This window comes from Podarcis cretensis (assembly GCF_951804945.1).
Source record: "Podarcis cretensis genome assembly, chromosome: 16".
Taxonomy (NCBI): Eukaryota; Metazoa; Chordata; class Lepidosauria; order Squamata; family Lacertidae; genus Podarcis; species Podarcis cretensis.
Genome location: NC_137186.1, coordinates 15,985,811 through 16,056,639, shown reverse-complemented (window position 1 = coordinate 16,056,639; position 70,829 = coordinate 15,985,811). Strand labels below are relative to the sequence as shown.

General features: G+C 48.7%; 2 protein-coding genes across 7 annotated transcripts; both read right to left on the bottom strand.

The window, feature by feature from the left end:
* Positions 1-11,329: 11,329 nt before the first annotated feature.
* On the bottom strand, positions 11,330-27,109 carry SF1 (splicing factor 1). 6 transcript variants are annotated; one of them, XM_079956614.1, is made up of 13 exons: positions 26,567-27,109; positions 24,625-24,771; positions 19,615-19,690; positions 16,922-17,074; positions 16,199-16,288; positions 15,483-15,666; positions 15,195-15,310; positions 15,002-15,109; positions 14,419-14,599; positions 13,705-13,981; positions 13,414-13,470; positions 13,144-13,306; positions 11,330-12,641 (listed from the first exon to the last, which is right to left on the bottom strand). In XM_079956614.1, the coding sequence occupies exons 1-13, from the start codon at positions 27,042-27,044 to the stop codon at positions 12,386-12,388; spliced, it is 2,286 nt and encodes a 761-aa protein (XP_079812740.1). In that variant the 5' UTR covers positions 27,045-27,109; the 3' UTR covers positions 11,330-12,385. The 6 variants fall into 6 exon arrangements, with proteins under 6 accessions (XP_079812740.1, XP_079812738.1, XP_079812741.1 ...); XM_079956612.1 differs by having other exon boundaries at positions 13,148-13,306; XM_079956615.1 differs by having other exon boundaries at positions 13,148-13,306; positions 13,414-13,465.
* A 3,479-nt stretch (positions 27,110-30,588) lies between these two features.
* MAP4K2 (mitogen-activated protein kinase kinase kinase kinase 2) lies at positions 30,589-67,326 on the bottom strand (the record flags this gene model as incomplete). The annotated part of the gene is made up of 32 exons (XM_079956563.1): positions 30,589-32,530; positions 33,424-33,479; positions 34,902-34,972; positions 35,429-35,515; positions 35,640-35,708; positions 37,836-38,007; positions 38,157-38,260; positions 39,896-39,954; positions 40,314-40,437; positions 40,691-40,751; positions 41,835-41,914; positions 42,003-42,087; positions 42,276-42,317; positions 42,785-42,897; positions 45,122-45,293; positions 45,389-45,425; positions 46,129-46,167; positions 46,520-46,563; positions 47,071-47,129; positions 47,698-47,776; positions 49,026-49,136; positions 49,815-49,896; positions 50,937-50,999; positions 54,020-54,151; positions 54,559-54,631; positions 55,436-55,478; positions 55,706-55,753; positions 57,491-57,546; positions 59,572-59,636; positions 60,247-60,337; positions 61,443-61,500; positions 66,967-67,326. The coding sequence occupies 32 exons, from the start codon at positions 67,324-67,326 to the stop codon at positions 32,443-32,445; spliced, it is 2,823 nt and encodes a 940-aa protein (XP_079812689.1). The 3' UTR covers positions 30,589-32,442.
* Positions 67,327-70,829: the final 3,503 nt, after the last annotated feature.

The following is a 70,829-nucleotide window of genomic DNA, read 5'->3' as shown; positions in this document are numbered from 1 at the left end:
CATCACACACAACTTGATGGTATGTTTTGACAAAGCCTTTTATCATTGCTCTTAATTCAATTAACACATTTCCTTACCCCAGTTTGTATTAATAGTTTAACTGATGTTCCAGAGTGTACTTTTTTATTTCAGTCGTTTTCATTTTGTGAACAGTGGCATTTAGGGCTGCCATATTCTGAAGAGTGAAAAAGAGGACATAATTGCCAACTTCTCCTTTTAACTCTGGATTGCTATGATGGTTCTACCCATGAAAAAGAGGGCGTGTCCTGGAAAAAGAGGACAAATGGCAACCCAGCCAACCACATTTTCAAATGGTTAGGCATTGCAAAATCATTCTATGCTGGGAAAAGCCAGTCCTGCCCCTGATATTTTCTGTGGGCAGAATGCAGTTTTATATTTTGTAATGTTTTGCAAGTGATAGCCAAACTACTCTGACTTATAGCGTGAAATTTGTCCAGATTTGTCTAGTGTCTTTAAAAGGGGTTCAAATTATTCTTCTCATCTTTTGAGATTAGTTCTTGATCATCTGCATACAGCTTTCTTTTTAGATTCCCTTTTTCATCCCTGAAAATCTTTGTTCTGGTCTATTTTTTTTTTTTAATAATTTTTATTAACTGGCCAATCACATCAAATTAAATCACATCATATAAATTCCAAATTACAAAGCCAAATTTTTAAATTTTGTTGGTGGAACCCATACTTCAAGATCCAAAGGGGAATTCAGATCATCTTCTTATTACTGCGTTAATGTCCAAATCAGTCCCAATCAGTCCAAACAAAGTTCATAATTCTATCCAGTCTTATCTTGGTGTTGCCACATCATATCTTGTTCGTATAATTTCTCTTTTTCCTTTACGATCTCTTCTGTTAGTCTCCTTAAGCCGATAGCAAGTGTAATAATCCTGTGTGGATTTCTCGTTCCTCCACTAAGTCCAGATGGTTTCCATATATCTCCTTCGTAGATAACATCACTTTATCCATCGTAAATTTTGGCATTTGTCGCTCTTAAGTCCCACCGAGGAGTTGATTCACGATATGTAAACAACTCTATTTCTCTCTTTCTCCTCCCAGACCCAAGAGCTCCCACAATGCCTCACAAAATGGCGAACGGCATTTTTTCCTGACTGCCTCACTCCAAAAATCTTAGCTTTCCAGCTTCATCTTGAAACATTGCTTTGGATCGAAAGTTTATCTCCACACAGCCTTAAATCCACAGCTTAAGTCCTTAATTTCTGACTCATTAGGGGAGGGGGATTCTTGTTAAATCACATAAAAAGGTAGAGGCAGGTTTTTCCCCCCCTCCCCCCTCAGTCATTACCGTATCTTGACGTTCTTCTCGTATTTTATTGTTGTCTTGTTATCAGAGATCTCTTCTGTCAGCAGTATTTACTCCCCTTTTTCCTTGATGTATGTGCAATTAATCATGTCCAAATTATTTCTTTTAAAGATCATTGCAACCAGCGGCGCGAATCGGGGACGGCGTCGAGGAGTGCCGAAAATCCCACAGGAGGGCTTTGTGCCTAGTGCCCCCACCCCCACAAATTCGGGGGTGGTATAGGGCACAGCAGGCAAGGGCCGTCCCCCCCATAATCCTGGGGGGGTTTAAGGAGGCTAATTACCCCCATCATAGCCTCCAAATTATCTCGTGTGGGTCGGAGAGATGTTATTGTCAGCCATCTTCCGATGCGCCACCTAGTGGCCCCTGTGTGTTCTGGTCTATTAGCTTTGGCCAAAGATCCCATTATGGAGGTAATGTGAAGGTTTCTGGATTTGCTTCACTTATGCATACTGAGGCAGTAGGATTCAAATAAATCACCTTAATCCAGGAAGCAAAAGTAGAACCCACTCCCATTTTATACACTGCTTGAAATAAATGTCTCCACATCACTCTGTCAAAAGCTTTTTCTGCATTTATAAGCTGCAGTCTGTGCAGGTTATCTATCATCTATCTATCTATCTATCTATCTATCTATCTATCTATCTATCTATCTATATCTATCATCTATCTATCTATCTATCTATCATCCGTCACATTGATATCCCATCTTTCCTCCAAGAAGACCATTTGAGACATTTTAATAAAATTCAGCAGTAGATGTTTCAGGGCCTGTGGCTTATTCATTGCTGTCATTTTGCCTGTCCATTGACTGCTTTTGCACTTATCGTGCATTTTCGGGTTGGACTACATGATACTCAGGGTCCCTTCCAACTCTATGATTCTATGACTATGTAATTGGGCTCCTGAGACTTTTCTGTATCCTAAGGAGTGGGGGGTGGCGCTTTGAGCTTTCTAGAGGCACATGGAGAGCAACCAAATGCTGAATGAGATGAACCCCACTTTGATCAAGGCAATCCCTACAGTCTCTGCCCAGCTCCTCCCTTTTGGTCAAGCAAAGCCTCAAAAGCCTCCCTCCCCAGCTTGAGTTATGACAAGCAGGTGCCACTCAGCCACCCTGCCGACCCCCAAAGAGATCAGTGGAGGAAAACTGCCCAGCAACATTCTTTTCTATTTTGGGCCTCCTCTGGCAGGGATGGTGTTGAGTGGGTGTCTTGACAACAACATGATCGGTGAGTGGGTGGGGGGGGAGGTTACACTCTGCTTGGTTTTCAGGAGGGTGTGCAATAGGGCTTGGGTCTCCCCTGAACCAATGCATCCCCCCCCCATCCACAGACCTAAGCCCCAATTCCAGATGCTGACAAATGTTTGGAGGTATGGTAAGCAGGTAATCTGTATTGCTACAATAGTCCTGTTGCAAATGCAGAATTTGTTTAGGCAGTGACTTGCAAGCCTGTCTTCACTGCATGCTGGGAAAGTTTATAGTAAAGTAAACGTATGAACAAGGCAAACCAACTAGACCCAAATCCAAGCCCCCTTATAGCGTGGAAAGTATCTTAAAGCTTTCTCTTTCACGATACCCAGGAGCTGAACAGGGAAGCTGTAGAGGAGCTACAGCCAATGTTCAGACTGCGAAAGACAAGACTCAGCAACAGCATAGGAGCAGGGCATGGGGTGCTTCAGGAAGGCGACCCCGCATGCACAGCTTAAAAGAAGACCTGGTTTTGATCCATATGCAAGTCTCCTCCTTGCATATGAAAATCGGTATACCATTGTGGCCAAGAGACTGGACTACGAATCAGCAAGTTTCCAGCTTGTATCTCGCCTCTGCCCTGGACTTGCTATTCACACACTGCCTGTGCTTCCTGTCTCCTGTTCCCTACCCTGCAGAGCTCCACACCACCTTTATGCCAGCAGCACCAAGCACCTCCTGTCCCTAGACCCTGTTTTGCTCCCATTTAATTTCCTTTTAATTTCCCTAACAGAGACTACACTGATTATCAATAATCTATTGCCGACAACCAGCCCCAAGCAGTTAAGATTATTCAATGAATAGCTGGAGAGTTGCTGTCAACAGTCCAGAGGTGGGGGGTTTGGGGGCAGGAGGGGGGTAGGGCTTGATTCATACACACACACACACACACACACACACACACACACACACTACTGTGAAAACCCCTGTAACACCCGGTAAATCTCCTGCCCACCTCTTTCTTCCTCCCCGCTTTCCCTGTAATCCTCTTTTATCTGAGCTTCTAATGCTCTTCCTCCTAATTCTCTTTCCCCTGATCCTTATCATCAGTCTACCTAATTTCACTCAATTTCTCTCTCTAATCTTGTTACCAGTCTAATCTCTCCAGTCAATGTTCTCAATCCCTCACGCTGCTACAAACAAACCATCCGGGGACTGAATCCTGGCTTTGCTCTTTGCAGCTGCAGCAAAGGAGTGGCTCCAGGAATAGGCAGAAATTTCCCCTGTCCCAAAATGCAAACCACAACTTGTCCCTCGGCACTCTTCGTCCCACTCCCAGGGTCAATGATGACACACCAGATTCCCCCTGTTGGCTTTGTGCTGAAGGATAGCCAGAGGGTGACAGCCCAGTCTTACTGGGGTCGCCATTCACTGGGATCACAATGCCTTAAACTGGATTGGTCTATCCAGCTCAGTATTGCCTACACAGACTGGCAGCTGCTGTCCAGAGTCTCAGGAAGAGAGGAATCTTTCCCAGCCCCACCAGGAGATGCTATTTGGGTTTCAACTTGGGAACTATGGCCGGCAAACGCTGTGCTTGACTACAACTGGGCTATGGCCCTCTCCCAAAACATTTTATTCCAGTGGATCCTTCCAGGGATTCTGCAGAAGTTGGTTGGACTTTTGTCTAGACCTGGAGCAGTTCACTTGCTAGACGCCTCTGGTGTTCCTGGCCTCCAAGTTACGTTTTGATGATCACTTCCTTCCCTGTTGTTGCTGCTGTTGGTGATGCAGATGGCCTGGATTGTGTGGGTCAATTGGCAGGATAGCGCTCTGGTGAACCCCCACCCCCACCCCCAAACTGAGGGCAGCAGCAATCCTCTGTCCGGAAACTGCCATTTAAATTTCCCATCATGTTAGGAAGAGCAGTAGCTCAATGGCAGAGGATTTGCTTTGCTTGCAAAAGGTTCCAGGTTAAATCCTTTGCATTATCTCCAGGTACGGGTGGGACTTGTCCCAGATGAAGCCCTGGAAAGATGCTGCCAGTCACTGTAGAAAATCCTGAACTAGATGAACCAATGCTGTGACTCACTGTAAGGGTCCTGTCCTGTCAGCAGTGCATGTGCCCATTTGACAGATGCTGAAGGGAAGTCGAGAGCAGCAAGCCGGAGGCTGCCCTAAGGTAGAGAGACCCTGGGTTCTGTCTCTCTCCTGCAAAGTTTGGGCAATTGCTCCGGCTCCAAGCTATTGCCAAGCTGAGAGAAGCCTGCGCCTGCCACTCAAGGCCATCCACATCCCTATAAATATAGCAGCTTTCAGGGGAAGGTTGTGTTACTTGGCCAGGGGGCAGCAACCGCTGCACCAGATTTAGCACAGCTTCAGGCCAGTCGCTCGGTTCTGCCCTGTTGCCCCCACGGCATCCTGGGAGATGTAGTCTTGCCAGCTTTTGCCACCAAATATTAGACAGTGTTCTCACCTGTTTCAGTCACTTCACTTCCCCTTCTGGCTCTCCACTGTAGCACTGCTGGTTTCCAAACCTAGCAGCCGTATCCCATGCTAGCCCTACTCAGAGTAGACCCATCAAAATCAATGGGTGTGAGCTAACTTGCAACCCCTTGATTCTGCGCCTTTTGTGCTTTCATCCCTTTCTCTATTCAGCCCTCCAGCTTAGCTCCCCCCACAATAAAAAAAACCTCCCTCAAAGATGGGATCTTAATCCTGGATCTGCCTGGTTTGGGGCCATGGGGACAAGTCACCACTGAGCAGGAGTCACTAGAAGGCTGCTGCTGCTTGATCTGAAGGGAACCTGCAAAAGCAGACAAAAGATCCAACAGGGAAGCAGAAGAAGCTGAAATCGCAACAAGGGAGCATCCCGAAGTGTAGCAAAAGAGAGAAACTGTGAGAAACTGTGGCGAGAGAGGTACATTTTTTCACACATGGTGGTCCTGTAAAGAAACGTTCACCTTCTGGTTCGTTTTCAACAAAATACAGTCGTACCTTGGAAGTCAAATGGAATCTGTTCCAGAAGTCCGTTCAACTTACAAAACATTCAAAAACCAAAGCAGGAGCTTCCTGCAGCCAACTGGAAGCCACAGAAGCCCCGTCAGACGTTCAACTTCCAAAAATTGTTTGAAAACCAGAACACTCACTTCCAGTTTTTGATCACCCAGGAGCCGATTTGTTCGGGAGCCAAGGCATTTGAGATCCAAGCTACAACTGTAGGTCAAATAACTATTTTTTAAAAAATACAGACGAACCCTCAATTAGCTCTACTATCAATATTTGATGATTCTTCTCAAACTATCCTCATTAAAGATTTAATAGTTTTTTGCATAGTGGCAGCTAGGTTGGTAACTGGAAGACATTGGAAGCAACCCCATTCAAACCTACTGTTTGGTACAAGGAATGTTGGCAAATTGCTTGAAAGGAATATTTAACCTTTAAGGTGAAAGCACAAAGAAAGAGGCCAGAAGCAGGGAAGTTTTACATATGCATGGTACAAGTTTATTGAATATGTAGTTGCATCCAATGGCATTCTTCATCCTCCGGCTACCCATGGAACTTTATGAACAACAAACTTTGGTTATTTAGACAACAGAGAACAGCTTGAACGTTGATCACTAACAACTGTGAAGAGAGTTTACTTCTTTACAATAACTTCTTATCTCCTGGAGTTATGATGTTCACTCTTTCCCACCTGCTTAGTTTACATTGCTATTGTTATTGTAGTTTTTGTGTCATTGTATTGATTTTATGAACTACTTGCAATATATAAAATCTAAATTCTTTTTTTAAGGTGTCTTTTTCCCAAGCCATGAGGAGTCATATTTAGATCTTCTGCACCTATCAGATCTCAAGCACAAGACTGTGGCCAGTTTCATATGCTACACTTTTAACAAGGATAATTTGCAAACCATATCAGATCTAGAGGAGGCGAGTGAAGATGGTGAGAAGGACATGGAAACAAGTTATGCGAGGAAAGGGTGTTGACAACCAGTGACCTAGTTGGGGGTGGGCTCTCTCCCTGGCTGGGGGGTCAACAAGCAGAGGCTGTGCCACCATCTGTTCTAGTCTGGGTTCTCTGCACTGACCAGAGGTTGAACTAGATGGGCTTCAGGAACCCGTCGGACTCTTATGACTTTCTGCATCTGTGCTATGGCATCAAACCCACCAATGTCACACCTGTTCACATCTGGAAACATTTTTGGGCACTAATAAATGCCTCACTATCCCAAGAGAAAGAGGAGCTGATGCAAGGGACAATTAACAGCACACACCTGGGCCAGGGAAATGGCCTTGATGGGCTGGTAAGGACAACAGGCAGCCTCCTGAAAGGGGAGTGGCCAGCTCTTCTCATCCCTTGCAAAGCTAATGGCTCTTGCTCACCTCTCCACCCCAGACATTGTCCTGGTTGGCACAGGTGCACTTTGCTCACCTCCTGCTGTGCAAGGCATCCCAAATTTAGCTGGGGCTGAGCTTGAAGAAGTAACAGGATTATGACACCTGGCACCTGCAGCCAGAGAAGGTGGGGGCTGTAGCCTGCTCTTGACTTTCCTTTATTGGATCTAGCTGATGAGATGAGGTCTCCGAGACTGACCAGCTGATCAGCCAAGCCAGCCAGCCAGCTCCTGCTTCGCCTTCCAATATTGGGGGTGTATCTGCATTGATGCAGGATGAACACAGGGAGGGGTGGCATGCACGGCGCTTGGGTTGTCTTCACAGCAGGAGCAATGGCATCCTCTGCGGCACTTGCCAGTGCCATGAACTTGGAGGATTTGGAGGACAAGGCCTGGAACAGCCAGTCACCTTCACAGCTGATGAGGGATGTGAGCCCAGGTCTAGGCTACTGTTGAGCTTCCTAAATTGTAGAAGGAAAGACACTTTCACCAGCCCCAGAGCCCAAAGACACAGGAGCACATCAAGACCACTGTCTGGATCAACCACAAACCTCAGATTTTTGCCCATGTTATCCATTGTGCCAATATAAAATTCCCCCATTGCTCATTTCTGATAATGTCAAAAGCACATTGCCCCAAGTAATACTTTAGATCAGGAAGGATGTGTGTATTTGTGTGGTTGCATTTTGAAGCATCCCCTAGTGAGGTGTCCAGAGCTATTTTTTGCAAATAAAACTTCAGCTCCTTATTCAGGGTGCTCCCTCTGCTTGTTGAATGCTTCAGTCCCATCAAACTGTGCCTAAGATCACAGCAGTAGTCATGACTAAGGTTTGCATCAAAAAGATTGGTGAGCCTTGCACCCTAGTAGTTTGGGTCTCACTGAAACGAAGTATTGAAAGGTTGGCCTTCCCTAAGTTGTCCCGTTCATTTAAACAGGACCTAAGCACAACTATGATAGGGACGTGGGTGGTGCTGTGGGTTAAACCACAGAGCCTAGGGCTTGCTGATCAGGTCGGCGGTTTGAATCCCCGCGACGGGGTGAGCTCCCGTTGCTCAGTCCCTGCTCCTGCCAACCTAGCAGTTTGAAAGCACGTCAAAGTGCAAGTAGATAAATAGGTACCGCTCTGGCGGGAAGGTAAACGGCATTTCCGTGTGCTGCTCTGGTTCGCCAGAAGCGGCTTAGTCATGCTGGCCGCAGTATGCCGGCTCCCTCGGCCAGTAAAGCAAGATGAGCGCCGCAACCCCAGAGTTGGCCACGACTGGACCTAATGGTCAGGGGTCCCTTTACCTTTAAGCACAACTAACTTAAGTCTGGATCCAACCCACTGAGCCTTCACTGCCAAAGCTAGCTAGGGAAAAATTCCAGTGGACAGGAAGCCCAGTGTCTCAAGTCCTCCCTCCCTCCCAGATTATGCAAAGCAAGCATTATGCTGCAAATCTGCATAATTTATACAAAACTCAGCATTTTGGGACAGTTGCTCTAAAAGCAGACAACACCTAGCCCCCACTTCAACCACTTGGAAGCAGGGGATAAAGAGAGCAGCTCTGCCTGCCAAGAATCTCAGCTTTAAGTAATGTGTGTTACCTTAACCTTTACAATAGTCGGCAGGATGAATCATTTGCCTCTGACTGGCATGTTGTTTAAAATGAAGATTTCAATACCTCTGGGAACTGTGCACATGTAGATTTGCCAACTGAGGAAAACCTTGATGAGCACCTGGTAAAGTGGGCATGAAAATTGTGCCATTATCAGTCATTACAGCAGCACCTGCCTCTTTTTGATGCTACAGACTAGTGTAGCTTCTTCTCTGGGAGCAGTATTCTTTACACTTACATAAATAAACATGGCAGTATCTTAGAAAGTCAGACTTCCAATCTACTCAATTGCAATTTCTTTCTACTTCTATTATTTTCTTTCACACACCAAACACAAAGGGTGAGGGATGGTGGATGGTGATGGGAGTTATCTGTGGGATTGAGTGTAGGTATGTTGTAGGTATGTTGTATGTATGTAGGTATGTTGTATGAAATGTATGTTTGTATGTGTATTAATGTTGAATTATTTTAACAATAAAAAATTATAATAATCATTATATACCAAAAAAAAAAAGTAAGTCTGAGGAGGACCAGAAACAAGGAGTGGCAGGGGGAGCAGAAGTAAAGAAAAATAGGACTCAAGCACTCAGCAACCTTGTTACCCCCATACTGTCAGAGTAAGTTATGCAAAATTTGCTTACATAGCAAAACCTATTACACTGACTGCACTACACCGAGATGGCTTGCAAAGTTAATGGGCACGAATTGGGGGGGGGGGGTACTGAAAAGCAACTGGTTTTCAAACTTCTGCTGGTTAAGCATTACTTGGTCCGAGAGCTCAGTATTTCTCTGCACAAGGCAGAGTCCAGTTGAGTCAGTCTCCAGTAGATAACGTTGACTCTGCAGTGTGAATCTCATAACCACCCACCTCAAAAGGTGACAGGCCATTAGGTGAACTGCTTCTTTCAAACTCTAGGAGCTTTCAGATGGGAACTTGAATCTTAAAGAGTTAAAGAGCAAAGCAAGAAGGGAGCTGCATGCCATGAGACTTCGCCCAAAGGTCAGGCATAAAGCTAAACAGAGAGCATTGGGTGACTTGGCTGGAGATGAAACCTGATCGGTTTAGAAGCCTACACAAGCCCTTAAGGATTGCAGACCCTCGCAAGCCATGCCTGCCTGCCCCCCATCTGACTTGGGAGGGCAGATTCTTCTGCACAGGTGTGCAGAATCACACTTAAGCCCATTTTCTGTAACCCTAGTGACAGCTTTAAGGCAGGTCCCCATCAAGATAGCAAATGGGCCACAAAATCCGCATCACAATTTTTTACAATTCTCTTTATGGTTTGATCCTGGAATTAGATTTTTTGTCTTCTAGGAACAAATAGAAACTGCATTCAAGGCCTCCCTTACAGAGGGGTTGATCTCACACAATTATGTAACCACATAGCTGCTGCAGCCAGGATTTGGCAGAACACTAGACAACCTGGGTAGCTTGGAGCAAACTGTCTCCATAGGAAAATCTGGCCACACCATTTAAGAGCAAAGTGTGGATTCCAGGACACTTATGGGTGTTTTATCTCCTGTGCATTTTGAACCTGCTTGGGAGGTGAGCTACCTCTCAACTCCTGTGCTTGAGGTGGAAGACACCCCCAACCAATACGACGGCAATGGCTCCCCAGCTCAGCTCCTTGGGTTTGTTTCTTCCCCATATCCCAACAAGGTTTCTTTCCAGGATTATATTAAAGTACACAAAGGGAAGAGAAAGTGGTTTATGATACTCCCATTTGCAACTCAGAATTGACAAGAGAGCAGCCATTTAGTTATGAATAGGAGTGTCTTGCAGTTGGTTTAATACCACCTTAAGTCACCTAAATAAATGTTAAATATGCCAGTGCTTTTCTCCTAATTGATATTCTGACCCTCATATGCAGACTGGAAACAGGGTGGGGAGACCTTTATATTCATGGGGGAACAGTAGCGGCAAGTGTACAGCCAAACAGCTTTGCCAGTTCTTAACCAAGATGTCTCTTTCCAAGTAAAGTCTGGGGGTGGGGGGCAGTGGAAGAGAAAGGAGGAACACAGCATCCCAACAGTGAACAAAAATGGTGGGCATGCATCACCATTTTTAGCATCCCTCGCAACTGGCTTTAACTGCCGTCTCTGTGCAGCGTAAATGCTGTTAAACAGCTGATTAATACGGGGACACCAGCATACTCCTTAAGCCTCAGAACAGAATGTTCTTGCTTGGAGCACTTTTGTATTCAGGTGACGCACAAAGACACCAACAGCAAATTGAATGGGTGGAAACGCTGCAGGAATCTGTTGTGGAGAGGACAGACTTCACACTCGCTGGAGCCACCAAAGCAACAGCAGAGGGGACTACTCAAAAGGACCCCACTGCCTCAGATGCTACACACACACACCAGCCACTGGCAGGCATTAATGAGCTAGCCAGAAGGCCTCAAGCCTGTCCGAAGTTGTAACTCTGTTTTAGAGGAAGTGAAATCCGTAAAAGGAGAGGGAACCAACGCCAACACATTCAGGCAGATCAAGGAGATTTGTAATTTCAAAGATGAAATTGACTGGACTGTCCACATGCTTCTACTAGTGGACAAGAACAGCAACTGGCAAGAGTGGGAGTTGACAGTGGATGAGGGCCATTTGGTAGAACTTTTCCAAACAGAAGTGACTCACTGATAACTCCCAGTAGCATACAGGGGAAGAGCCCTCTGGCTCAGTAGAGTATTCTCAGGACACATCTAGCTGATGTTGTAGAACTTGGCCCCCACCTACTGGTAGCAGCAAACACCCGAAACAGAATCCTCTGCTCCCCCCACCCTTTAAAGGAAAGGGATGCACAACAAGAACTATTTTAAAAGCTGCATTTAATTGGAACCTCCCTTTCACTGCTCTTTTATTCTTACACAAAAAGCAATTAAGAAAATGGTTACAGGAGATCGAATGAAGCATTTGTACACACATCATTGTCAACAAAAATCATTCAATCTAGGGGCGGGTCCACCCCAAACCACAAAACACTCAAGGCATGTAAAAAGAAAGGAGTTTCTAGGCAGATGGACAATATCAAAATGGACTTCAAAAGAGATGAAGATGCCCTCTCAATTGTGACTTCATCTTAACTACTCAACGGGAGTAGAGGAGAGGGCCTAAAGCCCCCACTCCCAGTTTCAAAGGAAGGCCCACCCTGTGAATTCTGCCTTTCCTTTGCTATGGAGAAAAGGGGAGAAAACTGGCACTCCCCGTATCAACTGCAGTGCATGCGACGTCCAGCTTCAGAGAAAGAAATCTACGGAAATAATCCATTTGCTTCTTTAACTCTACTGACAAGACTTTTCCGTGATGGGAGATACATGTGGCCATGGAAAACTTGTGTCTCTTAGATGAGGTTAAAAATCTAATTCTGTAAGAACTTAAAATGAACAAAAACCACTGTCCCACCCCAGAGGGCAAGGCAGGTAGAGCTGCATCTAAACACAGAAGGGGCCTTGCCACCGTTGCTACTACCATGGCTAGACCTGGCAGTTTCACATGGACTTTCCCAAACTTTAGGATGGTGGTGCAGACCTCAGTTCGTGGGATGGGGGGGGGGGAGAGACTCAGCACTAGTGTCCTGATGGGCAACTTCTGCTACTGAAGTACACCAGTCAGTCATCAAAAAAGGATTCTGACAAGAGTCACACACCTCTCTAAGTACAGAGTAAGGAGGGGGAAGAGGAACACACACTCCTCATGTGCTCCTGGCTGGGTTTCAGAAGTCTCCCCTCCAGCTCCTGGCTCCAGATTGGCAAGAAAAAACTGTATAGAAAAACCATTCTTCAGTTCTGTGGTGGGGGTGGGGGGGGAGCAGGGGGCATGCCAAACGGTGGCAAGGCTGGCACTCCAACCCCCATCATGGTGACAAAATTAGTAGGGTCCATGGGAGGCGGAGGAGGGGGAGGGGCGTACATCATGCCCGCGGAGCCAGGCGGCGGGGGCGGGGGAGGAGGCGGGGCCCCGGGCGGAAGCGGAGGCTGGACCCCTGGAGGCAAAGGCACCATGGAGGGGCTGCCTTGCATCTGTGGGGCCCCCGTAGAAGTTGCCACCGCCGCCGCTCCCTGCTGCTGCTGCCATGGAGGGATGGCCCCGGTGCCAGCGCTCGTGGTGGTGGTGGTCGTCGTATCTAGGATTTAAAACACCAAGTGGTCACCCCAAGAGCTCAGAGCCAAGCTGCTCCTCCCTGCCCCGCATCAAGCAGGGAAATGGCCGATCCGACCTTCTCCAAAGAAGAAAAAGACCCAGCCCATCAATAATCAACCCATAGCTAGGATACTGCTCCAATCCCCACTGACCAAGGTGATTCCCATTTAAGATATGCCAGCTTTTCTGCCAACTTTCCCCCAAAAAATTGGCCAAGGCAAGGAGAAGTCAGGCCCTGGAGGCAGAGGGGTGGCCAATTGAGGAACCTCCTGAGGAGCCAAGCTCAGATAAACATGTAGCTGCAAATCAAGGGGGAAAGAGGCTTATTGCAGGTGCTGAAGGCCAGGCTAGAGGTCAACAACTTCCCCCAAGTGCAAGCAAGGCACAGAAAGCGAGAGGGAAGAACTGGCCAGTGGCCACCAACCCACATTTAGCTTGCCCAGAGGCAGGTCACAGAGGTGCAAAATTAAAAGAAGTGCTCTTACTCACTTTGCTGCCATGGCAAGGGAGTACTGCTGCTGGGAGGCGGGGGTGGAGGCTGCTGCTGCTGCTGCCATGGGGGAAGAGGACCAGAGGGAGGCGGGGGAGGCTGACCACTGGGTGGAGGGGGCGGAGGGGGCATCATACCCATCGGAGGCGGCATCATACCTGCAAGGTCAGAGCCAGAAAGACAGTTAAGTAGAACCAGGTAACACCCACACACATGCTTTGTGCGCCCCACCTCAATTTGAAAAAGAAACAAACAGGTTGCTCACCTTTTCCTTGGAGGCGATAGACCCCAGAGCCCACTGGCGCATTGCCCAGGTACTGATCTTAAGGGAATGAGAGACCATAGCTTTAGCAACAGTTGGAATGGATGAGCTCCACCAGCCCAGGTCCTCATGACAAAGTCAGCCACCAGCAAAAATAAACGAGACTGGGCTATGGAAGGGCAAGGCTCATCAGCCCATGAGGCTGTACTGAGGTTGACCCTACCCATTCCCAAGATCGCCAAGGCTCACCCCCCTCTCCAGTAGGCTCCCCGTGGTGTTCTGGATTGTACTCACCCATGTGATGGGGCCCGGGGGGACCGTGAGGATGTGGTCCCTGGTTCATTGGTGGGTTGTGAGGCTGCATCCAAGGTGGAGGACCGTTGGGGTTGTGCTGCATTGGGTGACCCCCATGTCCTCCCATATTTGACATGTGGTGGGGGAAATTGTGAGGGCCACCAGGCCCTCCAGGTCCCCCTCCTCCTCCACCACCGCCTCCACCTCCGCCACCACCATGCATGCCATGGAAGGGCCTGTTTTCAGAGGGGCCAGAGTTCATCCATGGCGGGCGGTTCTAGGAGAGAGATGGAAACGAGAAGTTATTCCAAGGAGGTAAGAACAAATGAGGAAGATCACAGGCCATGTACTCTGCACTAGAAGTGAATTCCCCATCGGTCAGTGCAAAGTATCAAATCCTAACCCCTGTCCAAGGGGAATATCTGCTCACCCCTCACTACAGGATTATGAAATTTCAGCAAGCAGTGCTCAAGTGTTTTAAAACTTACCTTTGAGGCCTTGCCAAAATTAACAACACCCTCAGCCGTCCAAGGATGTTACACTTATTACTTCCACATAACACAAAGTCTTCCTGGACCATAACAAACTCTTCTGATGTCCTGCCAGGCACACTGGCTTAATTCAATCCTATTATTCCTTTTCAAAATACTTGAAGAATCTACTCCCATGTCTTCCAATCTGCCCTCACCAAGACCTTCCACCATGACTACTCACAGGAGGTGGCTGGTTGTTTCCTGGCCCCGAAGGTCTTGGACCACTTGGCAGTGGTGGATTGGAAGGTCCAGAAGATGATCCCACCGATGCTGGGACAGGAGCTTCTCCCAACTCAGCCATCAAAGACAGGTATTCCTTGTCCATGCGTGCTTTATCCTGGGCTGACTGGGGGTCTCCAGGCCTGGAAGGAGAAAGCCAGTTACAGAGGCCAAGATCCTAACTGCAATATCGAAAACACCCAAGTCCTGAGTTGGACAGTAATCCTCCCCTCCTGGCCAATTATGGGTATCTTCACTTCTACCAGAAGCTATTTAAGGCACCCATAGAATTGTAGAGTTGGAAGAGACCACAAGGGTCATCTACTGCAGTAATCTTTTTGCTCAACGTGGGGATTGAACCCACAGCCCTGAGATTAAGAGTCTCATGCTCTACCGAGTGAGCTATTCCAGGGATAAAACACCTACATTAAATCTTCACACTTCAGAGGAAGCAGGTGCTCACACCTTGTCACAGGCATGATGCCCTGCTCCTCGCTCTGGAGCACAAGCAGTGCAATTTTAAGGCCTTCCCAGCTGAGGCTTACCGGGCAAATTTGCAATCTGATGCAATGTGGCCAGCTCCTCCACACTTGGTACACACAGTGGTGTTGGTGATGCTGCGAGTCTCAGTGTTTTGCCATGGACGCAGAATTCTGAAATGGGACAGTAATAAGAAAAGATTGTAACTGACCCGAGCTCCTTTCCAGTGGGCAAAATTGGGCACTAACCAATACGCACCTGTTGTCATCTTCACGCAGTGTCCCATTGAGGCGGGCCAGTTCCCGCAGCTGCATCTTGCGCAGATCATTCTGGTCCTCTGGAGTTTCAATGCCTTGCTTCAGAATGTTACGGATCTAGAAGAGGAGAGGAGTGCATGTTGCTCTATCATTAAGATTGGATCACTGGTCGGATTGGATTACCATGGTCCTTCCAGGGGGCATGCAGGAAACTTCCAAAACACCCACCAATGCATGAGACAGGGAGGATCACACAGTGTTTTGTTGCTTGGCCCTCTGTGTCCTTTACCTGTTCCACTGCCTTCTTCACATTCTCCATGGTGTTAGCTGTGACCAAAGCATGAAGTGGCTCATCCTCACCAGGCAGCATCTGGCCATCTTTCCGGCCCACCTTCCCTTCTTTCACAGACCCTTTGCCTCTGATCATAATCTTAGCATTACACTCCTTCTCAATGTTCTTCAATGTGTTCCCTCTAGAATGGGGAGAACCCAAATCCAAGAGTTGAAATCAACATCCAACACTCTTGAGTGTCTTCAAAAGAGAAAAGGCACTCCCACCACTAACAGCTTCAGAAACAAACAAACAACTAGGAGGCTATCTTGCTATCTTGAAGGCAGGGGGAATAAATTTCAGTGATAAGGAAACAACATAGCTAAAGGAACCTAATCCTATTGCTACTGTACAAGGTTTACAAAACAGGTTCCAAGGATCAGCCTTGCCTCATAATTAAAGTCTTAATCATTCAGGAAATATTGTGGGGAGAAACAGAAAATTTACAGTATGCCTGCTGAATTTACTAAGGATCAATAGTGACACATTAAAGTAGACATTTTATCTGATCAGAGGAAAAACTTCACGAGCTAAAGCAATTCTCACATATCCAACATTCTACATCACCACCCCTTGACATCAAGACCATTTCCCAAAACCTTCCCATGATTCTGGACTTGCCACTTCTCAACTCTTAATTATCCACCCTCCATGGAAGAAACACATGCTCTTACCTGGGTCCAATCAGAAGCCCAACGAAGTTAATCTCAGGATATTCATCCTGTGGGATCATCACCTTATCACTCACTCGAGTTGCTGGAGGTCTGCGAATGATTAGACAGCAAGTGTCATGCGTGGTTGTCCCCAACAAACAACCCCTGCCAAGCTCAAACTGACAACCCTTGAAAACAATTCAAAACAAAGAGGCCCTGGGATAGCACCAGTTGAGAGGCCATAATCAGTTCATTTATTTTATTAAAAATGATATTACTACTTGTTTTTTAAAAAACACACCTCAAAGTGGTTATTGAGCAAATGATTCTACAATGGCTGCTAATTTTGATAAAATACAAACCAGATCACCTAAGATTTTCAGACACCCTGTTGAGAGTGCCCCCACCTTTCGGGATCTGGTGAGTGAGAATGCAGAGCAGGGTCTCCTCAGCTGCACTGCCTCACCTTCTGAGCTCTCCTCTTTGTTAACTTGTCAGATATCCAGATGTGTTTAGGTGACTGCCGAAGACCTTTCAATTCTTTATTTTAATGGTATTTGACTGACTATAATGTCATTTGCTGAGTCTTCTTAAGAAATATATTTTACTCAGTTTTGATTTATGTGAAATCCTGCTAAGCAAGCTCAAAGTGACTGTGAGGCAAGCTAGATCCATTTCAAGTAATAGGCTGGGCAAGAAAGAAGCTACCCCTAACCCCAAACTTGTCTTTTCCCCCCAGTTTACTTGTAATCAGCTGGTGGCTTGAAGTCTGGGTTGAGAGCCACCATCTCTGTTATCAGGTTGTGCCTCTCCTCTTCCAGTTTCTTGCGTGTACGGAATTCACGGGTGTTCAAACGCTTCCCCTCGCTATTGTAAATCGGTTCAGGGGAAGGAGACCTGCAGAGGAACAATCTCCAGTTATTTCTCATGCAACTGAACCCTTGAGGCTATTTATTAAGTACAGGCTTCCCCTCAACTCTAGCACAATTTAGAAAAATAAAATGAAATAAGAGACCACAGGAAAGGAAGGTGTAAACTCACTCATGCCCATTAATGCCTCATGGACAAGGCGGCTGTAGCAAACCACTGCCTGCTACCAGGAAGAAAAAAACTGGGGTATTTTATTGGGTAAGGAGGGGTGCAGAAAAGGGAGTGGGGTCACACACAGCCATGACAACAGCTCTGCCATGAGTGTGCCTGTTGTTAAAAAAGGGGAGGGGGGGCAGGGAAGATGGAGAAAGTTGATTCACACAAAGAACAAACTTTCCAACTTCATTATTCCATGGAGGCAAACAATTAGAAAGAACCCTGGTGCAGGAGGCAAATCAATAAAGAATTATTCATGTTAACCCTGGACTTTTTAACATCAGAAAAGTAACAAGACAGGTTAAGCTTCTATCAAACCCTTTCTGGCAATACAAATTATGTCTATTTCACTGGCACCACGTGGACGGGTCAAGGCTTCTGTCCTGGCTTTACCTCCATTTTGCTGGCTGCATCAAGGCCGACTGAACCTGTTTACTGTGTTTAAGAGTTAGAGAACTGGGGTGGGTAGAAGTTCAACAAGCCCACCTTTCTCATGCCACAGTCTGGGCCTGTAAACCGCTAGAGACAGACCTGCTTTCTCCATGTAGTTTAGATGCCCAGAGGTTCTAACAAATAAAAATGTTATAACTAAAATTAAAAAGAGTCAGTTTGATTTATCACAGCTGCACTTGCGGTAAAAAAGCCACACTCTTAGAATTCTGCTTAAGTTTATGGATCTTTTTCCAAACATATTGAAATAAAAATTTAGAGTTAGCTGCAAGAAGGGAAGAGATATTGGTCATGTTATCAAAAAAATACATCCTTGAAGTAATCAGAAACCTAAACCTTGGGATTTTAGTTAGACAATCTTTCTTTCTAGTTGGTTAAAGGATTGATTAGAGCCAGTTGATCCCAATGTCTTCTCAGCCTGAAGTGAATCATCAACACAAGAATATAAAATAAAAAGGTCAGATTTTGTAAGGAGTGATCACATCTAAATTACACCTCCGTTTCTAGGACCTGAGAAGGCTTAACAGTCCCAAAGCAATGTGAACAATTTTATCTCCCCCAGTCAGCATTCATTAATAAGTTTAAAATAAACCCATTCACTAGCTGAGTAGATCCTTTTAAACACAAAGACATGGGTAATTAATAAATTGATGGTTCCAAGATTAAACCTTCAGGAAATGTTTAACGCTGAATGTATCTAATAGCTTCATGCCTTTAGTAAGAGCTGTCTTTCTGCAAGCAAGTGAGGTAATTCACTTTTACTATATGTTAATGGCATCATGTATTTTAGCCAATATGGTCTCAGTTCAAGAACATCTTATGTATACATGACAGTAACTGCAGCCCCCACTCCCACCCCACATTCTGTATTAACCTTCGGTTACATTAAGACCCAACACCTCATGTTACTCTTCTAAAGCACAAAAATAAGGCATATAAATCTGCTCCCACCAAGAATGAGTTCACCTGTCAAGTTTAACCCAAAGCCCATTATGGGAGTCCAAAAGGTATTCCTCAACTGTACTTTTAAAACTAAAATAGGCAATATCAGGCCCCATGAACTAGAGCTGAAAGCTCCTTTCTTTTGCAAGGCATCCAAAACTACTGGCAGCCTCACCATGTTTATTTACGGTCCCAAATAACTGTTTCAGTTGGGCCAAATTTAAGTGGAAAGTGTATTCCACTTCAAGAACAAGAATTAGTTTACAAGTTGTGCAACATGCTATAACACAACAATTTCCTGATTATACCTTCTGATAAAGAAATTAATGTTTACAAGCCAATTAAAAAACGAATCAAACACAGAAGTTATTTTGTTGGATGACACTGAAGCCCAACAAAACCACAGGTGTCCAATTCGGCATACTGCAGGTGCAATACTGCTTGGGCCCCAAATCCCAAGATATTGGCCAATGCTGTGTAGTAGCTGCTACCAAAGAAATTGGTTAGTACCCATCTGGTTTAAAAACCATGCTCAGCCACCACTTGAAAAGTACTGTAAAATCAGCTGTCAGAAAAAGTTTCCAGGCTGCTCAGACTCAGTGACTGTGCTGAGGATTCCTCAGTGTGAACCTGCGAGAAAAACCTCTGGACACTTGCCCAAGACCAGCACTGAACAGGTTAAAATTAGTTGGCCACCATATATGTATCTTTTTCTTAGGTCGGGTTAAATAATTGCAAACTACAGACTTAGAAATCCTCAAGCAAGGATGGAACCTTTATCCCTTTCTGGTTTTACCTTCCCTAGCAAGTAAGATCTCAGCTACCATCTCTGACAAATTAGACCACTGAAGACATTTCATTAGGAAGAAATTGCATTGAACTGACATTATGATGCCACCAAAAAATTATTGAAAAAGGTAAAAAATGTTACTGTCAGCTGGTTAAAACTGTTTCCCAACCTGTCCTCAGGGTTAGGGGGGATGCCCAGGTCTCCTGTGCGCAGTTTACGAGTCAGGTCTTCTATCTGCAGTTGCACTGGAAGAAACCAGGTTAGGAAAGAAAAAAGGATGGAAAAAAAGACAATGTTACCAAAAAACATCTCAAATCTCAACATCAAAGCATGAAGAACTGGAGAATTTGCAAGGGATGACTGATACTTCATCAATATAAAGATCAGGAGACCCTACAATGTTATTTCAGTCAAATATGTTCATCAGGATTCCAGAACAGTCCCTCATTATTTCTAGCAAGTATTCAAAAAACATTACACATCAGGAAGCAAAGCATTCATCTGAGAGTTAGCAAAAAATAAAATAAAATATCTAATCTTTGTGAATCTTATTTCCAGCCTACTGAAAGATAATCATCCCAACTTTCTATAATTGGCATTGGACAAAGACTTCTAGTAGGAAGCATGGGCATCACCAATGCTTACTTCTTTTAAAACATCAGAACCATCTTGCTTTGTTATGAATGCATTGGTCAATCTAAGATGGAACTTTGAAACTGCACAGATCATACCCAATTAGCAGAAGTTGTCTCTTTCTTGAGATTCTGTCATATTGGCCATGCTTCTGCATGTATTATGTAACCCTTTGCTAACTAGCAAACACTAAACATTGAACTGCATAATTAAAGGAAAGCATGCTTTAATTTTCTGGTTATCCAATAATGCACAAAGACAACTGAACACCCAGTACTAACAGATGTCAAACATGTACCAATCGATTTTTACACCCAGAATAAAAAAAAATTACTCTGGTTCATCCAACATAGCGCAAGGATTAGTATTTGCTCAACTAGTGAAGAGTATCAAAGGCAGAGCAGCAACTGGTTTGGGATTCAGAACCGAAGCCCCTTGTTGAAGCAGCTTTGTTCAAGTCTCCCAGACATCGGTCAGGCTACAATGGAGGAAATGGTTTGTAGACTGCGAGCCAAATCACTACTAAGCAAAGGTACACCCACATCCATATTAATAAGAGACTCCTTATACATGTAACAGAACATAGAAGATGCAGATAATCCAGGCTTGACAAAACCTATCTCCAGGGCGCAGCAGGCCTGGTGAGAGAAGGCCACTCAACACCACACAACCCAGCTTCTCATGAATTGCTGAGATCTTAGAGGAGGCCTCTATTTCATGCTGAGCTTTGGAGATGGAAAAGGGTTTCTATATACAGGAGAGGGAGGGCTGTTCTCCATGTTGCACTGAGCTTTGGGAAAAACAAAAGCAGCCACTTCTGCTTGCTCCAAAGCCTAATATGATGAGACACCATCAATCCCTCTTTCCATAGGCCTCTGGCACACAAAGGGGGGGGGGGACAAGCACAAATAATGCTGGCTATGGAGCCATGTCAAATTGGGAGATTCCCCTGAAATAACTGAGAGTAACTTTGGAAGATGCTATAAAGAGCCAAAACACAAGCCAATGAATTGAGGCTGGATTTGAGTCAGTAAGCTGAAGCTGAATCCTCAAGAAGAAGCAGACCCCATACTTTGGGGTCAGGTAAACTGCTGGATTGTCACTGGAGGTTCAGGTGGCCTTGGTGGCAAGGAATGCCTATTTCCAGCTTTGGCTGGTGCACAGCTAGGACCCCTTTTAGGCTGAGATGAATTAACCACTGCACTCCATGCTCTAACAACTTCCAGACTGAATTATTGCAATGCACTCTACTGTGTCTGCCCCCTTAAAGATGACCAAGAAACTTCAACTGGTCCAAAATGCAGTGACCATATTGCTGGCTAGAGTTCCATTTAGAATGCACATAATACCTGCCTTTTAAGAGCTGCATTGGTTGCCCAATTCAAGGTGCTCACATTAGCATTTTAAAGCCTTAAAGAGTTTAGGCCCCCAAATTCTGCAAGACCAACTCCTTCCCTAAAGATGCTCTCAGGTGTTGTGCTCAGCAAACGGAGGCCCTCTTGGTAGTTCAACACCCTCAGAAGTTCAGACATGATGGCCCTGATGAGGTTGTTCTCTGCAGCAGCCCCTAAGTTGTAGAATTTCCTTCTCAGAGATGTGTCTGGCACCTTCACTGTACAGTGGTACCTCAGTTTACATACGCTTCAGGTTATAGACTCTGCTAACCCAGAAATAGTGCTTCAGGTTAAGAACTTTGCTTCAGGATGAGAACAGAAATTGTGCTCCGACAGCGCGGCGGCAGCAGGAGGCCCCATTAGCTAAAGTGGTGCTTCAAGTTAAGAACAGTTTCAGGTTAAGAACGGACCTCCGGAACGAATTAAGTACTTAACCTGAGGTACCACTGTATATCTTTTGTCATCCCCTGAAGATGCACCTCTTTACTTTGGCCTTTGACACCCAAGATAAAATAATAGAATGAGCCCTAAATATATTTAATTGTAAACTGTCTTAACTGATTTTAATATTGTATTTTTATATTATTGTGACATCCCTTAAAATTAAATCCAACAATGCCAGAAAATGCAACTAGCTGTCAGTTTCTCCAGCCACAATCTTACAAATGAGATATTAGGTGGTTGAGCGTTGTACATATATCAAAATATAATGCATTCCATGTGTGAGCCAAAACCAACAGAAAAATTGGTACTAAAATATTTCCTTCATTATTTTAGGCATTGGCAAACCTTATCTAATCAATAATTGAAAACATCTAGATTCTTCAGTTGATGTTAAACGTGAAAACAAATGTGGGGCTGAAACACTATTGGACATTAAATATTATGTTATGGAGACATGAGAGAACTGAAGGAACAAATATGTTACTTACTGGTGATCACACAAGACATATTATGAACATCATTTGTGTGTCACCAAAGCTTCTCAATGTGGATAATAACTGAGAAAGCCTGCAGTCCTCAGCAAATACATTTCCAAGAATGCAGAAAACAGCCTAAAGTTCATCAGCCAATTTTTCTCCTCCAGGCCAGGCAGTGTCTAGCTCTACTGTAGAATCTCTCTCAAACTTTGTTCCCACTTATTCATCTTCTAAGAGACATGAAAAACCTTCAACAAGCTCTAATCTCCAGTTACTTCTTTATGTTTGATCTCCTTGAAGTAAACATAATTTGAAAAGGTTCAAGCAAATCAATCACCTGTTGAAATCAATAGAGTTGACCATGGCGAAATTCAGAACACGTTGGAACTTATTTCCAGAGCTTGCTCACAAGCAAAGCTTTGGTTTTTTTTTAAATTGTTTTTCCTTTATTGAAATGCTACAATACTATGTTTTTTTGACACTGGTATTTCACCTCTCACATTAATGGTATATTCTCTTTCACATAGAAGGAGCCTTCCTCACTCCCTTATTACAGATGTGCATGTACCTTTGTGATAGTATTTAGGCTCAATAAAGGTCACACGTTCCTCTGCCTCTTTACCTAGTTCTGTTGTGGACTACAAGGCACATCTTCACCATACCAGTTAGTTAAGCAAATGGAGCACTCGTATCTTCGCATAGACTGAGAATTCTGACCCAATTCTATCCATTTACAGACAGAGCTGTTTGTTAGCAGCGTCTGACAGAGCTGCTTAATTACATATCAGAATTTATTTTTAATGCATTTCTAAACCAAATGGTTCAACAGCAGGGCTGCTCTCTTTGATCATTTCAAGCCAACCATTCTTTCGCCCACATCGATTCTCTACCAGATCTGTAAAAACTATTAAATAAGTACCAAGTTACTGTTAATAAGAATATAAGGTAGGGATCAGGTAGTGTAGCTTGGTTAAGCAAAGCCTAAGTAGAAATAAATTTTTAAAAAAATAAAAAAACAACTTCAGAAATGTTAAGAAAACTGACTCTTTAGGAATGCAGTGCAGAGCACAAGGTAACAACCAGCTTTTCCAACTTGCATTAAGTGGCACACCTTTTCAATACAGAAACTTTGACCGACTCAAGAGAGAACATTCTGCACTGTATAAACATTGACTTAACCTTGAAAATTGTGCAAGCCTTTAGAGCAGTAAAGCAGCTCTCATCAGTATTAATGGATAGCTATACATTATATATCAAAATTCTCAGTGATTTATGCATAAGAAAGGAGTTAAAAGCTTATTGTGCAATCCTAATGAGATGAACAGTAATTAAATGGCCTTATGTTCAGGGTAAAACTTGGTTTATTGAGAAGGCAAGGACTGTACCATGTAATGTAACACCAGAGCACACTAGAATGATTTCAGTCGGAGTACTGATCAACAGTCACAAATAAACAGTCACACCACGTTTCTCAATACAAATAATGCAAATAACGTTCTCTGTTCCACATACATTTATCATTTGTCACTCCCCAGTATTTGTCACTCCCCAGTTTTCACAGTTAACAGTTCCAACATCATGATTCCCACAGAACCGAACAGTGTCTCTTTCCCAGCAATTGTGTACGTGAGTACAGATCCACAAACTAACCTAGCAAAGCCCACCCATCAAAAATCAGAAGTTAGGGGGCTCTCCCTGCTTTTGAGTGGCATCAACAATCTTCACCACCTTGGAGTATCAATTTTAGCTTTAAAGAATTAGCATAGCAACATAAGAGAAAGTCAGAAGGGAACCATGGTTAGGTTAGTTTACAATATTCCACTGCAAAAGAGGTACTTGCTTCCAACAATACAGCTTGAAAAGGGACTCTTAGTGTTCTCTGTTAGCAGGGAGTCTGTGAAGCTAATGAGACCCTCCTGATTAGATTTTAATGGCCAATTAAGTAAATGTCAGCAAGTTTCATTCCCCAGCACCTCAAAGGACTTTAGCTTTTCTACTGTGCCTGTGGAGGACACTCTTTCACCCAAACAGTACAAGGAGCTAGGATGGCGCACAATTCACTCTGAGCAGAGACATGAATATTCATCTATTTTAAGAAATGAAAACAAGGCCAGAATAACTTGAGCCCTTAAAAGCACAATTTTTAAATGCCTCAGACGCACACAACCAAAAATAGTGTCTGGATCAGTACTAACATGAACAAATGAAAACAGGAAAAGAACGAGTATTTACCTATATAAGCTCTCTCTTGTTCACGGGTAAGCCCAGGAGGGATAACTGTGGGCATTCCAGGGATGACAGTCTTCTGGTCCATGGTATCTTGGTTCCATCTACTCCTCTTCCTCTTTTTATTGGGAAAATCTGCAGACAGATAGGTTTCTTTAAAGGAACAGTTAATAAGTGTCAAAGTTCAATTTGGCTTTAAGGTACCTTTAGTTAGCATTGTTCAAGTTCCCCACCATGACATATTATTATTATTACCCCACCCTTTACTATCAGGTCCCAGGGTGGGTTACAGCAATTTAAAATTCAATATTAAAAACAATTTTAACAGAACAAATTAGTCCTGTGAGTATTGGGCGGTATATAATATTATTATTATTATTTATAATAATAATAATAAGTAGTAGTAGTAGTAGTCGGGGGAAGAGTGACAAGGTCCTGAAAGCATATCACAAGCGCACAAAGCGTAACAAAACCATCTCTATTCTTTCAATGATCAAGCTCCCACACAGATAAAATGGACAATGGGGTCTCTTGCAATCTGGGAACCAACTCTTTAGTTCCTTTGGATTTCAAAGATTATGGACGCAAAGCTACTACAGTACTATTTAGTTCTAGATCAGCAAACATTTGGAACATGAGAGCCTACTACGTATTTCTCCACATACCCTGGTACATATCTCAAGTAATTTGCTTAATTATTAAACAGTATTTGCACCAAATGAAGCACTGCAAAATTACATGAATGACAGTTCCTTCAGATGTGTAACATTTTCCACAGAATTACAATCTACTTACAAGACTTTTTGTCTTATTCCAAGATTTTGAAAATGATTTTTCCTGGAGAACATTAAAATCAGGGTAAAATTAACTGCCCTTAAAAATGATATGAGTTAGAAAAACAGAAGCTTTATTACGCAATTCTTTAACAGTCTTACAACTAGGCTGCATTTTGTCCATCCTTATCCACAGGGAAACAGCCAGCTTTTTCAAAGGCACCAACACACCAGATTACACACCTCCCTTAAACCATGTCCACTGTTTCCCAACTAGAAACCTCTCTCAAACCATAATAAGCACAATTATATTTGTTTTTATAACACATTGATTCTTCTCCACCCCCCATTTTAACCTCACAACAATCCTGAGAGGTAGGTTGATGAGTCCAAGGCCACCCAGTGAGCTTGGAAATTTGAAACTTGGGTGTTCCCAGTCCTATTATTATTAACAGTAATAAAGCCACACCAGCATTTTATTATTCGTTCCTCTTTCATTCAATCCACTCCTTCTCTAGCTCCCTGTGTTTAATGTCACGCTTACTAGAATCATGTTTGTAAACATAACACAAAGGAAATGAGATGAAAGGGAGTTCAAAATCCCTCTATCTGGCTTCATCCGTGACATCTGGTTAAGCTCTCTGATGTGCAGCTAGCTCTTTTATGAGTTAAACTTGGTTTCTTTTTCTTTTAAATTGAGTTATTACATTTGACCAGAAACCCTAGCCTATGCCTGTAACAGGAACATAAAAATCCCTAAAATAAGGAGCACTGAAACTACCATTAGAAGCTGCAGAGGAACCACGTGGCAATCCTACCCCGAAGGGCCACGTCGCTTGTTTTACACACAGCCTGTGTGGCGGCTCAGGAGTGTGTCTTTTTGGAGAGACCGGCGATCAGCCTCTGGGCCCCGCTCCTCCTCCGGAGCGATCTCGGGACAGTCACTTTCTCACACCCCTCTAGCCCAACCTAGCAGGGTAGCTGTGATGGCAAAGGATGCCTCTCGAGCCCGTCTCTCACCCTGTGCCTTTGAACTGTCCTCCCCTCCATTCTCAACCTAGCCTACCTCAAATGCCTCTTGGACAGCGAGGCATTCATACCAACAGCGATCAAATAATAGTAATAAAACGTTAGGCGGCGCTGGCGGCCGCGTGCCTTTCCTCCCTCCGACTTGCCTTGGTTCCCGGCCCCGGCCTGTCCGCCCTCGTCCTGCTGCTGGAGGTGGTGGAGGTGCTGCGGGCCTTGCGGCGGGGGCTGCTGCTGCTCCAGGCCCAGCGGGGGCTGCGGCGGGGGCGAGGGGAAGCGGTACTGGCTATACTGGGCCTGTTGAGCCTGCTGCTGCTGCTGGGCCGGCGGTGGCGGCGGCGGGGGCTGCTGCTGCTGGGGAGGCGGCTGGGGCTGCTGCGGTGGTGGTGGCGGCGGCGGAGGAGGCGGCGGCGGTGGCGGCGGGAGGGCGGCGAAGGGGAAGGCGGCGGCCGCCATGAGGCTGGGGATGGCGGGCTGAGGCTGGGCCTGCGCGGGGCCCGGCGGCGGCGGCGGAGGCGGGGGCCCTTGCATGACCAGGCCCGGCGGAGGCAGCGGGTAGCCGGCCTTGCCCGGCGGCGGGGGCGGGTGGAGCTTCCCCAGCGGCGTCGCGTTCGCTCCAGTCGCCATAGACGGAGAGACACACGCAATGGCGCCCGCCGCGATTTCGCGAACCTTCCACGCCAAAGTCTCCCCTCACAAAGGCGGGAGGCGGCGATTGGTCGCAGGACCCGTCCTTCGCGCTCCCGCGCACTACCCCGTTGGGCAAGGTTCGTGTCGCTCAGCCCGCGCCGTGAGGCGATTGGAAGAAGGGCGCGTTCGCGGGAAAGGGATTGGCAGGAAGGCAACGGAAAGGCAGGACTGAAGTGGATTGGGTCTATCGGTTGTCGCTCAGCTATAAACCGCGCCGCCGTGGTCATGGATTGGCTGTGAAGCACGGTGGGCGGAAAACGTAGCTGAAAAGTGGGAGACTCGAAACTGCGAGGAACTCTGATTGGTTGTACTTGAGCCCCTCCCTCCCCCGCCTCTCGGGTTACTACGCTTTCTGCGTTTGCGGGAAGGACGTAAAGAAGGGATGACGTCAAGGAGCTCGTTATCTGTCATTGGATAACAGTTTAAGGTGGCCGGGGTGGGGTGAACCTTTGGTTCAGAGAGTTTATTAGCAAGGAGCTGAAGCGGCTCATTTTCCCAGCGCAGAGGCTTATGGGAAAAGCAGGAGTTTGAGTCTGTGGGGTCCTCAAAGGATTCTGGGAGGCTCGCCTTGTCAAGGCCCAAGATAGAGCAACTCATTTCAGTTTAAGGGCCACACGTTATCTCATGGAAAAGCTCTTGGGGGCCACATTCGAGTAGTGGGCGGGGCTAGAGGGGGTATGGGTGTGGCTTGATTTAAAAACCCCACCTTCATTCAGTGGCCTATGATATGTCTGTATTTGTATTTATTGCAGGACTGGGGAACTTCCAGTCCAGGAGCCCCACGGGGCCCACTAGGCTGTTCTGGGGACACCCAACTGCCCTGCACCTCACGTCATCATTCATGCCTTCCATGATGTCATACATGCCCATGTGGGAAAGGACAGTGCTTCAAAGGAAGAATTGGGAGCTTTAAACTGTGTTCCCAGTTGCTCCCAGTGCTTGCAAGAAGGGAGTGCATCTGGCTCCAGGAGGGGAAACTGGTTCCCATTTGATGGGAACGGTTTTTTACTGTTCACATGGGGAGGTTTGCAAAGGATGGGGCTGGGAGGTTAGACAGGTGGGTGGGGGAAGACCCACCTGTCAATCATATGGCCATTTTATTTATAATCCTATTTATACACTGCTATTCATTTAAAAAAGAAGAGTATTTTACAACAGTGGCACATGAAACCATATTTAAAAAGTTAAAGTTAGAAATCCACTAACTTATGCAAAGGTGTATTCTTAATTCCCTGCATAAACCTAATGGCACAAAAAAGCAGGCATTCAGAACTTGAAACAGATGTCTGCTGAATCTCTGTCGGCAGAGAATTCCACAGTATTGGGCCGTTTCTTATTGTTGGCAGATGAGACTTACCAACTCAGAAATGAACTGATAGTATGCAAATAAAGGCACCTCATCTGTCCCAATGGGTCAGTGATATGCAAATGACTGCAGCCAATCGTAAGCGATCTCGTAAATCTCTGGGATGTGATTTACATGTAAGCCACCCAGAGTGGCTGGGGAAACCCAGCCAGATGGGCGGCGTATAAATAATAAAATTGTTATGTGTCCTGTGCCAGCCTTACTATTGATCACCTGAGCAGGGGCTGCCTCTTGACTGAGGAACTGTCATTTTTTGGGGAACACACTCAGGTGGTGTGGGTGGTATCATGGCCACCCCTAGGCTGGCAGACTGTGGGGGTTTCTGGCAGGTTTTTAAAAATGTCATAATCAGTGTGCAGGGTTTGTTCAGGAAAGTGCTTCTCAGCCCTTTTACACTTGGGTCCTCCCCAAATTAGGTGGTGGAGAACTTCCATTCTGTGGGCTAGTCTTGATCAATCAGGGGGTCCAATTTGGCCCAAACCACCTGTCAATCAGCAGACATCAGTGATGGGACAGCCAAGGGGTATGGTTCAGTCCTGCTGGGAGCTCCTTCACTGGCACATTTATTGCAGAAAACATGCTGGTGAAGCAGACCCCTCTCCCAACCCATGGGATAACTATGACAAGTGGGAATGATGGGCCACTGTCCATGGCCACTGGAGTCACTTCTAGCCAAGACACAGCTGGGATTAGGAAGAAGGGCTTTTGCAGTGGGGGTGGGAATGCTACCCTGTGGCTGTAGAAATTAAGAACTGTACCCCAAACTTAATTCCAGGTGATGGTTCTGATCACTCCATTCCTTTGGGATCATGCTGCTGACTGAGTTATTCCATGCACCAATGAGGAAGACTGGGGTGTTTCAGTTTTTTTGGAGGGGTGTGTGTGCTCTTGCCGCTGAGTCCTTGTGGTGTGTGTTGCCAGCTGGATGTGTAAATGTGTGTGTATGCGTGCTTGGCTGGCTGTCCCTGTGCCTTCCAGCACTTCTGTGTCATGGGAGGGAAGACAGCGACAAGAGGAAACAACCAGAGGCAATGTCTGCACCAGGAAGATAAGATTTGGTGCCTAGCACTGCAATGACTTTTGACTTGCTCCTGATGCCGTGACTTCCTGGAACAAAAGTAGGGTGGCAAGGGGGGCCTGTGGCGGGAGGTGGAGCAGAGAGTGCCAGGAGGGGCTTGCCCAGCTGCTCAACTTTTCTGCCCCCTCAGATGGAAAGAGGGTTCCCCCTTAGAGAGAATGCAGTCTGTCTCTTTTGTTTGCAAGCAATGTGGATGTGTGTTTGTGTGGATGCACGTATGTGCATTGATGGGTGGATGCAGCAGTGCGTGCCTGGGTGCTGATTCCAGCTTTACCCCCCTGCTGTAGCGTGTGCAAGGAATGGGAGCTGGAACCAGGGGGTGGGGGGACATTGAGGCACATTCCTCCTCCTCCTCTGGGGGATACACATGTGGGAATTTGCACTGGGAATTTCCAAGTGTTCTCTGCCGTGGCTCTGATTTGTCACTTGTGTCCTTCAGCCTCCACCCCTGGACCTATGGCAGCAGATCAAGCAAGTTCACAGGTGAGGGAATCACCCCCAACATCAGAGTAAGTTAAAACTGGCGTTTCCCTACCCCTAGTGCCAGTCCCCAGCTAATCAAGCTCTGCAAACACATAGCAAATGAAAAGGGAGGGAACTGAGTTCTTTTTTAACCATTTAAATTATTTGTTGGCTTATATCTTACCTTTCCCCACATAACAGGGTGCTCATGACAGATTACAATACCAATCCCCTACTAAGAAACACACAGAGAGAAGCCATGTCTTCTTTTTTAGCCCTCCCACACCACACTAACCAACTAAGAAGGAGCATCAGCATCACAGAAAGAGAATGGGAGGAAGTCCCTGCTCTTTCAGTGAATTAAAAAGGTAAAGGTAAAGGACCCCTGACAGTTAAGTCCAGTCGCGAACAACTCTGGGGTTGCGGCGCTCATCTCGCTTTACTGGCCAAAGGAGCCGACGTTTGTCCACAGACAGTTTTTCTGGGTCTAGATTGGCCTAAAACACCACACCAAAGACTCCCAATTCAAAATTTAACAAAATCAGATCCATTAATTCTACACATCCACTGGGGAGTAAAATACCATAATTTAATATCAAACCCTTACGTTAAATAGCAATTTTCTTTTCAAGTTTGGGTTTTCTCCCCTGTTCTCAGACAATAAATTCCAGCTTTAGCAATTAAAAACCACAGAGATATTGGCATCCTGGGAAGGAAAGTTCTTGGCATCCAAGTTAAAGCGGAGTTGCGGTCAGCCCTGATGGTCCACAGTTGTGATTCCGATGGGGAGTCTCTTCTGGGCTTCAAAGGCAGCAAAGAAGGCCCCCCAAAACACACACAAACCTCCCTTGAAGTGACTCGTGCAGCCTTCCTCTGCTGCCAAGGCAAGCTGAATCAGAATGCCTGGCAGGAGGACCACAGCAGCAGCACTCAGTAGTCATTCAGCCAACCTACCGCCAGGACAGGACACCCACAAGACGTGGCCCAGCTGGGGCTCCACCACCTGCCTCAGAGTGAACATCCATGCTACTAAGAGAAGGCCAAAACCCCAGACAGTACATTAAATGTGTGACTGCACTTTAAAGTGAACAGCTGAGGATCAGGATCCTTTCCCCCAGCCATCCTGCCACACCATCCTGCATGCAGCTATTTACCCTGCGAGAGAAGCTGCTATTCCCCCAAGAAGTGGCTGGGGACCATTTTCATCAGGGCTGTGGTTCATGGGGAAAAGATTCAGGCCTCCTCCTCCTTGCATTCCAGATAGCAACTATGAGTAAGGCCATGACATGCTGGACAAGGCTGGACGAAAGACACCCCACATAACATGACATGCAAGTTTGCATTTAATTTGTTTGATTACACCCCCTTTAAAAAAAAAACACAGGCCATCAATCATATGGGGGTTTGGCCCCCATAGTGTAAACTTTCTCAAAACTGGCTTGCATTGCATTCTTTCTAAAGGCCCCTGGGAACTGTAGTTTTTTTTTGCAAAGGTGCTGATTCCACTAGAGATTCCACAGCCCCTTTCACAGTCCTCCATGGGGATTAATTACAGTGATGGTCAGAACTGGCCTGGAGCACCTGAGAGGCTCTGTTGGGCGATGAGCTCAGGTGCCACCTAAGCCACCACTATCTCACCCAAAACAACAACCATCCATGCAGGGAGGCAGTTACTCTCCCTACCTAGTCAATCAACAAGCATGACACCCAACCACACACACACACACGCATGCGCGCCAAACCCCCATATACACCCCACCTCTTTCATCATCATCATCATCACTCAGCCCTGCCCATCTTCAGCATCTGTCCACTCAGCTGTCTAGCCACAAAACAAATGTTGCCCGACCCCCTCCCAGTCAATGGGGGCAGGCCAGAATCTCAAAGTGCCCTGAAAGACCTTTAAATTAAAGCTCAAGTGCTAAGGGAAGGGGGGTGCGCTCCCCCACCCAACAAACGATTGTCTTCACACGGCAGCAGATTTTGGCGCCCCTCCGCAGCATCATGGGAGCGCAACTCCTAAAGGGAAGGAGGGAAGCGTTCAAGCAGGCACAAGGTGTCAGCCAGGAAAGATTGCAAATTCTTCCAAATGGCTAGTGGTCAAATTATTGCAAAAGTTTCTCAGGAGGTGCTGGCCCAAGTCAGGAGGAAAGAGCTCCTCCCATCCTTGTGCACAGCAGGTTCTCAGGAAGACGAGGACGACGGGCGGAGAGCATTTCCGGAGCCAAACCGAGGTTGCGTCCAGTGTATGTGGCAGCAGAGTGGAGGCTCTTCTGATTTCCAACCCGTCTTTGCCACACACACACATGCTGGCAATCATCTCTGCCATCAGCAGGCATGGCTTGCAGCCCTGTGTCTCCAACAATAGTGCATCCCCACAAGGCTGAGATGACCACCTCCCAGAGGCTGGAGGCTTTGAAAGGAGGTCGTCAGTAGCTGCTCTCGTGACCCGTCAGGATGTAGAGGTTGCTCTGCGCCGTGGGGTTGTCTGTAGGGGTGCTCTCCAGGATGATGTCTCTGGCAGGGAGGAGAGAATGGAGGCAAGAAAAATGAGCAGCACAGCCTATGTACAGGCATGTCCTAGGCAGGCAACGGAAGGGCTGGCACAGCAGCCCACAGGCACAGCTAGGGCGATGGCAAGAAGTACCCCAGGAATGGGCAGGGACTTTGCTGCTCTTTGAGAGGGAAGGTGGGATATAAATTTTAAAACTATTTTTAAAATCACAGGGAGGAAGGAAAGCTTTCAGTGCACTCCAGTCGAGAAACTGGCCTGTTTGCTTGCAACACTAGCTGGTTTTAGCTGTTCTTTTATCTGTAAGCTTCCTGTCATGGAAAAGGTGGTTTATAAATAAATATATAACAACCACCACGCTGAACAGGGAAATGCCCTTACCATGCATATCTGAGTATTGGGCTTCCCTGCTCCGCAACCTCCTTTCCTCCCTCCTCTGCAGTGAACAGGAGGATGAGGAAGACTCCAGCAAAACTGAGTCTTCTTTTTTGCAAAATCCTGGTTTGTCATTCCATTTGAACCAGAGATTGTGGATAAAAGCAAACGCCAGCCGTGGTCAAAGCAAGCCAAGACAAGGTCCAACCATGCGTTGTTTGACAAAACCAGAGCTCGTTTCCAACCACAACCTGTGGTTCAAACAGAACTACAGGAGGCTGCAAAACTAAACTCTGCTGGAGTCCTGGCTGCACCAGAAAGAGGAAGGGAGAGGCGGAGAAAGGCTGTTCCAGCTCCTCTACAGAGCACCAGGCTGCAGTTTGGTGTGGCTTGTGAACACACGCACTCAGCCAAAAAGCAACGTATGTGGATCAGAGGGGACACTGAATTCAATGTGACATGGCAACAGGAAGGTGGGAAATGGAGAAATGTTGAGGTTTCCTCCTCAGAGGCATTTCCTCACCTGTGAGCTCCCAAGACCCGGAACACTCTGGACTCATCCGTCACCTCCTGCGTCACCTGTTACAGAAGGAAGGGACAGCTGAGTGGGAAATCCCCATGTCAGATGCCACATTTCTCAAACCCATAATACCCTTTAACTTCTTAAAAAAGGAAAAAGAATTAACCCACTGCTCCTATTAATTACCTCACATTTTCTCCTCTGTTAATGATGATGATTAAAATTAACTGTATTTATATTCCACCCATCTTCCAAGGAGCTCAGGGTTGCTGCACATAATCCCCAGCCCACCACTTTATCCTCACAACCACCTCCTATGAGAACCAATGGTGGCCTCAAAGCCATCCAAGTGGGTTTCATGGCTGAGTGAGGATTTGAACCCAGACCTGCCCATCTCTAGTCCAACAAACCACTAAGCCAGTGTTTCCCAACCTTTGGTCTCCAGCTGTTTTTGGACTACAACTCCCATCATCCCTAGCTAGCAAGACCAGTGGTCAGGGATGATGGGAATTGTAGTCCAAAAACAGCTGGAGACCAGAGGCTGGGAAACACTGCACTAAGCCATGCAGCAGAAAGGCACCACTTAAACCATGAAAGGTGGAGGTCAGAGATAGGAAGATGCCTTATACTGCATCAGACTGTTAGTCCATTTAGCTCAGTCTGGTCCCACACTGGCAGCATTCCAGGGTTTGACCTGGGATGTGTTGCATGCAAAGGAAATGCTCTGCCACTGAGCTAAGGACCCTCCTGAATGGGTGGGTATGTTAGGATTTTTATCTATCCGAGCTGCTCCAGCGAGTGGTACTGTTGTAATGTGTTTTGTATACATCATGTGAGTGTCTGAGAGAGCGTGAGACAGGAAGTCTGAGTTGAAGTACTGTTGGAAGTTAGTTTCACTTCTGAAAGTGTTGCTGTTCTGTACTGGTGCTCAAAGAGCACAGACATGCTGATGGATTCTTTGTACATATAGACTATAAAATAAAGTAGTTTTAGAACTACGATTGACTTTCTTCTGCAATGACATGCCAGAAGACGAGCGTGCTCCTCTCAGGAGGGAGGGGTCGCTTATCACCAGCCTCTCTGGACTGAGGGTAATTTACAGCCAAGGAGGACCACCGGAGAGACGCCCAGGAGTCTTGGGAAGTTGGCGGCCTTCCCGGGCGTGTTTCCAACAGGGTATACATAGAATTGTAGAATTGGAAGGGACCACAAGGATCATCTAGTGCAACCCCCTGCAATGCTGGAATCTTTGGTCTAATGTGGGGCTCAAACCCACAACCCTGAGATTAAGAGTCTGATGCTCTACCAGCTGAGCTATCCTCTGTATGTCAAATGTCACAGACGGAAGGCACACAGTCCAGGAAAAATAGCACCTCACCACCGCCCAACGGAGCTTAACTCGTGTTTTCTCTGATGGTCCTGTTGTCAGGCTGGTGGTTTGATGCCCACAGGCCCCTCTGCCCCAGGCTGGCCGGACTCACCTCACTGGATTCCAGGCTTCGGCCTTGCATGCCGTGTTTCCAGAAGGCCAGGACACTGTCCTGAAGGCACACTGCAAGAATGGGGAGACCACAAGTGAGCAAACAGGCCCCCCTCAGAGGTTGGCTGTCACAGCAAGAGCCTTTTAACTCAGGAAGCAGGAACCCCACCTCCCAAATCCGATACAGTGGTACCTCTGGTTGCAAACGAGATCCGTTCCGGAGGCCCATTCACAACCTGAAAGGAATGCAACCCATGTCTGTGTGTGCGCGGGTTGCGATTCGCCACTTCTGCGCGTGCGTGTGACGTCATTTTGCACATCTGCGCATGCGCGTGCGGCTGAACCCAGAAGTAACCCTTTCCGGTACTTCCGGGTCTCTGCAGGACGCAACCTGAAAATGCTCAACCTAAAGTAAACGTAACATGAGGTATGACTATACTGCCAGAGGGAAGGCACTTGAGGAGCCACAACCCGTTTGGGAGGCCTCAAACCCCACCCAACACACCCCACCCAGGTACCCTCACCTACCAATGGTCTCGATAGGGAAGTGGAACGTGAGTTCTGGAGGAAGAGCTCCCTGAGGGGCGCCGTGGAGGTTCACCACCCTCACACAACCTGAGGGAACGAGAGAAGGAGGGGCAGCGTTGGCCAAAGGGCAAAGAGGCAAGCGAGGGGAGGGGCAGGCAGACCGCGGGGAGACCAAGGCCAAGGGAGCAGGTCAAACTGGGGAAAGACTTACGCTCAAAGCACACCAGGACAGTGTCTCGGTCCATCTGCGTCACGTGGCTGGCCATGACCAAGGGCCGACCTGCAAGGAGAGAGGCATGGGAGGCTAGTCTAGGGCTGGCCCTGGCAGCAGGGGCAGGGGAAGCTGGGGGCCACACTCAGAGGAATGGGCGGAGGAGCAAGAGGGGCGAGATGTCAGTGGGAAAAGAGGAGGTGGTTGGCATGCAGACTGCCCCAGGCTCAGTCCCCAGTGACCTCTCCTTACAGGACAGGGAATATCATGAAACCATGAAGAGCCACTGATGCAGCAATGGATCTGACTCAGCATAAGGCGGTTTCCTATGTTCCTTTTTTTTTGCCAATTATTTTTTATTGCTTTTCAAAAAAAATTAATGAATTTAACATCACATTAATTCAAATTCAATACAAATTTAAAAGTGACTTCCCACCCTCATTAGCTGCTCAATATTAAATACGTTTCCAAATCCCATTTCAAAAATGATACTTTAGCATTTTATCTTTGATTCCCCCCCCCCATCAATTTTCTTCCTCTTCATTACCAATCGGCTGTTCATTTCTGGTTCCTGCTAGACTATAACATATTCCCTAATGTCAAGAAGAGTTACTCTTCACTTTGTCAGCACACAAATCCTTACTTTTAAATCAGTAATCCCCCCCATTAAAATCAGTCTCTCCTGCTATTTTCCATACCCCAACATTTGACTGGTCCTAATAAACACAGACTGCGTTCCTATTCAGTTCAGTCCCTTGTTCGGAAGCATGAGGACTAGAATCTTATTTTCTTTTTAGGGAAAGGGCAGACCAGCTCAGTAGTAGAGCATCTGGCTTGCATGCAGAAGCTCCCAAGGCTCAGTCCCCATTGGCAGCTCCTTGTAGGGCCTAAAACCTTGGACAGCTCCTGCTATAGACACTGCAGGCAATATTGAGTCACATGGAAGATTCTCTTTATATGGCAGCTTTTGCTGGCAGCTGGGTCACCTCCTGAGCCATGGGCCTTGGCAGCTGCCGGGCAATGCAATCTCTGGCACCAGTCCAGCCAGCTGCCGTCCAGCCAATTTGCCTTTGACCACCCATTGTCAAATCTGCCTCGCAGAAGTGAACTCTTCACATGCATCCTGGGTGATCCTGGGCCTGTCGTCATCTCTCAGCCTAACCCACCTCACAGGGTTGTTGTGAGGTTGGAAGGGGAACCATGTCTGCTGCCCTGAGCTCTTTAGTGGAAAGTCAAGATTAAAAACAATTTTATTCAACACACACAAAAAATTCTAATCGCAAACTTAGTTGGGGAGGTGCCAACAGGGTCACCATGCTCGGATGAAAGCTGAGGGGGTATGCAGAAGTACAAAACAACTTTTTAAAAAGCCAGAGGAGGCAAACCCCATACAGCCCTGAGCGTAGTCAATGGTTTCCAGGAGCCATTAAATGCTGAATGTGTGTTAGAAATGGAAAAGGTGGGGTTGGGTGGGGGCATTAGGCCTGCTTGAGACTCCAACAACTTCTCTTCTCCAGGGGACTGCCCTGGAACCTTAGTGGCTGGAACCTTAAACAGGATCATTCCCGATAGAGGAGCCAGGATATCCTCCAACATTTGGGGTTGGGTCCATTGTAACAACAAACCACTCAGGCCTATGGGGCGCATCTGTGGCAGAGATTATTTTATTTTATTATGTGTTTGTTTATTCCTGCACACCTGGCTTTTGTCCTTCGCCCTTCCTTAAGAAAAAAAATATGTAAGAAGAGTCCTGTAGGATCTGGCCAATGGGGCTCCCATCTAGTCTAGCATCCTATTCTAACAGCAGCCAACCAGACGCCTGCACAGTGGACGGTCGGGTTGCGAACGTGATCCGTGTGGGATGCACGTTTGCAACCAGCAGCATTGACAACCTGCATCTGCGCAGGTTGCGATTCGGCGCATGTGCAACTGCCAAAACCCGGAAGTAACCTGTTCCGGTACTTCTGGGATTCGGCGGTCCGTAACCCAAAAAACACAACCTGAAGCATCTGTAACCCAAGGTATGACTGTATTGGGAAACCCACAAGCAGGATTGAGCCCAAGAGCTGTCTGCCTTCCTGTGGGTTCCTTCAAAAGGGGAGCAGAGGGGGGAGGCCTAACAGCATTAAGCAGCAGCTCTTAAAGGGGCCGTGCCCCACCCCTCCCTGACTCCATGCCAGTTTCCCTCTCTCTTACCTGAAGGGCTTGAGGTGCTGAGGCCAGTGCTGAGGGAGAGGGTGCTGAAATGCAGCTCCGCCCCTGGCTGGTCGGTGCCGGTGACCCCCAAGCACACTTGCGGGTATTCCTCCGTCTCCACAACCAGCAGCTCAAAGAGGGTCAGGGGGACGGGCAGCGTCACAGAGACGTGCTGGAGAGGAGAGAGAGGATGCAGGAACCAGGTCTGACGCTGCCCAACCATGCCCTCCTGCCTGCTCCCTTGGGTGCTCTTTGGAAGGCCAGGGGGGAGGGTCCCTCCTCCCATCCTGCGCCCCCATTCCTGGCCCTGCACCCACTTACCTTCAGCAGCATGAACTTCTGCAAAGGCTCGTACCACTGCAGGAGGGCCAGGCTGGAGGGGAGTGCAGCGCAGAGGAAGGTACTACCAGAGTAAGGATTTCGCACTGAAATACAGAAGAAAGGGGGGTGTCAACCTCCCCAAAGTCCCCCCAGCCCCCAGAAGAGCCTCCTGCTGCCTCTTCGGTCAAGGCCTCCTGCCCAACAGGAGAAAAGGGGTTTGCTTCTCTTGGCGCCTCTCCCTGTCTCTTGAGAAAAACTAATTCAGAGTGCAATTCTCTGTCCTTTCAAGAAGAAATGTGGCAGAGCATGGTATAGCTGAGCAGCTCAGAGACTGGGCTGTGGGCAAGGAAGTTGCTGTACCATGTTGTGGGTTGAGCCTGTTGTCATGCCCTCTACACTTGGGCACATAGGCAGTGCCATTTTAGCAGTGTGTTTATCTTTCAAAATAAAACAGCTGCATTTTAATTTGCGCTGAAACACTGCCCCGCTTGCGTTATTAAGTTCAGCGAACAAAAAGCCTTCCGGTTTAACATGTTGTGTGAAGGGCTCTCCATGTTCACGCAGGCTCCAAAAGGCTGCAAAATTGCAGCTGGTTGCATGTGACTGTTGCTGGGCCTGCAACAATGCTGCTCTGAATCTGGAAGGCACAACGCCCCACAATTCCTCCAGGGCATAATTTGGCCGAATTTCACTCACATATGGTCTTGGGCTTTTCACTGGGCTTGTTTTTTAGGGAAATGCAAGTGAGTGGTGGGGAAAGCTGCAAATTTGACTGCTAAAGGGCTTCTGGGGGAGGCATTGATTACTATTTTCTCATCATGCCGTGTTTCTCATCAAATTCCGCACACCCACAAGAGTCACCCCATTTTCTTTTTCCAATGGATGAGGAAGCCATTAATCACCCACTTCCCCCTTTCAGCGCGGCTTAGTCCAATTCCACCCAACTGCATTTCTCAAAAAAGCACAACACTACGGGAGGCTGGCATAACACAGGGCTACAACGTCGCCTCCACCATGTGTGCGCAAGTGGGTTTTCATTTGTATTGGCCAGGTCATTTTTTAAATGTATACAAGCTGTCACACACTTCCACCACCCTCCCTTTGGCCATGAAATAAGACCAGAGTTCAAAAGCTGCTCCCTTTTTGGCTTTGGGGTGGGGAATACTGGTGTGACCCAAATATCAGTCAAATTTTGAATATCTACTTCTCCACCGAACATCACGGGGTTGTTGTGAGGGGAGGAAGAAAATCACACTGAGATCCAGTGCTGTGGGCCTTCTGGTGGTTCCCTCACTGTGAGAAGCCAAGTTACAGGGAACCAGGCAGAGGGCCTTCCCGGTAGTGGCACCCGCCCTGTGGAACGCCCTCCCTCCAGATGTCAAAGAGAAGAACAACTACCAGACTTTTAGAAGACATCTGAAGGCAGCCCTGTTTAGGGAACTTTTTAATGTTTAATAGACTATTGTATTTTAATATTCTGTTAGAAGCCGCCCAGAGTGGCTGGGAAATACCTATATTATTATTATTATTATTATTATTATTATTATTATACATGTGACTTCATGAGCTCCTTGGAGGAAAGCTGGGATATAAATAGAATAAAAACTGTAAGTTATACTTCATCTCTCTCCCTCTCCCCCTCATCTCCTCCACCCTCCACATCCCCAAAACTCCTCTTTCCCTCACACAGCCACCAACTGTCATTTCCCAACAGGCCTGCCCCTCTCCAGGAAACTCACCTACACGGCACTTCAAGCATCCTTTGGTGTCAGCTATCTTGGCTGAGAGGGCAAACTTCCTGTCAAGAGAAAGGAACAGCTTTAGGCCTGGGGGTGTGTGTGGTGGGGGGAGAATTTCACCAGGCTAGAGCCAAGGAGGAGAGGGTCCTCCCCGCCAATTCCTTGCTCCCATGGGTCCTCTGCCTGCCCAGCATCTTTCCCGGGACCCCACAGCCAACCCTTCCCAGCTTCAGTTCCAGTCGCAAGCAGCTTCCTGGAAAGCAGCTTGGAGAAATCAGCCATACTTCCAACACTTGGATCGGATATGGGGGGGGGGGGAGAAGCGAATTTACTACTCTCCTCTCTTTGAAGTGGGGCAGGGGGCAGGGGGCAGGGGACAGGGGGCAGGGGGGGTCCCTTCCTTCCTGCCTCTCCCCACCTGGGGATGATCCGCTCTGTCAGCCGGTTGGTGGCGATGGAGAGGGGGACCTGCCGCTTCTGCAGCTGGCGCCGCTGCTCAAAGAGACCCACAAGGTTGTGGGAAGAGAGCTGGGAGGACTTCCCTGCAAAGGCAGAAGCGGGAAAATCGGGAGGATCATTTGCCGGAGCAAAATGGAAGTTTAAGCAGGTGCCCTTTTTTTATATTCAGAGACCTTCTGGACTCTTCAATCCTATAGCCATGCACCCGATTGCCCCTCTAAACCCAACGTGTGGAGCTCACCCCCAGTCCCCTTAAATCGACCCCGATACGTATGGGCAAGGCAAAAAGAGGGGAAATGAGGGGGGGTGGTTCTAGCTCTGTCTCTGGACACTCACCAGCTAAGGTCAGTAGCACATTGTTCATACAGTAGAGCCAAGAGCACCTGTGTGGAAGGAGCTGGGGGAGGGGAGCAGGCGGGGGGCGGGGGGGCGGGATGAATGGCACAAAGCAAGAGAGAGAGGGAGAAGTGGCGAGAGAGAGATCAGTCGCTTGTTGGGCCATCTCTGCATTTTCATGGCATGAAACGAGTGTGTCCAAGTTAGATACAAGGAACTTAATGAAGACTGAATAGTGTTTATATATAGAGATATTTTAAAGGAGCCAGCAAAAACAATATAAAATTTCAATGATTATAAGAAAAGAGCTTGTAGGGATAAGAAACCTCAGCATCTTGACAGATACTCTCGTGGGCATCTCAGAGCGATGAATGAAAGGGCCTCCTGAGTTGACCACCACCAAACGCACCCACCCACCTGCCCTTCCTGTTGCGATCCACGGGGGATGTCCACCTCTGGTGGTGGTCATGCTAAAGGCCCAAGCAAGGAGAGGCCAGAAGTTCCTAGTTCCCCTGGCAGGCAGGGCAAGGGTCAAGTGAGGGCTTAGCTTTGCCCCAGACCTGCCACTCCACATTCTGAAGCTCCTTGTCTGAGTTCTCCTTCTTTCACCCCAGAGCTTTCCTCACAAAAACCCGCTCTTTAAACCTGAACCACAACAAACAGCAACTTGGGTTTTCCATGGATTGCTGTTTGCTCCAAGTCAGCGGTAAAGAGCAGGTTTTTTTGTGGGGGAAGCTCTGGAGCAAATATAAGAGCATTTGGAAACAAAGCTGTGAAGCATGGGTCATGCCTGGAAAGGGCAGAGGGAAGGTAGCTCTTGGCCCTTTGGAGGAAGATCAAGACAGCTGCAAATCAGGACCATGGATAGCACCACTGCAGCTGAGGCGCTGCATCCATGTTGCCTCAGCCAGCAGCCCCTTGACCAATGCCTTCCACTGAGCATTGGTGCTGAGCAGAGTTGTTTTTTTGCTGGCACCTCTCAATTTCTAACTGGGTAATTTGGCATCATTTTAATGTCAGGTGATAAGACAGGTGTGCAGGCCCAAACGTGGTCCCACGGGGTGTGTGGAAACAAGGATCCGCCCCTGCTTCCCGTGGTGTTGAGAACCCTCCACCCCAGCTCCTCCCTCTCCAGGATCCTCACCTTCTCCATCGTGTCCTCATGGAGCTCATGGAGATTGAGTGTGTAGATGCCTTCTTCAGCTCCCACCACTAGGTAGAGATCTATGGGGGGGGGGAGAAGAGGGAGAGGTCAAATTACCATCTGCCAATCACTGGTGCCAAGGTTCCACAGGAAACATGTGGGTTCTACCTCGTGTTTCTGGGTGGATCCATGTTGTAGCCGAGTTGATTTTCAGCGGACAGCCGTTGAAGACTTTGGAGAAACAGGCCCCCATCTTGGAAAAGAGAAGATACAGAAAGCTGTAGAGGGGAGCAGACAGGGGAGTTGGAGACCCACTTCCAGGGCTCCTGTACTGAGACCTACAAAATTCCTTTACTGTGAACCCCCTGCCCCACCCCACTCTCCTGGCCCCAATTTGCTGATACATGTACCACCCTCCCCTGCCCAGTGAAGAGGACTTACGTGGACTTTTGGAGTGGGAGGCAACCCATGACACAGCAGCCTCTGCAAGAGAGGAGGGGTCAAGAAGAGGTGGGGGAAGTCACCAGAGAAAGAAAGAAAGAAAGAAAGAAAGAAAGAAAGAAAGAAAGAGTGTAGTTATTTGAAGATGCCAACATATTGGGTTAACTCCAGACCCCTTCCCCTCAATAGGATTGCAACCTTCAACCCCGTAACTGTAACAGGTGGGGTGGAACACTCCTCATGAGAAACAGGAGCATTGGGGGCTTTTTCACAAGAGTGTCAAAGAGCCAATCCAGACATGTCCTGCTACTCCCCAAGCCCCACCTTTCCCTCTTACTACACCCCACAAATATTTGGAGGGGGAACCCAGCAGCCCATCTTGCAGTTAGGTCGTGTTCCTTATGACCACTGTTTCCTCCTCCAGAAACAGGCTTTAACAGTTGCTCTGATCCCAGGCTTCCTTGCGTGGAGATTTTGGGGTGCTTCTGTCCCCACCCGCCCCCACTTACAGTGGCCTCTTCCTTCCTCTTCATGGTAGCCCACTCTGTGGAAAGGAGCGAGTCCACAGGCTTGGGGGAGCCTGTCCGTGAGGTATCTGAAGGATCGCTCAGATCTGCATTGTCTGTGGGGGAAAGACAAGCACTGGCACAAATTAAAAGATTTAAGAAGGGGTCAGAATTGGAGCCCCTCTTCTGTTGGATTCCACTAGCCCACTAGCCCACCCAACTGCACAGATGCCATCCTGGATGGCTGCTTAACCCTTTCCCTGCCAAGCCCCCTCCCATTACCCCGTTTCTGTACCGGCTTGGTTTTAATTGCCAACCATTTCATTTTATCTACTCCGCTCCCTGCTGCCAGATTTGCTTTCTTTCTACTATGCCGTTTTATTGCATGGTTTTATCTTTTTACTGTATGTAATTTATTGGTTAATCAGATTTGATTCTTAGCTGCCATGAAGCCTTGTGTTGTTGTTTTTTTAAAAAAAAACTAGGATACAAATCCATTTAAAAAAATACATGCAATAAAGCCCCCAGCTTTGACCCCCAACAGCAGCAACCTGCTAAGCATCCTTTAGGAATCCTGTAAAAGGGCGAGGTGACGCAGGTGGCACTGTGGGTTAAAGCCTCAGCGCCTAGGACTTGCCGATCGAAAGGTCGGCGGTTGGAATCCCTGCGGCGGGGTGCGCTCCCGCTGCTCGGTCCCAGCGCCTGCCAACCTAGCAGTTCGAAAGCACCTCCGGGTGCAAGTAGATAAATAGGGACCGCTTACCAGCGGGAAGGTAAACGGTGTTTCCGTGTGTGACTCTGGCTCGCCAGAGCAGCGATGTCACGCTGGCCACGTGACCCGGAAGTGTCTCCGGACAGCGCTGGCCCCTGGCCTCTTAAGTGAGATGGGCGCACAACCCCAGAGTCTGTCAAGACTGGCCCGTATGGGCAGGGGTACCTTTACCTTTACCTTTAAAAGGGCGAGGGGAGCAGCCGCAGAAAACAATGCATTTTTAAAAGGGTGGTAGGGAAAGAGTTAAACACTACTATTGCCCCTCAAAAAAAACACATACATTCACTGCCTCTCCTCCTCCTCTCAGAATTATGGCTTCTGGAGCTGCTTTTAATTAAAAAACACACCCAAAACATTTGGGTGTGTGATGCGCCGGAATGCAGAAGCAAAATAGGAAGCTGAAATCCAGGTCTGTGTTTAACATCCTGCCGTGGGTGTCATGGAACTTTCTGGAGGCGAGCAAGGAAGAAGTGGGCAAGCAGAGGGTGATAGGAAGCTTCTGCCCCACTTGGCTCCCATTCTGGCCATAGAAGAGGAGCAGAAGGCCCCATTCCCCCACACCCCAGGCCTTCACATCTCTAGCTCAGAGGCTAGTAGCCTGTTTTTCCATGTTCGCTGCAGATGACAGAATGAGCAGTCTGGTATTATTATTATTTTTTTAAAAGTCTCTGGTTAATAACTACCTTTAGTGGCTTTATTTACTATAGCAGAAAAACAAGTGGCGGGGGAGAGGGAATCTACCTGTGGCACCTAACAAAGCAATCCTACGCATGTTCACACACAAGTAAGTTCCACCAGGAGTAATCAAGCATTCATAGGATTGCAGCCTATTTGATCTTAGGAGGCTGTGACGAAGCAGGGTTTAATCCTTATTGCCACCCTAAGTTATTGTCACCTGAGGCTTCAGAGCCCCAGATTAAACCCTGTTTCACAGCTGGTCTTGCAAAGGCTGAATTCATTCAAACGGAGCATAATTCAAGATGGTGTGAAAATTCAGTACCTGGAAGAATCCCAGCTTTCAAGGAGGTGAAAAAGCAGGGAACAAGTTTCTGCTCAAGGTGCCTAATATATGCTTGACAGCATGTGGGCGATTCCTGGTGAAATATCACAAGGGGCTGAATAAGATATCCAGTGAGGAAGAGGTGCAGCTTCCCCTTTCCTGCACTGGCAAAACCTAGAATGAATCATGTAGAATGAGGAGAAGTGGCTCCATTTCCATCATTTATACGTGTCACAGACTTTGGCTTTCCTCGGTGCAAAACCTGAGCCACTTTGGGCAAATTTGGGCTCCAGGCATCGGAAAACGGGATAAACTAGATAGCCCTTTGGTGAAGAACCAACTGAGCTCAGAAGAAACCAGCTTGCACCAGAAGCCGGTTCTGTGCACAGGGCCTATTGGCCAGCGCTTGTACCATCTCCATCCCCGCTCACCAGCGTGCTTTCTCACAGCTCTTTTCTGTGGATTTCCGCTTTCAGAACACAAATCCCCTCTCCTAGAAGGGGGAAGACTCCAAACCCATTTGGAGTTTGCGTTCTCCGCAACCCACGTGGCTCCACTTCTTCCTCACCTGGCAGGCTCTGGCTCCTCTGACACTCGGGGGCTGGGAAGTCGAGGCCCTCCTCGAGCTCCCAGGGAGCCTTATAGGCCAGCTCCAGGTTGAGAAAATCCCACAGGGGCCCCCTCTTGATCGTGCTCATGTCCCCCTCCCCAGTGCTGCTGGGCCGCTGTTCCTCATGGACCTGAATAAAGCAAGGGAAAGGGCTTCTTAGTGGGGGAGACTGAGGGGGGTGGTTGAGGGGGGGGTAATGGGATAGATGCAATGAAGAAACAATACCTTTTCTGTGGTGCCTGCTGGGCGAATGGTGAGGCTCCTGCAGGAGACAAAGGACTCATAAGAACAGAAAGGGGGGTATTGCATTGAAAGGGGAATATTTGGGGCTCGGTTTGAGCCCACACAGACCAGGACTTGGCTCCAGAACCTAATTGCCAAAGCTCCACAATAAGCAAAGAACAGAGTGCCTGAGCATGTGCAGGGAGACTCGTTCTTCAGTTGCCAGCCTAAATGCAGTGGCGTAGCATGGGTTGTAAGCACCCGGGGCAAGGCAAGTAATTTGCGCCCCCTAACCCGCACGCCTGGCACCCCCCCCCCCACAGTGGGCGGTGACCCGGTGGCTCGGATCTGATTCGCACAGCCAGCACAGCAGTGAGAGAGAGTGAATAAGCCAGTTAGGGGCAGAGAGCTGCGAGTGCGAGCGCACCCCCCCCCCAGATGTTGCGCCCGGTGCGGCCGGCCCCCCCTGCACCCCCCACGCTACGCCACTGCCTAAATGCATTGGCAGTCAGGGCAGGGGAAGTTAAAAACTTCACAGTAGAGAGGGGACTGAGTTTGCCTATCTAGAGCTGGAGTGCCAGAGCCGTAGGATGGGGCCTGGCTGGAAGGGCAGCTCCACCTATTCTGTCTCTGCCTGCTGGAGCTGAGACAATAACAGAGGGCCAGAGGCATACAAAGAGCCTGAAGTCATATAAAGGCAGCAGCTCCCAAAGTTCTCCTCCACCTCCCAAGCATCAGCATACCTCTCCTCTAGTGCTTCTTCCACCGACTGAAGGAGGCTCCTAAAGAGGAAAAAACAGCACCAAAAGTACCATCAGGAAATCTCACACCTGTGCAGCAGTCCTGCCTCCTTCCTCCCCTGCAACAGCTATGTTAACCTCATTTTTAACTTCCTAAATTCCACCCCCTTCCTTGTAGGAAGGTGGCCCTTTTTCTGGTTGTCCCCTTAATAGCAGCAAAGCAGGCAGAATTCAACAGGCCCTGCTTTCCCCATCTCTGCTGGGGAAGAAAAAGCGGCTGCTCTCAAGCTCTTCCTCCCAGCGAGAAGGGAAAAGTGGCCATCCTGTTTCACAAAGGTGGGGAGGGATGAGAAACAGGGGCTCCCACCCACCTCCCATCTCCCAGGCTCCTTACTCTCCATCTCCTAAGACCATCCAGTTCTCCTCTTCCTCCTCCTTCTGCAAAACACACAAAAAGTACTGTTAAATCTTAAGGCTAGAATAATTTGATGCACACACTCCTCCAAAATACCCAGTGAAAGAAGGAACAGGGAGCGAGCAATGGCGGTGGCGGCGGCAAGTGGGCGTGCGTTTGACAAGAAGCATCTTACCTTCTGAGGGCCTGGAAAGTCACAAATGGTCAAGAGAAGGCAATATCGGGCGAGGTGAGCCAATCACCCAGCTGGGATAGCTCAGCTGGTAGAGAATGAGACTCATAATCTCAGGGTTGTGGGTTCAAGCCTGCATATTCCTGCATTTGAGGGGGTTGGACTAGGTGACCCGTGTGGTGCCTTCCAGCTGTATGATTCGATGGATGAATTTTACCCCCCCGCCCCCGTCAGAATTTCAGTTGTGAATTTCCCTCCCCAAACGCGCCCTGAAGCCAAAGCAAGCAATCCACTCATTCTTTTGCCCCTCCGAAACATACACACACACACACACACACACATTGACTGACATTCTTACCAGACTGCACCAAGGCTCTGTTTCTTTCCTCAGTGGGGGCCCAAATTTGACCTGATTAACTATAAAAGAACAAACATCAGTCATTTTGCTCAGAAGCAGGGCTTCCCCACCACCACCAAGGCCCAAATGGCTTCATGCCATTCACCCAAGAAAACACTCCCTATACCCTGCCTTCAAAGGCCACTGGAGGGCAAAGGGGGGCTGCAAGATACCCCATAGGAGCTCAAGACGTGGGGAGGGGGACAGAGGTGTTTTCCAGACCTCCTAGAAGGCAGGCTGCTGATGCTTACTGGGAGGGAGAGGGTGGCACAGTGCAAACACACCATCAGGAACACCAGACTGACCCTGCCATGGAGTTTGCACCACGCCAACCTGATTGCCACCTCTCCGTCCCCCTTTGCTCAACTCCATGCCATCCTATGCTCCTGGGGCACCTTTCACCCACCATCTCCAGAAGGGACTTTCACCAACATCCCCCGCCCCAAACAGCTTTCCACTTTCACTAGGGGGCTTCCCATGCCCCGGGAGAGTCTGGAGAGAAATCAGGCTGATTTAAAGCCCCACCGGAGAGAGAAATCAGGGTCCAAAGGGGTGGACAGGGAAAGCCAGGGGACAGGAGGAACTTACACTGGATCTCTGCAAGGGTCCCTTCAACTGGCCCGTGTGGCCGATGGGAACGGATTTTGTCAGGGAAAACTTCGTAAGCCTGAGTGGTTTAAAGAAAGAAAGCCAAGCATGCCTAAGAGCTCAGTCGGAACAAAGAGCCTCCAGGGCAGCTTTCACCCATCGGGTGCCTTCCGTATGCTTTGGACTACAATTCCCATCAGCCTCAGCCAATGCATGGGAGAGCATGTGCTTCACATGCAGGAGGTCCCTGGTTCAATCCCTGCTGCCACCTCCAGGAAGGGCTGGGTAAAGACCCCAGAGAGGGCCACTGCCAGGCAGGGCTGGCAACACTGAGCTAGACGGGCCAGTTTGGTGTGATGCGGTAGGAGGAAGATTCCCATGTCTCTCATTCTCAACAGAGGTGTTTAGGACCAGAACATAAAAGATAACAGCTCTGACCTCATGGTAGCCCCCAATTGCCCGCACTCTGCCCATGGGGTGGTAACTCTTGCAACCTCCTTTATCTGCTGGTTTAATAACAATGTTAGCTTCATTAGAGAGCTCTTTGAGTCAGTCACGTTGTGACTTCGATAAATTGTCTGGAATTCTGGGACCCTTCTTTTCTAATTTTATACAGGCGCAGGTTTCATCGCATGTATATTGTAATTTCAGCTTGTTAAGAAACTGAACTGCATCCTTCTCATATTAATTCTTACAAGTCTGGTTGATGAAGAATTGATGAAGACTGGCTGATGAAGCATTGAACGAAACAGACTGGTTATCCGGAAACTCTGTTCCGGCGATTTGGTGACAGATGTATGTATATATCGAACTTTTGAATTATTCTACTGCGACTGGTGAAGATGATTTAGAGTCTTTGGTTGCAATTTCTGATCATTTGTATTAGTTTATAAATAGTGTTTAGTGCTATTGTTTTTGCCATCGTGTTGTGTTATATTGTTCAGCAGCATATACTGTGGCGGTGAGTCCCACAAGTTGATTATATGCATTGCATGAAAAAAATTGGAGGTCGGAGTTCGAAAATCTCTGGGAGGTCCCCTTTCGACAAGATTTGCAGTGCAGACTGTTACAACTGCAACAACACTCCTGATGGGCCTTTGCTGAGCAACCTCCTAGCAAAGGGGAGCCCCCACCCCCAAAAGGCAGCCTGTGACTCCACCGTGGAAGAGCTCTCACTCTTAGGAGGTTTCTCTTCCTATTTAGCCAAAATAAGCTTCTTGGCAGCTTCTACTCTTTGGCTCTCGGGAGAGAACAAATCTGCTCAGTCAACGTCTTGGGTCTATAGCAGATTCCCCACTCTCTTCTGCCACTGCCTTTGGGGACCATACCTCTAAGTCTCCATCATCCACCAGGGCAGCCGCTGCCAAATCCGGATTCGTGGCTTTATCCAGTAGCTCAATGACTAAGACGCGAGCCAATGGCTGGCTAACGAAAGGAAGCTGGTGGAGAGGAAGACAAGGTGAGCGGAGAGGAAGATTCAAGGTTCCCCCAAATGCCCGCCAGGCACAGGGCTAGCAGGCGGCAGCTTGGGCAGCTGCTGCAGCCCACTCCTGGCACCTCTCCTGGGCAGCTGCATCCAGATTTTAATTCCCACAATGCTCGAGAGCAGGACAATACCAGAGCACTGTGGGAAATTAAATTAAAACGGTGGCTCTCACAGCAACTAAAGTGTCTGCCGTAAGGACAACAGAAGAGCCCTGCAGCAGCTGGATCAGGCCACCAGGAGGGGGAGCAGCTAGTCCAGCATTCTGTTCCCACAGTGGCCAAGCACATGCCACAGTGGGAGGCCGCAAACAGGACCCGAGTGCAACAGTAGGGCTGCCACATGCCCGGAATTTCCGGGACATAGCCGGGATTCAGGATAAAACGCCTGGATAAAGTCACGTGCATGGCTGCCCATATCAGAAGTGTTGATTTTTGGCAATTTTCCTTAAAAAAAAAAACAGGTAATAATAATAATTTTGTTTGGAGATTTCGCTTTAAAAAAGCACAATTTGGGGCATTTTTTAAAATGACACTACTGTAATTCTCTGGAAGGAAGTACCTATCTCTGAGGATGGAGTTGTCGTTCTCCACCCTCTCCAAGCCCACCCACCCCGACTTCTGTCCTGAGTCACCTGCAGGAGTTTTTCTGCCACGGGACGCTTTTTGGGGTTCTTGGTTAAGGAGAGTTTGAGGAAATGGTGGAAATCTGCCGACCTGGAAGGGAGAAAAGGAAGGTAAGACAAGCTAAAAGTCGAGTGCCTAACTGAGTAACCGGAAGGCAGGGCGTGAGCACAACAGCAACCCTATCCCAGCAATGCCCCAGCAGCTGGTATTCAGCAGCAAACCCCATCGCAGCCTGAAACCATCACTATGGATACTCCAAGGATTTATACTCCAAGGATTTGCCAGTTCCCCTTCAGAACATCGGAAGAGCTGATCAAACCACCTGGTCTGGCATCCCGTTCTCACAGTAGCCAGATGATCAAAGAAGCCCTCCAGCTGGATAAAGCACAACAGCCACAGAACTCTCCACCCTTAAGAGTTCCAGCATCTGACATTCAGGTGCAGCCGCCCCCCTTCTACCCCCGAGTGAGGACCAGTGGTGGAGGAAGCTGCTCAGGCGCCTAGGGCGGCGCACCCAGAGGTGGGGCACGCCATCCATAGGGGTGGCGAGCACCATGGGGCCTCCGGAGTCTGCCTGCCTCCTCCCACTCAGCTGCCCTACAGCTGGGGGGGAGGCAGTGGAAGGACCATTTGGGCAGGGCAGCGCCTGCGCACATCCAAGCCACTGCGTCTCTCCCAGGAGAGACACACAGCTCAAACGTGCTGCAGGCCCTGCGGTGACTGCTGCCCGGCATTTTGTCATCCCCCTCAGTGGTGACACCCGGGGTGGACCGCACCTGCCGCACCCCCCTTCCTCCGCCACTGCTGAGGACAACCGGCAGCCAACCAGAGAAGTCAAGCTGCCAGTCAGAGCGGATATGACTTGGGTGGATGGAGAAATAGTTTGACTCTGTGAAAAGCAGCTTCTTCTAGTCCTCCACCCACTGTAGCTTCTCAATAACCCTGAGAAGGGAGGCTAAGAGAGAAAACAAATGGTTCGAGGATACAGATTTGTAGCCAAGCAGGAATCTGAACCCAGTCCACCGACCTGTCCATTGTGACACTGCATTTCACTAGCATAAGGTGGTCAGATCCAGCCTTCTTTACACACAACCGAAACCCAGCAGAGGGAACACAGCCCAGTCACTCACCAGCAGGCCTTGTCTTTTAGCTTGGGAGGCTGGAAGCTGCTTTTCGACATCAGCATCAAGGCCCTGGAGGGAAAGACAGAACAAGGATCATCTTTCCTGCTTCGTTCCTCCTGCGTGTTTTAAAAAAGGCACAATACCTGCTTCTTTTGTCCCAAATTTGTCCCCACCTCACAACCTCCTCCAAAATTTGCTGATTATGTCTGATGTTCAAACATGCTAACCCATGGGTAAGCAAACTAAGGCCCAGGGGCCGGATCCAGCCCAATCTCCTTCTAAATCCGGCCCGCGGACAGTCTGGGAATCAGCGTGTTTTTACATGAGTAGAATGTGTGCTTTTATTTGAAATGCATCTCTGGGTTCTTTGTGGGGCATAGGAATTCGTTCATTTTTTTCCCCTCCAAAATATAGTCCGGCCCACCCCACCACAAGGTCTGAGGGACAGTGGACCGGCCCCTTGCTGAAAAAGTTTGCTGACCCCTGCGCTAACCGCTAGGAGGGTCACTCAAGAAATTTGGGCCTGGTTTTCTGCACCGTTGTGGGTCCAGTTACCCCCCCCAACACACACAGTTGCCTTTGAAAAAGAAAAGGGCTACTATATACAGGTTCAGAACATGCTTCTCTCCTGCACGCAAACTCTGCTGAGTAGGTCAGGCCTGAGATTGTTATTAATGAGGCACCAATGTCAACAGACAGCCGGCACGTCACGCAAAACACACACCGCTGTGAGAGCAGGCAAAGCCAGTCTTACTGGAGAGGCCTCCGTGTGGCATTTCCTGTTGCTTAATCCTCCCGCCCACCAGAAGCCCGCGTGTCTGTGTACGCGCGCGCTTTGTGCGCCTGCCCTCACAAGATCCACATGCAGGCTGTTTCTTAGCAGAGGTGTGGTTAGCCATCTCAGAGCAAGCGACACCGTTCACGCTTCTCCCAGAAACCTGGAGCTGGGTGGTTGTGACCGAGGCTGGGACCTCACAGGAGACAGTGGGGGCAGCTCCCCTTTCCCTCCCCACACTTGCCTAAAGCTGCTTCAGGTGGGTGGGGGGCCTCAAAGCTATGTAGAGCCACCACCCTCTTGGACGGCCAGGAAAAGGACTCAGGTCACTGGCTGCAACCCCCTCTGCAGCCGAAGGCAGTCAGCCAGGTACCTAATTATTTCCTTTGCTATTTTTATTCTATTTCCACCCGCATCATCTCTATAAATAAAAATATTGACAAGCTGGAACATGTGCAGAGGATGGCGACCAAGATGATAAACCAAGCCTTAAGACTGGGGAATAGCCGAGGGAAGTGGGTATGTTTAAAGGAGACTCAGAGGAGATATGATTGCCATCTTCACATGGAGCAAGCTTGTTTTCCTCCTGCTACGGGTTCTAGGACGCAAATTGATTGAAGTTACAAGAAAGGAGATTCCGACTCAACATCAGGAAGAACTTTCTGACAGTAAGAGCTAATCGACAGTGGAACGGACTCCTACTAAATGTGGTGGACTCTCCTTCCTTAGAGGTTTCTAAGCAGAAGTTGGGTGGCCATCTGTTATGCATAATCTGGTTGAGATTCCAGCATTGCAGGGGGCTGGACCAGATGACCCCCCTCGTGGCTCCTTTCCAACACCACAATTCTTGCAGCGTTCCCCGCAAAGGTAATCGTTTTTGCACCCACGCTTTTTGTTTTTTAAAGAAAGGAATACTTCAAGGGATTTGCTTGCACACATGCTTTCCTGAAAACAGCATCCACAGTGGCTTGATCAGCAGATTCTGCTTCTCCTTGACAGTGTTAAAGGCAGCATACGAGCAGCGGCCGAGGAAAAGGGCCCTCGCGAACAGATGGCGCTGCCAGATTCTCTTCAACACCAATGTGCCATCTGTTCCTCTGGCACCAGGCTGTATGCCAGGGAGGCAGGCAGACAGTTGGATCAGGGTTAGGATAACTTGGCTACTGGAGTTCATGCCCTGGGAACCTTGAGGCTGGACTACTGCAAGCCACTCTACCTGGGGCTGCCCTTTGGCCAAAAGCTAAACTGCTGATGGGGGCAGATGGCTTGGTAGCATGGGACACCTCTACTAAAACCCCTGCACTGGCTGCTCCTGTTGCAGCCAGGTGAGGCTCAAGGCTCTTCTTTGGATGTAACAAAGCCCTGAGCAACTTGGGCCCAGGATACCGTAAGGACCACCTGAACCCCTGCATTCCAGCTCCATCACTGAGATCATCCAGAGGTACACTGCTAGCCTGAGCCTCAGCCGGTCCTCACTGGGAGAAGGGCTTTTAGTGCTGCATTATGGAATGCTCAAGCAGAGAGATGCAGCGGGCACCCTCTCGCTTTTGACTTCCAGGAGTCTCCTGAATACCTTTTCGTGTAGATAGACCTCTGCAGCTCATGGGCCAGCCGTTTTAAATATCCTTTTGTGCCATTTCTAAAGGTGATTTCTGTTTCATTGTACAGTTGTACCTCGGAAGTTTAACGCCTTGCAAGTCAAACGTTTTGGCTCCCGAACGCCGAAAACCTGGAAGTGAGTACAGTGGTACCTCAGGTTAAGTACTTAATTCATTCCGGAGGTCCGTTCTTAACCTGAAACTGTTCTTAACCTGAAGCACCACTTTAGCTAATGGGGCCTCCTGCTGCTGCCGTGCCGCCAGAGCACGATTTCTGTTCTCATCCTGAAGCAAAGTTCTTAACCCAAGGTACTAGCCAATCGGAAGCCGTGCCTTGGTTTCTGAACATTTTGGAAGTCGAATGGACTTCCGGAACAGATTCCGTTCAACTTCCAAGGTACGACTATATACATATTCACAGAAACACAATACTGTACATTTGGGAGGGTCCTCCAAGAGTCATTTAGTCTAGCCCTGTGGCAATGCAGGGATAACAGCTAAGGAATCCCTGACAGGTGGCCATCCAACCTCTGTTTAAAAACCTCCGAGGAAGTTGAGTCCACCACTTTCCAAGGGAGTCCATTCCACTGTCGAAAGGCTCTTATTGTTGTTGGCTGCCCTGATATTTTATGATACAGCCATACAGAAAGATTTCAGTAACTACAGGCAACTCCCCATTTAAACACATTCAACTGAGGCTTAACTTTTGAGCTCACCTCATGGGGTGCAGGTCGAAGAGGGGCGGCTGCAGCTCCGCCAGCTCAATGGCCGTGATGCCGAGGGCCCAGATGTCACACAGGTGGTTGTAGCCTCCTTTCTTCTCCACCGCAGCCACCTCTGGTGCCATCCTGGGAGGACGAGAAGGGGCACAGCTGAGCCAAACAGCCACCTGGGAAAGGGTGGCCTGCATGGACCTGAAGCTGTGGCTCTCCACGGAGAGAAGGGCCCATCTTCCCCATCGTCTGCTGCTGCCTGGTCCTCCCTGCAACTGCCGACCTGTGAGGAGAGCTCTGCCCACTAGGCAACACCTCCCCTCCACCAGCCAAGGCTATGAAGGTGCTTCACAAACACCAACCCAGCAAGGATGTTCAGAACCACCATCCCATGCTGCATGCCGAAGGACTGAGGCAGCGAGTGTTCAAGGCCACTGGGTACGTTTGTGGCCAAATTGGGGGCTTCATGGCCCCCACAGCTCACCCTCCAGACAGAGAGGGTGCAGAGGAAGAAACAGAGCGCTGCCCCCCACCCACATTACCAATAGGGGGTCCCAATGAAGGAGTTCCGCTTCGCCACAGACGCCGTCAGCTCTGCAGAGACCCCAAAATCCGCTGTGGGAAGGAAGGAGGTGGTTTGATAAAGGAGAAGGGCAAACATTCCTTGCTCAGGTGGTGGGCCAGAGCAATCCAGACTCCACAGGAGTAGGGTTGTGGGCCAGGCCCTACACCCCCCCCCCACAATAAAACCCTTCAAATGTCCCTAGGCCCGCAGCCCTCAATCCACCCATAATATTTTCATTTATTGATTTATGGCCTACATTTGTAAGGCTGCACAGCAGACAACGTTCTCCAGGTATCTCACAGAAACCAAACGAATAAAATACAATATTAAGAAATGCCAAACTGGGGGGTTGAAGCTGGCATGCCACACCCCAGCTCTGCTCCTGAGCCACCGCCACACCCCTAGAAAAGATGGCGAGATACAGCCAGAGTCCCTGTTTTAAATAAATACCATACTTTTCCATGTATAAGACGAAGGGGTTTTTTTACTTTGAAATAAGTTAAAAAATCTGGGGGCGTCTTATACACGGAAAGCGCATATGCCCATTTTCTAAATTTGGGGTCCCCAAAAGTAGGGGGCATCTTATACATGGGGGCGTCTTATACAGAGAAAAATAAGGTAAATCGATCTGGAGCAAAGCCAGAGGGATGTGAAGAGGTAGACCAAAGCCGCCCCTGCAGTCCTCAGTCTGGGGGTCCCCTCTAAGTGCAGCAACCTGGGACACCCCCAGTCAAGGCATGGATGGTCTAGAGAAGGGGAACTCGCAGATGAAGATATAGAGGAAGATTTTGGGAGTGACAGCTGGAAGTAGGAAAGGCTTGCCACAAGAAAGCAAGCCGAGAAGAGGAACTGACCGAGTTTCACGTCTCCGCTGGCCGTAAGCAGGATGTTGGCCCCCTGGAAAAGAGACAGAAGAAAGGGAAGAGAATTGCAGCTATTGTTGCCAAAGCAGAATGGGGTGGGGGTGGGGAGAGAGACTGCTCCCCTCCCTCCCTCCCTCCCTCCCTCCCCACCCAGCCTTGCCTTCCTCCTCCGAGGCTGACAAAAGCAACCCCAAAGGGTGTCTGAGCCCAGGTGACTGAGCCTAGGTTAGCCAAGCCCTGGATTCTGCAGGGAAATCATACCTTTATGTCCCTGTGCATCTTCCCTTTGGTGTGCAGGTGGTGAAGGCCCTGAAAAGAGGCAGCAAAGAGAAACATCAAGCCAGGCCTGGCTGTGCTGCAGACAAAGCAGGATCTGAGTGTTGTTAGCCAAGGCGCAAACTGCAAGCACAGATTTACACTGGGTGGGGAGAGGGTACCCCGCCGACTGGAGGAAGCTGGGTTCTCACATTCCGAGAGAGGGAGTGGGGGGGACTTATCTCTATCCACCTTCACACCATTCAGCGCAGGATTTAGGGCGGTGTGGGTAGTTCCCCTGCACAGGGTGCTGAGCCCAGGGGTGCCAAATTGAGAAGATCCCTAATGGAGGAATTCCATTTGCGGGTAGCAAAGTCTGCCCCTGCACCGTGCCAGACTCTCCAAGTGTCCCTGTTTCCCAGGCACAGTCCCAGATTTACAGAAGCACTCCCCTGGTTTCTGATCTGATCCCGGAATATCCCACTTTTCCTTAGGATGCCCTTATTTTCACCAGAGAAATGTTGGAGGGTATGGAGTTATGCAACTCCTGATCCAAGGAGATAAGTAACCTTTAGAGGAAATCTGAAGGCAGCCCTGCATAGAGAAGTATTTAAATGTTTTGTTATGTTTTTATATACAGTATGTTGGAAGCCGCCCAAAGTGGCTGGGCAACCCAGTCAGATGGGCAGGGTATAAATAATAAAATTCCTATCATTACGGTATAGGACGTCCCTATTTTCATTGGATTAGTGTTGGCGGGTACACGCGTAATTTGGTAAATCTCAGTTGTATGTTTTGCACCAATCTTCTTTCTTCCAAACTAAAAACTCCCCAGACGTTGCAGCCTTTCGTTGCAGAGATTCAGTCCAGACACACACACACACAAAGAGCTAGTGACCTACATTCCACTCCCTGCCATTGTAGCAGTTTCTCTCAGCTGCAGGAAGGCAGGAAAAGAACAGAGCAGCCAGCGGGAAAATGGGGCTTCCTCTCAAAGGTGTGGAGCGTCCGTCTGTATGATGCCGCAGAGTCACAGAGCAGGAGGGAAATAAGGGCAGAAGCCACGGGGCTTGGTTTGGATAAAGAGAAGTGGGAAGCCTGTGAGGGGGAATCTTTCCCAGAAAGCCTCTTCCTAATCCTGGATGGCCAAAAAGCCAGCTGTGGTGTACACAGTGAAGAAATGGGACACACACACACAAACCACTCCGTACATTCTCAAGGGACCTCTTAAACCAGGGGTTAGCAAACTTTTTCAGCAGGGGGCCGGTCCATTGTCCCTCAGACCTTGTGGGGAGGGCCAGACTATATTTTGAGGGGGGGAAAGAACAAATTCCTATGCCCCACAAATAACCCAGAGAAGCATTTTAAATAAAAAAGACACCTTCTACTCATGTAAAAACAAACTGATTCCCAGACCGTCCGCGGGCCAGATTTAGAAGGCGATTGGGCCAGATCCGGCCCCCGGGCCTTAATTTGCCTACCCATGTCTTACACCATGCGTGTTTCTTATGCTGCAGATCCAAACCTAGCACAGAGTTCCAATTAAGCTCCGAAGGAGCCTCTCTTGACAACCCTACATTTTTGCAACCACACCTGAGCTGGCAGGGGAGACGGAATAACCAAGCAGAGACTGACTCCTGCCCTGGGTGCAGACATGGGGCACCTTGACACTTCACACACACCTGCTCACTCTGGCTTTTGTTGGCACCGAATAAAAAGAAAGAAGGCTGCCCACACCCAGCTGGCACGGGTCTGAACGTGCTGCAAGCTCAGCCCCGCCCACCCACTCACCTGGAGGGTCTCCCGGCAGACGTAGGCAATCTGCTTCTCCGAGAGGGGACCAGTGGCTGGAGGCGAGAAGCAGAAAAGGTGAGTCAATTGCATCTCGTGTCACCTGGCACCCCAACGCTAATAAAAGCAGGTTTTTGCCTATGTAGACTTGGCAATTGGGTTTCCCTGAGCAAAACTCTGCAAGCGGGCTTTGCTTATTATGGTGAAATTTAAAGCTAGGAGACAGAAATGTTCTGGGAATGAGGGAGATGGCTGTTTTGACTCGTGGGGGGGGCGGCACAGAGGTGCTCCTCAATTACACAGCCCTGCTTAAGAGAGATGGGCTTATGGCCTTGTCTGCTTGGGCTTCTGCCTCTGCAACACGTGGCTTGGCTTCCTTTCATGAGCCGTCTCAAGCGACGGCCCTGCAGGGCTCACCACTCTCTGCCTTAAGGACCTGGGAGGGGTCTGGTTAGTGGTTGGGCCCCAGAGTGTGTGGGGGTGGGGTGGGCATCTTCGGTTTAAACTCTTGCAGGATGAAGGGTAAGAATGCCAGCTGCCAACCCTGTGAAATAAACAGTCCACAGTGCCCTCCTCCGAGAGGGGAGGAAGCAGGTGCTATTGTGTCTGTCTGTTCGTCTTCCCCCCACCGCGTTAATTGTTTTCCTAGGCCCCAATTCCTCTCAGAATCTCCTCAGGCCAAACTTCCCTGGAAGGCCTAGCAGAACCCTTGCGCTTCACATCAGCCACCAGGAGCTTCTTTCCGCACTTTATGCCATCTCTTAAAAATTCTGCTGGACATGGAGACGGGAGGCTGAGCAGAGGCTCCTCTCCCACCTCGTAAGTAAACCAACTGAAAGGAGCCAAAAGGGGAAGTAAAACCCACCAGAAGCAAAGTACCGGTTACGACAGACCAGCGGCAGGATGGTTTCCTATTTTGTCAAGGGGTGTGTGTGTGTTCTCATGTCTACGATGACGACAACAAAGGCAGGCAGAATAGAAAGCAGGGGTGAAGGGGAGCAGAGACCGGTTTCCAAGGGACAAACTGGACCCTAATGCAGACACCAACACCTCCAGGAATTCTCTTTCTAGACCTCATGGCAGTGGGGCTGATTTTTATCAGGGGGAGAGGAGCAGGGGAGGAAAGAGTTAAACCTCCCCATGCATTCTAGTGAAGACACAGGGGTGGTTTTTTTTGTGTGAGGGGGAGCAAGGAAAATGAAAGAAGAGGAGTGCTGAGGGACACCCTGAGCCTCTGGTCGACTTGGGTCCTCATGCCCAGCCAGAGAGTTGTGCAAAAACAGTGGGCTGGATCCAACGTCAGCTCTGCTCAGAGTAGATCTGTTGAAACAAATGACTGACTTGGGTCTGTCCGTTTCAACATGTCAGCTCTGAGTAGAACTGTGCTGGATGCAACCCATTTTTCCCAACGGTGAAGCTCCAGGAACACACCCACACTGTGAGCACAATATTGTCCACACCAGGCGCAGGGAGCCTTTTTCAACCTGAGGGCCACATTCCCTCCTAAGCAGCCTTCCAGGGGCCACATGCACACACTCCCCTGCCTCCGAAGCCACCCAGGAAGGTGCGGGGGGGGGGCATGGCCATGGAAGGGCGCCATTTGGGAGAGGGAGCGGTTGATGTACAACCCGCAGACTTGCAGTTTCTCCATTCCCGAGCCCGAGCTGCTTTGCCAGCCCTCCCTAGAGCTGCTGCTGGAGATTCATCCTGGGGCATTTTGCGAGCAAAGCTGGTGCTCAGTCACTGAGCAAGGACCCTTCTCCTAGACCCTGGGGTTGGTGCTCAACTCTCTCTCGTTCAAAGAACACAATAAAAGTTGGGGGAGGGGGAGAGTCCGAAGGGAGGAGCATCTAAGTGTGGAAAAGAAAGATAGAGAAAGACAAAATGCCCAGTTCATGTGCCTCGCCAGTGTCTTTCCTTCCTTCAGCCCATCTCCAGTTCTGCAAGGCAATGCAAGTCTGGGAGGGGCCAGGTATCAGCGGCAAGAACATCTACTCTGCATGCAGAAGGTCCCAAGTTTAAGCCTTGCGGGCATCTCCAGTTCAGAGGAGGACCAAGGAGCAAAGCAAGTAGAAACTCACTGTGGTAGATCTCCTGAAGGGATCCCCCTCCACAGTATTCCATACAGATCCACAGGCGCTCATTCCTAAAGGGAGAAGAAAGAAGCTTGTGGGAATGGCCCTTCCTCAGCTCCCAAAGTGGCCCCTCTTTCTCCCAACTGCCACCCTTTGAAGGGGCGCCCAAAGGAATATCTTGCCCTGAGGCACCAAGAAAACTGATCTCCTGAAGGGCTCCCCTGGAATATTCCACTCAGATCCCATAAGCATCCAAGACACACACAAAAATGAAACGTCACCACAGAGCCAGCTAATTCCATCCACGAGGCCTGAAATGTTTCTCTTTGGGCAAGGAATTCTGGATGAGTTCAGTTTCTACACTCTGAGGGCCCAAGATGCCTCCTTCTGCTTAATTTCATCTCAAGCATATCCTATAAAATACATGGTTTATTTTTCTGCCTCTGACAGCCCTAGATAGGAAAATAAAGTCCTCCACAGGTGCATTCTCCATTTGGAGAGAAGGGAAGTCCATTCCACCAAGTCTGAATCCATCCATGCCAAATACCAGGGACCAGGTGTCAAGCATCAAACCTGCCACCCCACAATTCTGACTACGTTTTCACACAACCACATCACTACACTTCAGCCGCCCTGCCCTCCTGATTCCACTCCTTGTTCCAAAGGGTCCGAGCCTCTCACCTGAGGTAGCTGCCAAAATAGGCCACCACGTTGGGGTGGCGGCAATCCCGGAGCGTGGTGATCTCCTGCTGGATGGATCCGATGTCATCCCCTGAGGAGAGGAATCAGGACAAACCATTTCCTCTGCCGCAAAAGGGCCTCTCTGTCACTACCGCCCTTTATCTGACAGTTTCAAATTCCAAAGTGTTCTAAAAATCCATGTGGTGTGCGTGACACACCTGGGGAGCTGGCTACCAGTACCTCTGTTTCAGAAATTACAGGTAGGTAACGTCCGATTTAAAAATAAATGAATAAAAGCATGTTAAGGTGTAATTTTAACCCTTTTTTTTAATGGCAGGTATATTAAATGTCTCTTTTAATAAGCATCCTGCTGTAGCACAATTAGACGTACTGCTGGATGTGTTTAATGGTTTTGTACTTGCTTTAACTGGTGGGTCCAGTTGTTTTGAACTGTTTTTAAATGTTATACATTAATTTGGATCTTGTACCTGTACAGTGGTACCTCGGGTTAAGTACTTAATTCGTTCTGGAGGTCTGTTCTTAACTTGAAACTGTTCTTAACCTGAAGCACCACTTTAGCTAATGGGGCCTCCTGCTGCCGCCGCGCCGCCGGAGCATGATTTCTGTTCTTATCCTGAAGCAAAGTTCTTAACCCAAAGTAATATTTCTGGGTTAGTTGAGTCTGTAACCTGAAGCGTATGTAACCTGAAGCATATGTAACCCGAGGTACCACTGTATTTGTATTTGTGGGCTGGGGTAAAACATTATCAGGTAACTTGACAGATAGGAGATATGCCACATCCTCCAAATTTCTGTTGTAGACCGCCTCTTTCTGCGACACCTGTATGATGCTTTTGGGTGGTCCTTGGCTAAGGGGCTGGGCAATTTCTAAAGTCTTCAAAAGTTCTCGCACACCTTTGTTCTGGGGCATCACCTCCTAACAAAACAGGGAGGGACTTCTGCTGCAACAGGAAAATTGGATCCTGCCTCCATCCATTCTCCTGTGACCAATAATGGACACAGGGGTCACAGAGACTCTTGACAGAGAGTGGCGCTTAAATGCCAACCCCAATTTTTTCTATAAGTCTTGTGTACTGCCTCTGACCCAGCACATTTCCCAAACCATCCAACTAGTTCTGAAAGAAGACTTGTGAAGTCCACCTTGCTGAAGAAGCAGCCAGCCCACCCCAGCTTACCTGGATCAAGCTTCACTATCTTAATGGCCGCCAGTTCCCCAGTCTCCGTGTCACGGGCCTGCAGGGGGCAAGGAGAGGAGGGGGGGTAATCAGTCAAAAAGCACCATTCGCCAAGGAGGGTCTGAACCTGCCCTTGCCCACAGCCTCCAGCAATTCCTGAGCTACCCACCAACTGCTGCACTAGTTAGTGGCCTGACACACAAACATGTCACAACTAGCGCACCTCCTGGTGTGAACAAGCGGGACACCCCACCCCGCAAACAGCTTTGTTCTTCCACATAGAATTCACAGGAAATCCTCCCCCCCCTCCACCCACCCCAGTTTTCCAAATTCCCATTGTTACGGTCATGACGCCAAAAAGTGAGGGCTGGTTGGAGATCTGTGTGCGTAAAACAATAATAAAATATAATAGTGTGTTCCAAGAAGGATCACCATTGAAAACAGCACCCCAGCCACACTCTGTAATTAACTAGAACAGGATCACACCAACAGGGCTATAAACCTTTTAAGGATACCTTTACTGGTGGGAGCGAAAGAAAGTAGGCCAGGATGACACCTGTATGGAAGGCCCCATCTCTTGTTTCTGCCACTCAGACTGATCTTTCGATTTGCAGAAGATATAACCAGTCCGTATATTTTTACAAGGTTCCTTTAATCGTTACAATACCAGCTCTTAAAGCCCCTGCTAGAATGATTACAGAATTCTATTAACACTCCTAGCACGGCCCAGCTGGTTCCTGACCATGTGCACAGTGCATATGTCTTGACACTGAATAACCACAGCCATTTAAGGAGTCAAGGGCTGGAGGTCAAAGGGCACGAAGAGCATGCCCACCAGAGCCCCCTTTTTCGGAAGGAGCTCAGTCCTTTTAATCATCCTGCCTGGCAGTGAGGCAACTTCCTGCCATCCTGGCCGAGCTGGGCTCCCCTAGCAGAAAGGGAGTGGCGCGCGTCAAAAATCCTCGTGACAAGCCGGGGAGGAAAGAGACAGGGTGACCCCCTCTCTCTTGGACAAAGGCGGCTTCCTCCTCACAAAACAGGTGGCAAAAAAAAAAGCCATCAGCCATCGGGAAAAGAGGCGGGAAGCCATGTTTCTAAAGGGACCCTCGTGATCTTAAAAGGCTCTTTGGGATTTCCACATCCTCTGCCTAGTCTGTTTAGTTTTGAAACAAAACTACCATTGAGAGAGAAGCCAGCCTGGTCTTGACAAAGAGAGGTGAGACAAAGCAGGGGACATTGATGGGGTGTAACTTGGCGTCCTCTGCCAGAGGTGGCTGCCTCACTCTACCCAATGGTGGGGCTAGCCAGCCTTGCCCTCGTGAACCACTGAGGCCACATCTGAACTCAGTTCTGGAACACAAAACTAAGAGTCGCAGCATCCTCTGGGCATGTGCAGAGTGCCTTGCCACCAACTGGGGCCACAAGGGTCATCTAGTCCAATACAGGAATCTTTTGCCCCATGTGGGGCTCAAACTCACAACTCAGGCTCTACCGCAGGGTTTCCCAAACTTGGGTCTCCAGCTGCTTGTGGACTACAATTCCCATCATCCCTGACCATTGGTTACTTCTCCCTCTCCTAATCTGCCCACTCCTACCCTTCTTTCCATCTCTCCAGGACACCATTCAGAGGACCCTTGTTGCATTAGAGTTGTGGATGGGGCTCAGGCATCCCCACCAGGGCTCCTAGCCTGTTCCTACAGCCCACCTCCGAGCTGTAAACAGAACCCAGAAGCCCTGGCTCCCAGCTGGAAGCCATTCTGGCCTCAAGAATCACAGGAAATGCCATGCTGGGGTCAGAACAATGTGCCTGACTCCAGGGCGCAAGGCAGGCTGCTGGATGAAGGCAGGGCTTGAATTTGGCGGGAGGGCGAGTGTAGCAGGAGCGCTGCTTCTCTCCAGGCTCCTGGGGGTCTACAGGAAAGGAAAGACACCCCACCGCCCGCCCACAGCAGCTTCTGAGGCAGGCTACCAGGAATCCAGTGTGAAGGGCAGAAATGGGACTCTGGGTGCAGCAATACCAAACCTTGGACAATGGCTCAGGCCCATTCAGGGTCAGGCATCCCCCTCCCTTGCAGCCCAAGGTAACTGAGTTTGGGGCAGGAGGACAGCCAGTGTGGCACCGTCTTAGATTCTTGCATTGTAGGGGGGTTGGACTAGATGACCCTTGGGTCCCTCTTCCAACACTACGATTGTATGATTCCTAAAGGTCCTGGTTCAAGTCCCCACTCAGCCGTGATGCTCACCCACGCAAGTCACTATCTTTCATGCTGACCTACCTTACAGCAGGGCTGTGGGAATTAAAAGAAGGGAGCAGGGGAAGGAAGAATCCTGTATACTGTATTGGCTGGAGCTCCCTGGAGCAATATCTCAAGTAATGCCTCTCTCCACATGAACCTACCCGGACCCTGAGATCATCATCTGAAGCCCTTTTCATGTGCCTCCTTCACAAGCAGTTTGGAGGGTGGCAACACGAGAAGGGGCCTTTTCTGCAATGGCTCCCCATCTGTGGAATGCTCTCCCCAGGGAGGTTCGCCTGGCACCTTCATTGTACACCTTCAAGTGCCAGGAGAAAACGTTCCTCTTCAACCAGGCTGATTAGCGTCCAATGCCCTTTTAAAATGTGTTGTGGAAGAGGGGATTATTGGGGATGTCTTTGTTCTTATTTTTATTATGTATTCTATCTTTTTTATATTGTAATTTCATGTTGCAAACCTCCCAGAGATCTACAGGCATAGGGCGGTATGCAAATTTATTAATGATGATAGTAATAGGCACATCAATACATATCAAAGGGGGAGAAAGCATTTCTGCAGAGTTTAGAATGTGCTTTGACATGTGGTAACCCACAGCTGTCTGGTCCCACAAATGCTTTTCTACAGCTGGCACCCAGGTCAATCTGACTTGGTTGCCATGGAAGGGTAAGTAGGTGGACGAACGACGCTGCCACTCAGCAAGGGGTTGAGCTAGATGACCTCTGGCTCCCTCGCCACCTCCATTAAGGGAGCACAACATTATATAATGGGATGTCCGGACAGGAAGGGCATCACGTGGGGAAAGGGGGGAAGGCAGCCTTCACCCAACTGGCACCCCTCCAGATGTTTTGGCACCCCTCCAGATGTTTCCCCATCAGCCCCAGCAAGAAGGGATGGGAGCTGTAGTCCCAAACAGCTGGAGACCATCAGGTCAATCAGGGCCTGCTTGTCCCAAATATCTCTGTGGGGAGCTTGAAGGAGGCATCCCAACGTCCTGATAATTTTTGTTAATACAGTGGTACCTCGGGTTAAGTACTTAATTCGTTCCGGAGGTCCGTACTTAACCTGAAACTGTTCTTAACCTGAAGACCACTTTAGCTAAGGGGGCTGCCTGCGGCTGCGCCGCCGGAGCCCAATTTCTGTTCTCATCCTGAAGCAAAGTTCTTAACCTGAAGCACTATTTCTGGGTTAGCGGAGTCTGTAACCTGAAGCGTATTAACCTGAAGCGTATGTAACCTGAAGCGTATGTAACCTGCGGTACCACTGTACTACAGTGGTAGTATTCGCCGCTACCACGCATGCGCATGACGTCATTTGGAGCGTCTGCGCATGTGCGAGCGGCGAAACCCGGAAGTAACGCGCTCTGTTACTTCCGGGTTGCCGCGGAGCGCAACTCGAACGCGCTCAACCCGAAGCGCATTCAACTCGAGGTATGACTGTACTGATAATGTCATCCTCATCATCCCGCTCACTATTTTGCAAATGAACAGAAGGCAGCTCATATAAAATCAGCATGACACACACACAAAAGGTAGACCAACGGCCAACATTACAACAAGATAACACCTAAAACAACCAGCCATTAAAAACAGCAGCCGACTCATCACCAAAGAATATTTTTGTTATGACTGCTAGGGCATACTATGGACTGCCAAAACACGAGCAAGTCAACGTGACGCCCCCTAGATGTTTTATGGACTACAACTCCCATCAGCCTGCGTGCCCAACAATCTGGGGTGATGGGAGTCCAACAATCCCTTGAGGGCCCCATAGGAGCTCAGAAGGGAAGCCCACCATCCTCTTTGCAGTGTCCAATAACCTCTTCCATGATGCTATGCAAAGAAACTGTACACAATCTGATGTATATATATCTCAAATAACTAATAGGAATTATACAGGAAAGTATGAGAGCTAAAGGGTTTGAGGACTAGCAACCTGCGGGAGCTTATCGGCAAGGTTTCTGTCCATGAGCAGCCCAGTTTTAAGCAGGCCTCTCAAGTCTCTGCTGGATTGCTGGACATGCGAATGCCCCGATGCCACCATTGAAGGCAGCAAATCTCTGCCAGCTGCAACACAGCCACCAACCTGAAGGAGTAACATTCCCCCCCCCCATCCCAAAGCAATTTATACTGCAACAAAAACTGAATTATAACCATTGTATAAATGGGAGGGGTACAGAGTGCAAAGAGATGCTTACACTCAGTCAGATGATATGCAGGGAGTAATAGCTTGGGTGCTGGATCAGACCAAAGGGGGCACCCCAACTCCCTCTGGGAAGTGGAACAAGCAAGCCATCTCCTGCCAGGGCAGCACCAATCCTGAGCAGCAGCCAGCGCCAGGCACGTGCCTCTGCCATCAGCACTGATTAGGCCAAGTCCCTTCCTTTTAAAGCTCACAGAAGTGGCGATGGGGGGAAATCCCATCGCTCAATTATGTGCAGCGGAAGAAATATTCTACTAGGTGGAAGGAGGCGCCCAGCTCCCACTCTCCTGCCTGAAGGGGGCTGTGCAAAAGACGCAGGAGGACAGACACCCGGCCTGGATGGGCCTCACTCAGCAAGAGCCACTAAAACTCCCAGGAGGCTTGCTCCTGCTCCCTATCCTTACATCACCCTCTGACTTGGGGGGGGGGGGCGACTGGGTGATCCGGCATCTAGAAGGGGACTGTGTCTCCAGCCCGCAACAGCATCCTTGGAAGGTAGGCTCACTCTCTACTCCAAGAGCACCCAGCTTGATCTCTCCGTCTTGATCTTGCCAGTCTCCCTGCCAGCCAATAGCAGCCTGCTTGGTCCTCTGGGACCCCAAGGCCATCAGCTGGGTGGCACTCCAGTCAAGCCAGCGTCCCTCAACAGCCAAAGGGGGGGGGGCGTTGAGGATGGTGGTGGAGGCGCAGCAGGAGCTCCAAAGGGAGGGGGCGTCCCGACAGAGAGCGCCCCCCTCGCTGACATCCTACCCAAGACGCACCTACAAGCTTCTGACCCACGAACCTGACATGAACACCGGATACCCCCCCCCAAGTCAACCCCGCACGCCCAGTCTCTCCCTAAAAGGGCTCCCCAGACAGGAACCCAGGCGTCCGGGTCCCGCGGCCCCCACCCGGGCAAGAAGTCCCTGACGCTGGGGGTGGAGTCTGCCCCTCAGGGAGAGAAGGAGGACGACCCAGGCGTCCCGGTGCTCCCCCCCCCGCGGGCCCTGCACACCCCTGCGCGCTTTCTCCCTCCCAAGGAACCCAGGCGTCCGGTTCCCCCCCTCCCCCTTCCCCGCCTGGCGCACCTTGTAGACATCGCCGTAGGTGCCGGAGCCGATGCGCTGGACCAGCTCGTAGCGCCGGCGCGGGTCCTGCAAGGAGACGTCGCGCAAGGCGCCGCTCATCCTCCCGCCCTCCCTGCCCGGCCGCCGGAGCCCGAGCCAGGGCCGGCGCGGAACAGCAGCAGCAGCAGCAGCAGCAGCGGGAGCAGAAGCTGCCCGGGCGGCAGCGGAGGAGGAGGAGAAGGCGCCGCCTTCGGGGCGGGGCGGAGAAGCGGCCTCTGGGGAGGGCAGGAAGGAGGCGCCGCCCGCTTCCCCCGCGACGACGTTGCCCAGAGTCGCGGCAAGGGGGCGCCCTCGCTCCCGGACTCGGGCTCCTCTGGGCATGTGCAGAGCGCCACCGGGAGGTCTTGCTCCTCAACAAAACAAAACAAAACTGTAGACCACTCTTCGCCAATAGGGTGCTGCTGGTGGGAGTCCGAAACCTCTGAAGGGCGCCACGTTGGCAAAGGCTATACAATATAAATACACACACGCGTGCACATAGACCTTCGGGGCCTCAGCGCAGCCTCTCCAGCTGCAGGACCTGCTTAAGGAAATCTTGCCCAGCTGATCATATGAATTATGACTGCTTAATCAGTCAATCAGGGAAATTATCATTCGTTTGCATATGAATTAAAATAGTTTTGACAGGAAAAACGAAGCAAGCATAATTTTATAAACCTCTTATCATGTTACCTCCTTTCCTCTAAACCAAAAGGTGTCAAATGCTGCAACCTTTCCTCATAGGGCAGGTGCTGCACCCCTTTGATCATTTGGATTCTGAACATTTTCCAACACTACAATTTCCTTTTTGGAAGTGAGGTGACCGTGCGCAGTATTTCAAACGCAGCTGAACCATTTGTATAAGGCCATTATGATCTCCAGAATTTTATTTTAAATTCCTTTCCTAATAATCCCTTGCATGGAGTCTGCCTTTCTCACTGCCACCGCACTCAAGGTTGGCATCTTCATAAAACTATCTATCACAACCCCAAGATCACGGCCCATGTTCTGTTCTCCTGCACTGTAATGAGAACACTGAATTTCCCCGCGGTGCTGGGGACCAGGGCTTGGTGATATATATATTGATATATCATCCAAAACCCATTTGTAGTCCATATTGTGATATCAGTTTCATAATTTTTGACCTGGTAAAAAAAGGTAAAGGTAAAGGTACCCCTGCCCATACGGGCCAGTCTTGACAGACTCTGGGGTTGTGCGCCCATCTCACTTAAGAGGCCAGGGGCCAGCGCTGTCCGGAGACACTTCCGGGTCACGTGGCCAGCGTGACATCGCTGCTCTGGCGAGCCAGAGCCGCACACGGAAACGCCGTTTACCTTCCCGCTGGTAAGCGGTCCCTATTTATCTACTTGCACCCGGAGGTGCTTTCGAACTGCTAGGTTGGCAGGCGCTAGGACCGAGCAGCGGGAGCGCACCCCGCCGCAGGGATTCGAACCGCCGACCTTTCGATCGGCAAGTCCTAGGCGCTGAGGCTTTAACCCACAGCGCCACCTGCGACCCTTTTTGACCTGGTAATATATTGCAAACCATGGAGTGTGTGCTATGCAAAAATCACAATGTGGGGGGAAACATGAAGCCAGGCAATGCCTCTGCACAGCTCTGTTCTTATTTCAGACATTGTGATGTATATATCAATATTTAGCTGGTGATATATGGCAATGTTGAAAACCAGATATCGCCCAGCCCTGCTCAGGGCAAACACATAGTGGAAGGATTCAGGGGTCGCTCTAGCAAGTCCAGCTGTCCAGACTTCATGCTTCTCTATGCACGGGACCATTCTTTTTTAAAAATGGGGGTGTTCAGAGGCCTGGTTCCAGCTCCTGGCATAGGGGAGCTATGCAAAGGCGTTTATGGCACTCCTTTCTTGCCCCTAGCAGTTGATGACACAGGCCGCCCAGACTCCAGGCTCTTTCCTCCAGAAGCAGTGACAGATGGACTCCTCATGGTCTGCTCTGTATGGTGAAGATGCCAGCCCACAGACTCAGATCTCTTTGTGGTGCATGTGGGAAGAAGCGTCCTCTTCCAAGCAAGCACCTTCCATCTGCAGCTCTTCTGACAAACTGGGAACTCAGCCTGTTCTGGGCAGGATTGGCCCCCACACCAAAGATCAGGATGGTAGCATGGGTTTGCAACTAGATCGGGGATTGGAATACTTTTGCAGCAGGGGGCCAGTCCACTGTCCCTCAGACCTTGTGGGGGGCCAGACTATATTTTGAAAAGAAAAAAAAGAACGAATTCCTATTCTCCATAAATAACCCAGAGATGCATTTTAAATAAAAGGACACATTCTACTCATGTAAAAACACCAGCAGGCCCCACAAATAACCCAGAGATGCATTTTAAATAAAAGAACACATTCTACTCATTTAAAAACACGCTGATTCCCAGACCATCCGCGGGTTGGATTTAGAAGGCAATTGTGTCAGATCCGGCCCCTGGGTCTTAGTTTGTTTTTTGTTTTTTTCCCAAAAAAATATTGGTTTTCACAATATTATAAACAAACACACACACACACACAAGACAAACAAACATAAATTATAGCCTTATTGAAAATTACACTTATTAACTATGTTAAGTGACTTCCTCGCTTCCCCTTGGTTGAATTTCATTGCATGTCCTTTTAACAGTTTTCCAAATCCCAATTCTTATGAAATTTAACTTAAACATTAACATCCTTAAATCTTTACCTTATGGAATTAAACATATTAATTCATCACTTAACATAAATAAAATCCTAAGCCAATTAAGTATCTGCAAGCTATTTTCAATTAATTTAACTTAACAAATTTAACTAGATAATCATTAAATTTATTCCACTCTTCCTGATACTCCTCCTCCTTCTGGTCGTGGACTCTTCCGGTTAGGTCGGCTTCCGGGTCTTAGTTTGCCTACCCATGGACTAGATCTACCCCCATGGGTGGTTGATGGCTAAGTGATTCCCATATGCCTTGCATTTCACCAGCTTGGGCTGATGTGCCAGCCCTGGGCTTTCATATGGAAGCACACACAAGAGGCCAGAGCAGGGACAGTTTGGTCTTTCAAATTTCAGTGGCACCCTGTGCAAGGCCAAAATTCACACACACCCTCCGCCTCTCGCCTTCCGTTCTGTGGTAGTTGCGACGTCCTGCGGCACCCCCTTTGGCTCAGCCTCCATTGTGGGGAAACCGGTCGCACTGCTGTAAATCTGCCTCTGGCTAGAGTTATTTATGCTCTGGTAATGTGAAAATAAGAAATGGGAGGGAGGGCAAATTTTGACCTCAAGGCGCCATATTACCAAAGTGCACCCATGCCCGCTAACTGGGGCTATTTGGCGGATTATAAATTGGAGTATGTTTTTGGTAAGACGAGGCTTGCATTTAGCTTTGTTTAGATGCTGAGAGGCAGAAAATGCCCCAGCAACGACCTGCTGCAGTCTTCATACAGCGTTGGGCGTAGAAAACTAGATCTGTTGGGTTTCTGCCTGTCTGGTTTAAAAGTCCAAAATTGGCTGTGGGCAGGAAGTGGCTACTGTGGGGCAGTAACACGAAATAGCCAGAAGATGGCAGTGTCAGGTAAGACAGAGTTGAGGAGCACTAGAGACTGAGCCATTTTTTTCCTAAAAACAAAAACCAGTACAGTATATGACAATTTTGTACGAAAATAGCATTCAAAGCTGTGTCGAGATGTAAAAAACGAACCATCAACAAGTAAAAGCAGCAGGAACAATAACAATTCAATTATCAGAAAAATGAAGATCGGGGCAAAACACAATTAAATAGTTAAAAAAATACTAGTGATACTGATGAAACTGAGGAGGGGAAGTTTTTCTGCTTTTAAAAAAAATACAC

Bases quoted from the DNA above. Each gene is read 5' to 3' on its own strand.
- SF1 (XM_079956612.1), bottom strand. From the start codon at position 27,044: ATGGCGACTGGAGCGAACGCGACGCCGCTGGGGAAGCTCCACCCGCCC. The intron at 15,667-16,198 runs GTAAGAGCATGT...TCCCCATTCTAG, and splicing joins GGGCTTCTGATTGGACCCAG to AGGGAACACATTGAAGAACA. The intron at 12,642-13,147 runs GTGAGTAAGAGC...TTTAAATCCTAG, and splicing joins TCCCTTGCCATGGCAGCAAA to ATACGACGACCACCACCACC.